We start from the raw sequence: 70,297 nt of genomic DNA, 5'->3' as shown, positions 1-70,297 counted from the left end.
TTTTTTTTTTTTTAAAGATTTTATTTATTTATCTATGAGAGAGACACAGAGAGAGGCAAAGACATAGGCAGGGGGAGAAGCCCAGGATCACGACTTGAGCCAAAGGCAGACGCTCAATCACTGAGCCAGCCCAGTGCCCTAAATCACATCTTTTAAAAGCTAAAAAAAGGGATCCCTGGGTGGCGCAGCGGTTTGGCGCCTGCCTTTGGCCCAGGGCGCGATCCTGGAGACCTGGGATCGAATCCCACGTCAGGCTCCCGGTGCATGGAGCCTGCTTCTCCCTCTGCCTGTGTCTCTGCCTCTCTCTATCTCTCTGTGACTATCATAAATAAAAATTAAAAAAAAAAAAAAATTAAAAAAAAAGCTAAAAAATACCAGAACACACAAAAAATTTGTATTAACTGTCCAGCGCACCTCTATACTACTTTTTTTTTTTTTCTCTATACTACTTTTTAACAGAATAGCTACTGGTATTTCACACTTCAAATTCTTAACTGTGATTAAAATATCTCATTTATGTACATTTTATAAAAATATGTGCACACATGACTTGGCTCCCCCACAGCTGTGGGAGGAGCCCTGAGCTTAAATTTACTTCTAAATCTACTAAATCTACTAAAACTAAATCTACTTCTGTTCCACTCCTTCTGGACAAAAAGTTTTGAGCTTAGGAAGGGGGTGAGCAGGAATTCTCTCTTCCAAACTTGGTTGCTCTAGAAAGGCCCTAGAAACCTGCTGGTTCTCACTCCTCCCTTTCTAAAAAAAAAAAAAAAAAAAAGGCAATTATCAAGAAAATTGAGCCTTGGAAAGTTGAGGGCTCCAGCTGTGCTTGTTCCACAATACAAAGGGTTAAACCTCTGACCAAAGCTGAATGCAGCCACCAAGCAGGCCTCTTTCCTTCCCTCTGAAGGGGTCTTGATCTTTCCTGCCTCAGGGTCTTTGCACATTGTTCTCTCTGCCTGAAATGCACCCCCTACACACCCCATTTAAACCTCTTTTCCACATTGTCACCTGGTCAAGATTTAGGCTTCTAAGTCTCAGTTTAAAAGTCAGTTACACAGGGAGGCTTTCCTGATCCCCTTTCTCTCAAATTAAATCACTATAATTATTTATTCACTGTAGTTCACCACAAAGTCTGGGCCTTGTTTGTCTGTCTCTTCGTGCCTGCATTTTTGCAGTCTAGTGGCATAGTGTCTGGCCAGTACAGCGCCTGGCACACGGTGGAGCTCAGTATTTTTGAATGAATGAATGAATGAACAAAGGAACTTGGTGCTGGTGATGAATAAGGGGGAAATGTGGAGGTAGAGCACCCCCTGCTGGACACCAACGCACCAGGGACCCAGGACTCCTTGCCGGAAGAATGATGGGGTGATACATTTCTCATCAGAGGAGTACTTAAGGACCCCAACCTCATTTACGACTCTTACCAATTTATGCCTTCTAACGTCTGTGAGTTCCATCCCAACTTTGCTCCCAACGTCCAGGGAATAGTCTGAGCCCTGGGCTCAGCCTCCCCGCGTCTTGCCAACCACCTTATGTTCCTCCCAGCTCCATAGTGACCGCCCCTGAGCCTCCCCACAATTAATATCCCTCCCCCCTGGACCTTTAGCTTTGAATAAGAATAGTCCCAGATTCTACCATCGATTCTCTTTCCTCCTCCTCCTTAATCAATCAATCGAGAATGATTGGCTGGGGCACTGGGGTGGCTGTGGGGAGGGAATGGTGGTCAGGGATCATGGAAAGTTGGGGGGGATTGGGCTGGGGTGGGTGAGTGTGTTACTGGAACATGTCCTGTTAATGTTAGGGGCAGAAGAGTGGGTTTGCTCTTGGGGAGAAGAGGGGGATGAGAAGATAGATATCTGGGATGAGATATTTAAAAATAATCGATGAGGAATTCCTGTCTACTGCCTTGACTGAGAGAGTGTGAAGTATCTCTAGATTATACAGCACAGTCTATGTGTGGTGGGGGAGTCTAAGAAGATTAGACTAAGAGAAATACAGGGTTTCAGTGAGAGAGGGATCGGGCTCAGCAAACAGGATGGAGGCTCAGAGAAGAGGTTGGGATTCAGTGAGGGGAGTGGAAGCTCAGTGCTGAAGATGGAGGGGCAGCACAGAGAGAGCAGGAGTTAGTCTTGGGGAAAAGGGTAGGGCTCAAGAAGAAATAGAAGTCACTCCTCTGGTGGGGAGGAGAACCAACCATACCTATGTCTCGCCATAGTGGTTCCCATTCTTGGCCCCTCCCCCAGCTGGGGAAGAGTGACAGTTACTTAATGACCCTGAGTCCTGCTAGCTCTTCTGAGCAGCCTGTGGTCACTGGAGGGCTAAAGAGGGCTGAAGCCAAAGTCCCAGGTTATTGATCTCTGGCCCCAAAGGTCAGCATCAGGGGCAGAGGGAGTGGTGTTGCCACAGTGGGGGCCTCAAGGGACCCCACAACGTGGGGCTGTGCTGCACAGCCTGGTTTTCATGTCTGCATCCTTGGCTCCCTGTGACCTGCTCCTCCTCACAACACATACATCCCCACTCCATCCTGTCTTGCCTGAAACTTTATCTATGAGATGTTTCAGAATAAACTCTTGGTATCTGGACTTTTGAGCAGCTAGAGAACATAAAAGCAGGGACTTGGATGGAATTACTTGCAACTGCTCCCACCCCTAAGACAAAGACCTGTGAGTCCATGAACTCATTGGTGAGCTCTGGGAAAGTACCAGTCTGGTGGTCAGGAAGGACAGCCGCAATTTGCTACATGGACTTAGGCAAACCTCTTAACCTCTATGGTTTTCTTCCTTTCTTTCTTTCTTTCCTTCCATTTTCTTTCTTTTTCCTTCTTTCTTTCTTTCTGTCTTTCTTTCTTTCTTTCTTTCTTTCTTTCTTCTTTCTTTCTTCTTTTTTCTTTCTTTCTCTTTCTGTGTGTGTTTTTCTTACATGTAAAATGAAGGGGTTGAATCAGATGAGCTCTAACATTTCTTCCACATAAACAATATAAGATTCTTTTTTTAATTTATTTATTTTTTTATTTTTACAATATAAGATTCTAATGAATAAAGTAGGGACAGGGGCTGCCAGTAGGGGTTAAGGGTAGGAATTAGGTTAGGTTCAAAAGATGGTAAAAAGAATTCTTGGACTTAGAAATAAAACCTGGATCTTACTCTTGGGTCATTATTAGCCATGGAAGCCTGAGCCTTCATTTATTCATTCAACAAACATTTAATAACATTTAAAAGCAATTACTCTTTTCCAAGCTTTATGCTGTGTGCTGGGCATACAATGAACAAGACAGATGTAGTTCCTGATGTCATGGTGTTACATTATGATAGCCAATGGGAGAGAAAGACAAATAGCCAAATATAATAAAATGGGGAAAATACTCTGTTATAGAAGTATAGGGTACTATAAGAACAAGTGAGAGGGATGGTAGGTTAGTGAGTGGATGGAGGCGAAGAGATTCCTGAATGAAGTGACATCTATGTTGGAGCCTAAAGAATGAATAAGTAGGGATCCCTGGGTGGCGCAGCAGTTTAGCGCCTGCCTTTGGCCCAGGGCGCGATCCTGGAGACCTGGGATCGAGTCCCACGTCGGGCTCCCGGCGCATGGAGCCTGCTTCTCCCTCTGCCTATGTCTCTGCCTCTCTCTCTCTCTTTCTCTCTCTGTGTGACTATCATAGAAAAGAAAAGAAAAGAAAAGAAAAGAAAAAAAAAAATGAATAGGTAGGGCAGCCCCTGTGGCCCAGTGGTTTAGCGCCACCTTCAGCCGGGGGTGTGATCCTGGAGACCTGGGATAGAATCCCACGTTGGGCTCCCTGCATGGAGCCTGCTTCTCCCTCTGCCTGTGTCTCTGCCTCTCCCTCTCCCTCTCTCTCTCTCTTTCTCTGTGTGTCTCTCATGAATAAATAAATATCTTTAAAAAAAATAAGCATATGTAACATACTGTGGAAACACTGAAAGCTAACTCATGTGATATGTTATGGAAGGCTTCACATGGAAATGGCACTGCACTTTACCTGGTGTAGGACTTTGAAAGCCAAGGAGGGCAGGGCATTCCAGAGGAAAATCACAGTAGAAATGAAAGCCAGGAGACTGAAAGTGAACAGCTTGATTGAGGAACCACTGCAAAGTTTGATTCCCACATTGGCAAGTCCCCTATGTCCCTGTGAAGACATACAGAGAGACTTGTCCTCTTTTCATTCAATCTTCAATCACACATTTATTCAACATTTTGTCAGTAAGAGAGATAAAATGGTATGGTAATAAAATTCTGGGCTCTAGTCCTAGCTCTATCACTAATTCACCGGGTGACCTTGAGCAAATCTCTGGGCCTCGGTTTCCTCAACTATCAAATAGGAAGAGAAGATTTATGATCCTTAAGATCTCTTCCTGCATTTGTGATAATTACAGAGTGAGAATATGACAAAGGGTGTCTGAGTATCCTTGACTGCCCCCCTTAGAGTAAAGAGGAAAATCATATTTGTTACCTTCTGCTAAGTGCTAGGTATAGCCCCCTCCAACCACCCTGTGAGAGAGGTGTTATTTCCCCATTTCACAGAAGAGAAGACTGGGGTTCAGACTGTTTGAATAACTTCCTCAAATTCTCCCAGCAAGTAAAACAAAAAGTAAGCGCTAACACGTATGAGTGTTTACCATGTGCCAGACACTCTGTCAAGACCAACATTAACTCATATAATCCCCCAACAACCAAAATCAAGGCAAGTTCCAGGCGTCCCATCAGCTTCATCTTTATTTTTTTTAATTTTTAAAATATTTTATTTACTTATTCACACACACACACACACACACACACACACACACAGAAGCAGGCTCCATGCAGGGAGCCCGATCTGGGATTCAATCCCAGGACTCCAGGATCGTGCCCTGGGCTGAAGGCAGGCGCTAAACCACTGAGCCACCCAAGGGATCCCCGGCTTCATCTTTAAATGGGAACATGCCTATCTTAATAGATTTGGTGTGAGGATTAAATGAGATAATTTATGTAAAGCACTCATCACAGTGTCTGGTACATGGTGAACTATCAAAAAGCATTAACTGTCATAATTTTTGTTCCACTGATAACTCTGGATTCACTTCAGAATCTAGAAAAGTCATCTCCAACTTCAATGTCCTCAAAGCAAGCCAAGTGTCTTTTTTCATTTTGCTAGGGGGTCAGTGTAGCAGAATGGTAAAGAGTATGGCTTTGTAACCATCAAAAAAGTAAAGGTAACAAAACAACACACTTAGACTTGTAAGGTCCCGAAAATTTCCCTCCCATGCACCCTTTCTTAGGCAGTTACTTGTGGATGTGCTCCTTAATTGTGATTAAGAAAGAGATTGATTGGGATCCCTGGATGGCGCAGCGGTTTGGCGCCTGCCTTTGGCCCGGGGCGTGATCCTGGAGATCCAGGATCAAATCCCACATCGGGCTCCCGGTGCATGGAGCCTGCTTCTCCCTCCGCCTGTGTCTCTGCCTCTCTCTCTCTCTCTCTCTCTGTGACTATCATCAATAAAAAAAAATTAAAAAAAAAAAAAAAAGAAAGAGATTGATTGGGGTCCAGGAATCAGTGGCTCTAACCACTGTAGTGAAGGTGACAGGGTGACAGCTATGAAGCATGCCCAGAAAGCAACCAGGAAGGAAAGTCTCAGGAAAGAGGCTCTGGGAAAAATGAGGGCTAAGTGAAAAACATAATGTGATGAATCCCTTGAAAATAATTGAGGATATTTCAATTACAAATATTGCAGGAAAGAAAGAAATATGGTAAGAGAGCCCAGGAAAAATAAAATGTGGCAAAGAAAATAAATTTTGTTCTACTTAGTGTACAACTTGGCAATATGGTGAACATTTCCATAATCCTACAGTATAAACATTGGTTATCAGTTTGGTTGAAAGTGGTGATTTAGGACAGCTCGGGTGGCTCAGCGGTTTAGCGCCAACTTTGGCCCAGGGAGTGATCCTGAGGACCCGGGATCGAGTCCCGTGTCAGGCTCCCTGCATGGAGTCTGCTTCTCCCTCTGCCTGCGTCTCTGCCTCTCTCTCTGTCTCTCATAAATAAATAAAACCTTTATTAAAAAAAAAGAAAGTGGTGATTTAACTCAACTAGGAAGAAGGGAAAAAGGGAGTCAGGTCCTGTAAGAAAGACAAGTCCTTGTCCACTATAATAGGAAATCAATGGATAATATCTAAAATTGATAAATAAAAAAAAATAAAATAATAAAATTGATAAATCAAGGAATAGAGACGCACACATATTATTTAGAGATATGGAAGTATCCTCCAGAAAAAAAGGGCTCAAAGAGTGGTTGCTACATAGGAGCAGAGGGGGTAGGGTATTCAGGGGACTATTGTTTTTCATTATAATTCTTTCAATACTAATTGATTTTTTAAATCACATCCATTAATTATTTTAACTGTTAAAAAAAAGTATAGAAGAAGAATATTGGAGTGAGATAGATTTGGGATGTACCCTTTGTGATTTGTGAGTCAAGGCAAATCACCTAACTCCACTCACTAAGTCTCAGTTTCCTCTTCAGGAAAATGGGGGTCAGATTAGGATGGTTGAAGACAAAAAGAGACAATACACACAAAGCACTTAGTGCACGCCTGGAGTATAATCAACTCTCAATAAACAGTACCTACAGAGTCAGGAAAGGGTAGGTAAAAGGCCGAGGCTGAAGTAGTACTGGGGAAATGACAGCATTTGGTTAGATATCCTGCCTCCAGCCTCCACGATACATGACAATCATTGGACACATACAAATGGATACCAGGTGAATGACAGTTGCATGAGCTGTGACCTGTGGGCCAGACTAGAGTCACAGTGAAGATCACTGAAAGGATCAGCAGCCACGAAGTAAATTATGGTTGGGCATGGCAAGTTCCATGCAACAGGACATCTGGTGAGTTACAGTCATTGGACAGTGGGCTATAGCAGGCTCATCATTTCCTCCTCTTGCTTGTACCTTGTGGGGGATGTGTCAGAAGGAAAAGATTTAGAGGCTGTCAGGGTGAGGGTCAGAGGTCAGCTGGGGTCAGGAAGTCTATTTCACTGAGGTCACTCTCGTCTCCTTTCAATGTAATGAAGCCATTATTGGTGAAAGCAAGTGCCTGGCGTCCTGCTCTGTGAAGCAAGGCCCGCATGGGGAGCAGGACTGAAAGAAGGAAGGGGACTCCCTTGGCTCATCCTCCTTCTGCCAATTCAACAGGCCTAAGAGGTGAGAGGTACACAATTCCACTTGATGTAGGAAGCCCTAGTCCCTAGAGTGGGATGAAGATGACAGCATGGGTGAAAACAGATTGCTTCTTCCTGTAATTAGGAATGGGGTCTCTCTCTCAATCTCTCTGTCTCTTGGTCTCTCTGTCTCTGTCTCTGTCTCTGTCTCTGTCTCTCCCTCTCTCTTTCACACACACACATACAAATATCACTTTAGAATGTCAGAGTTGGAAGAAACATTTGTCTAACAGCTAATCTAATGCCCTCATTTTGCTCTTAAAGGGTAAAACAAGTGTCTTTTTTGAGATAATAGAGCAAATCAACAGGCTTGAACTATATATACTATACATTTTAGTTAATTACTTGTTTATGGTCTGTCCCTCTCCTCTAGAATGTAAGCTCAATGAGGACAGGAATTTCATCTATTTTATTCACTGATGTATCATCAGTGCTTTAAACAGTGCCATTTGACACACAATAGATACTCAAATATTTGTTAGGGGATTGGGTGAATGAATGGAAACACTGTGCATTGTATTCCCTTCCTGATGAATCACAGAGTGTACTAAGGCTTTGAAAAGCCCTGCGTAGGAAATCTAGTTAACATTTTCCAAATATTTCACTATAGAAACTTATTAAAAATAGTAAAATGTATTAATCATTTCATGGAACTAGTTTCCTGAAGGACACATTGTGGGAAATATTTTTTCAAATGCACACCACCATTCATGTTAGCAGATGGTCAGGGCTTAACTCCAAACCACCACCCTGGAACTTACCACAGAGTTCTCAAAACACTTCAAGAACAGGAGTTGGGGATGCCTGGGTGGCTCAGCTGTTGAGCGTCTGCCTTTGGCCTGGGGCCTAATCCTGGAGTCCCGGGATCGAGTCCCACATCGGGCTCCCTGCATGGACCTTGCTTCTCTCTCTGCCTCTCCCTCTCTGTGTGTCTCATGAATAAATAAATAAAATATTTTTTTTAAAGAAAAGAAAAGAAACAGGAGTTGGATGTAGATGATTGCCCAAAAAAAGACCTGCTTTGGCTCTGGCCAGCTCTTTGATTTACAAAGCCAAGGACTTTTGGGGAGGGTGATAAATAAAAATGACAGATGAGCTGTGGCACAAGAAAGAGGAATCACAAGCTTGGGTCGTATTTATTAATCGTATTGAACATACAGGCTTGCTCCACAGTCTTTTTGCTTGTATATATCTGTTCCTCATTGATAAAACAGGGACAACACCAGTCACAATTTACTAGGACTGTGGAAAGAATATGAGCTTTGGAGTCAAACGTGAGTTTAAATTTGTTTCTGCCATGTATTAGCTGAGTTACATTAGGCAGGTTATATTGATTCTTTGAGCTTCAATTTCCTCTCCTACAAAGTGAGAATATTAATACCTATTACTCAGAGTTATTGACAGGCTTGAATGAGATAAGAAATGTGTCTTTCTTTTAAAAAATTTTTTTGGCTATTTAAGTTTTTATTTTAATTCCAGTTAGTTAATGTACAGTGTTATGTGAATTTCAAATGTACAATGTAGTAAAGCAGTGTGCCTGTATTCTTGATAAATAATAGTTGTTGTTATTACTGCCTGTCAGAATATAAGCTCCACAGAGACTACACCTTTTTATATTGTATATTGATGTATTCCCAACAATTAGAACAATGCCTGCCACATGGAAGTGCTCAATAAATATTTTTTAAATGTTGAGTGAGTCATTACTAAGACCTCTTTCAGCTCTTCCTTTTATAAATATATGAGCCTACACAAGAAAAACTTGGCAAAATTCTTTAAAGAGTAGATGTTCTTTGTATTAATACTAGATACCTTTGTCTAAAGAGCCCTTTTTCTTCCTACAGAGATATTATCATTTCCAGAAATACACAAGAAACTTGCAATACTTAGCTATATAAGGTCTTGTCTCCCTAACCAGACTATAAGTTCTTGGAAGACAAGGAATCTTTCTTTCTTCCTTTTTCTCTTTCTTTCTTTCTTTCTTTCTTTCTTTCTTTCTTTCTTTCTGAAAACCCTACTCCCAATGTGGGGCTTGAACTCATGACCCCAAGATCAAGAGTCACATGCTCTACCGACTGAGCCAGCCAGATGCTATGGACATGTTTCTTCTTTACTTTTTGGTCATCATACTACTTAGTACATATTACTTATCTGATTCTTCTACCAAACTTGTGAGCTAACACATTGACTGATCACAGTGGGTACCTACCAAGTTTTCACTAAAACAAGAACCCAAAAGAAGAAGGTTTGGTCATGAGTCCCCATCTCCCACATAGAATCAATCCACTGGGGATGAGGAGTCAATTATGTTGGGAACCTTCCTAAAGCATCCGCTGCCTCTACATATACAACTTTATGAGGCCCTGAATGCCTCCCAGGTTGTATTGTGTAGACTTGAGAGAGATAGCCTAGAGAATAAATATGATGATTCTAATGACATTTATTATTTCAATTAAAGCCTATTCAGGAGATTCTTGAGTGTCTTCTATGTGCCAGGTACTGTGCTAGGTACTAGTAAGAATGTGGGAGAAGATGCAGAAAGAAATAACACATGAATGGCCTAGTTCTAAGAAGCAAATGATCCAGCAGTTTCTGGTTCATAGAAACAATCATATGCACAATAGCTCTAATAATAACTATAGTTTACATTATTAAAACTATCACAGGCACTATTTTATTATTTTTTTACAGGCAGTATTTTAAAGGCTTTACACGCATGATCTAACTTTATCCTCATAACTGAGAGTTAAATATTCTCATTATCCCCATCAAACAGAGGAGGAAACTGAGGCATAGAGAGGTTAATGAATTTGCTCCAGATCACAGAGCTGTGAAAGTAGACTGGACATTCAAACATGGGCAGGCTGACTCCAACATCTGTGCTCCTATTTTCCTATTAATTAGGAAAATAATTTGAAAACAAAGATTAGTTTCTCTCCTACTTTGGTTTCCCTTGTTTTTGTTTGTTTTGTTTTGTTTCTCCTGCTCTGGTTTCCTTTTTTTTTTTCTTTTTAAAGATTTTATTTATTTATGAGAGACACACAGAGGCAGAGAGATAGACAGAGGGAGAAGCAGGCTTCCCACATGGAGCCTGATGTGGGACTTGATCCTGGAACCCCGAGATCACGCCCTGAGCTGAAGGCAGATGCTCAACCACTGAGCCACGTAAGTGTCCCTCTGGTTTCCTTTTTTAAAAAAAATATTTTATTTTTTAAAAGATTCTTTATTTTTGAATAATCTCCACACCCAGTGTGAGGCTGGAACCCACAACTCTGAGGTCAGGACTCGTATGCTCTATCGACTGAGCGAGCCAGGTGCCTCTACTCTGGTTTCCTTTGAATCGGGAAACATTATCTCCTCTTTTCTCACCCTTTGTGGCTAAATTAACAGTTATATCCATTTTTCTGAAAGGGAGCTTGAGATATTTATTCTGCTCTCTCACAGCATTGTACTGCTGGAAGTTCCCTTTTTTGGCGTTTAAGAGAATCCTTTCAGTTGTCTCAAATGTGTCAGGGTCGCTGAAAGGATGAGAAGAATTAGGTTTTCTGGGATGGATTTGGAGGTGGAAAGTCAAGAAGGCATTCTCAGAGCTGGGAGCCAGGAGAGCGTGGCTTTATTCAGCACCGTGGACAGGGCTCCCGCCTCTCTCAGGACCCTGGACAGAGAGGCTGGTCACGCCTGCGGAGGGAGCAACTCTCATTTGTGAGCGGACCAAGCGAAACCAAACCGCTAAACTTTTTCCCTCCTTTCACCCAGACCTCAGTCACCTGTTCTTTAATCTTAAGAACAGAGATACAGGAAGTGCATTATATTTTAAAGGCGCTAGTAACGAGGGGAGATAAGACTCTGAGACGGGTAGGATTATATAAATAAAAATGGCTTTGGCTGATGTACTTGGAAGAACTAAATTAAGGTTCTCAGTCGGGAGTGGGGCATTGCTAATGATTTTTGTTAATGATATGTATTTTTTAGGCCGAGTAGCAGCACGGTTGTCCTCTTTATCACCCAATATCCTATCCGCCATCGCTTACACTCAAGTTTTAGTCTCTTGAACATTCCAGGTAGGAAAGAGAGAAAAAAGTAATCTCTCCACAGCCCCTTGCTCTTCTCTCTTTCTCTTCCCTACCCCCACTCATTCCTTTTCTCTCTTTTTCAAATACACATGTGGGCTCGCGCGCGCAAATACACACACACACACACACACACACACACACACAGGGGCTCAGGATGAGAAACGCGAGAGGTTCTGCACACTTGGTGGAGGAGACTGAATTCAGAGCAAGCGGATGCCCCCGAAAGCAGGCTCTGTCTCTTTAAATGGGTTGTAGCAGTGGGGGAGGGGAACTGGCCGGAGCTGGCATTGTCCAGTTTGAACTGAGCACCGGAAGTGAAGGGGCAGGGCCAGGGCCGTGCACTGAGCCCCCGGCCATTGTCCATCTCCGACCAGGGCACTAGCCACCCCCTTGACCAACCCTCTTTATCTCTTAGAAGGGGAGGTTACCTCTTCAAGTAAGAAGATCCTCTACTCCAGTTCCCCCACCAACCTCACTCCTTGGGGAGGGAAGCTCACTAAGGATGGGACTCTGGAGGGAGGCGGGTCTGGGAACCCAAGTGTCCCGAGTGTTGGAAGAAATGCCTCCACCCACCTATCCAACTTCGTCCCTCTCCCTGCCACGGATAGGGACGCGACTGGGCTAGGGACAGGATGCGGACAGCTGGAGGAGAGAGGAACACACTTCAAACCTCTTTGGGTTCCTCCTGCTCTCCCGGGAAGCACCACGTGGAGTCAATTTTAGACACAGATTTGGAAGGAAAGATGGGAGGATTTTTTTTTTTTTTTTTAAACTCAGATTGAGTTGGGAGCACTTTGAGAGATCTAGAAAAACTGTGGGAAACTCAGGGAGGCAGAGACACTCAGTCAGAGACATCCCCTTGAGAAGCAGCGCCCTGGGTCAGGACTGGAGATCAGCCCTGCTGGGTCTCCAGCCTCCCCCCTGCTTCCCCATCCCAGGCTTCCTAATGTCCTGAACTCCAGGTCTATCTAAGCACACGGGGGTGGGGGGTGAGAGCGGGTCAGCGCCAAGCAGCCGGGTCAGCTCGGAGGCCTGAAGGGGAAGGGAGGGGGAGGGGCGCTCAAGAGCTGGGGGAGGGGGAGGGCTCATCCATTTCTCCCTTGACAGGTGGTTTGAGTCTCTGATTGGCCAGCGCTGCCAGGCTCACACCTCCCTCCCCCAACTCTCTGGAATGTATAATTATCTGCGCGGGGGGTGGGGGTGGTGTGTGAGTGTGTGTGGGAGCAGTCACATGGTTTTAAAACTACCCCCCCCACGAGCCCCCCACCTGTATGCTGCTTTGGGGGCCCCCACTAAGTCGTTAAAGTACAGGATCCCAAATTCCGGGGTACTCAAGACTTCTAGGGCTGACGACCCCCATCTCCAGATGTGTGTGTGGAGAGGGGGTGTCAAACCTCAAGGTTCTGAGAAGGGACACCCCAGAGGTGTCAGAGACCACAGCGATGGGGGAGGGCCGGAGCTGGAGCCAGAGGGAAAGGGAGGGGAAAGAAGAGGGAGGGGAGGGGAGGGGGCTGCCCGCGGGGGGTTGGGTCATTGTCTTTTAGAATTTGGGAGCCTTTGAAAAGCCGTGGGCCCTCCCACCGCTATTGTGCTGGGGAAGATGTAGCAGCCTCTTCTCTGAGCCACCCCTTTGCCTCCGGACTTCTCTGGGGCCAGCAGCCACCCGACCAGGGGCCCGGGGCCGCGGGCTCAGCCGACTACCATGGGCTCTGTGTCAAACCAGCAGTTTGCAGGTTCGAGCTCGGGACTTACTGGGGACACCTTAGGCTTCAGGGGCGCCCAGGAGCCACATAAAAGGGAGGTGGGGAAATGTCCTCCAGACTGACCGAAGGACCTTAAGTCTGTGCGGCCTCCTGCTTCAGGGGCCATTTCTGGACCAAGGAACCCTGGTGTCCCAGTGGCGTGCACGCCGAGGCTACGGGGGCGGGGGGAGAGAAGAGGAGGGGCCTGTCCCGCCATCTATCCCTGGGCAACGTGTTGTGGGAAGAGGAGCAAAACTTTTGGGGCAACGCTGGCTTCGGTGTAAGCTTGGGGTGCGCGGGAGGCGGCCAGGACAGGTCTCTCCTCGCCAGCTGCTTGGTAGCTGCAGCCACCTGGGTGCCCACCCGCGGGGTGGACTCTCGGGTCTGCCTGCTGGGTCTCGAGAGGGCCCTCCAATTCCGTGGCCCCCCAGTTGAGCGCCCTCCCAACCTCCAGGTGGCTGCGCCAAGGCGCCGGAGGAGGCGCCGGAGGACGCCGCCCGGGCGGCAGAGGAGCCGCAGCTGCTGCACGGTGCCGGCATCTGTAAGTGGTTCAACGTGCGCATGGGGTTCGGCTTCCTGTCCATGACCGCCCGCGCCGGGGTCGCGCTTGACCCCCCGGTGGATGTCTTTGTGCACCAGGTGAGACCGATTCTGGGAACTTTGCCGAGGGAAGGGGATGTTGGCGCGCATATTCAAGGTTGGGCGGACCGACTCGGCTGTTGGATTGAGGGAGATCGCGGGCCCTCATTGTGCGTTCCCATCTGGGCCGTGGCACCCCGTTTCTGAGTCCCCATTGACTCCGACCGGACGGGGTGGGGTGCAGTCTATCATCAGCACCCCCAACCCTTCCCGGAACCCCTCTGGCTTACCACGTGTCTGTTACCTCTTTCCCCTGGGAAGAGGGCAGGGGGCAGGGAGGTGACCCCATGTGGCAGAAACTAAGGTTGTATTGTGCTTGCCGGTGGGGGGAGGGCGAGCAGGCTGGCCAGGGAAGCACATGCCCGTTCAGAGCAGGGCCCTGAGCGCCCAGCGTCTTTCACTAACGTGTGAATGCATCTCCCTGGCGGGAGAGAGGCAGGCAAACCCCTCTGGGATCAGACAGGGGTAAAACCGAGAAGTCAGCCGGATCTCCACCCAGGTGGTCACCCAAAACTCAAGCCCTGGGGCCTGAGTGGGTTTGGCAGATCCTTGAAGAACCCGGGACTTGAAACTCTTCCAGAATACTCATCTTAGGCACATAGTTAACCTACTGGGCTGTTGCCCTGGAATTCTCCCCAGAAGGAAAACCTAGGGAGCCCAGGCCTTGAAGATCCCTAGTCCAGCCTGGGAGGGAGTTAGGTCACAACCCCAAGTTCTCAGTTAAAGCAAGGCAGCCTGGTGGGGGTGAAATTCAGTGTCGCAGGGCAGGGGGTGGAGGGAGGCTAGCCTCTGGACCTATTCTCTGCTTGGCATTTATGGCCCTAGACAGCCATTGATTGCTGTCCTAACATTCCAGCCTCGAACAAGAAGCGGGAGACTTCAGGTTTCCCTCCTCCCTGGCTTCCTCTTCCTCTCACCCCCTCCTGAATATCTTTAGAAGTGTTCCGGTGGTCTTGGGACACCAGCCACCCATAACAAGCATGTAAAGGAAGTTGCTGCTTATGTCCCTTCCACCTTTGGAGGTTTGGTTTTAGACCCGGGAAGGAGAAATTGATAATCTCAGGTCCAGTAGGTTGACACCCAGGCCGGGCAGGGAGGGGTTACTTTGGAGAGGTTGGCTTTAGGAGCCATGGGGGAGGGGAAAGGAGGATGTGGGGATTAAGGGTTGGAGCCTGAGGGATGGTATTCTGGAGGGGGAGGGGTGGAGAAGGGAGATCCTGGGTGGACTGGTGGGAGGCTGCAGGAGAGTCTCCATAGCTTGGCCTCCAGTGAGGACACGGTGGGGCAAAACCAGAGAGATAGGAGATCAGGAAGTCAGTTCCTGTTGGGTATTGGGGGTCGCTGGGCTACTCGTACATCCCCTGGGAGGGTGTGCATCAGGATGCTTAGCTACCTCCTGGCTGTGTCCTGCATGTCCTCCCACCCTTAACCACCCCCCCTACCCCATGATCAGGCAACTAGTTTTGGCTCTGTCCCCCCCCCACTGTCTCATTTACATATGTGAATGATAACCCACAGGAAGTAATTGTGGGAGAATGAAGGGAATTGGCCTCTTTAGATCTATTAAATCACTTTATTACAGGAACCAGCTTTGAATGGCCCTCCTCAGCGGGGTATCCAGCTCTCCCACTCTCCCATTTATCTGATCACAAAGAGATTAAAATCTCTTGGTCTGGAGACAGACTGGACAGCTTCCCCAACTTTGGGAGGCTTGGAATAAAAGAGACCCAACATTTCCTTGCCTCCTTTCCAAAGGCTGCTCAGTAGGGCTGGGAGGAACGTAGCCTCTCATTCATCTGAACAAATGGACTGTCCCTCAGTCCACTTAACATTAGGGTCAAAAGCTATTGGAAAATAATTGGATGGTATGGAGGAAAGTAGGGACTTTAAGGTTTGGGGAGTGGAGCCTGTACCATGCTCCTTCATATAGGTTATTTGGGAGATAATCTGGACTTCAGGGTCTTGGAATGTCCAGGGACATTCCACAGTTGAATAAGTTATCAAGAGGAGTTGAGCTGGGGGAAGGAATCAAGAATTTGTCTCCCAAACACCCTATACCAATAGTCATAGAGGACAATGATTGGAAATTCCCTGAGCCTTACCTGGTATGATAGCATGCTGCTGGGACTTGGGTTGATTCTCAAACCCTACGGTAGCAGTACACTGGTGATTACTCTCTCAAGTCCCTGCACTTGAGAAATTTGAAATATCTTCTTGGGGATCTAATGTAGAGGAATGAAGGAGATGCAGGATGATCCTAAAAGTTGTTCTAGGGAAGGAACGTGTTCCCAAAGTCTATGTAGGAGTAAGGCAGCTCTCTTTAAGAAGAAAACTTCCCCTTCTTTGGCTGCTGGTGGTGGGTACCCTAGAGCCTGAGGTGGTGAGAAGGATGATTGTCCTGATGAAACTCTGCCAGGGGAGAGGTTCAGGAAGCCCCTTTCAGAAGGATGATTGTCCTGATGAAACTCTGCCAGGGGAGAGGTTCAGGAAGCCCCTTTCTAAGAAAAGAGGAAAAGGAGGGGAAACAACGTTTTCTCTTCCTTTCCAAGGTTGGGCTTATTTGGTTCACAACATTCTATTCACTAAACTGTTTTTGTGCTCCCTCTCAAAACCCTGTCCTCCAGGAGTTGAATAGGAAAGAAAACCTACACTTAACCCTTAAAAAAAAAAAAAATCAGGGCAAAGATATTTCTCTAAACAACTCTTTAAATAAGACACCCATCTTCAGATCTAGAACTCTCTGCTTGTCCCTGGGGTTAGGAGAGTTTAAGAATCCCAATGGCAGATGCCCAGCCCTTAAGTCAAAGTTTCTCAACCTCAACATTTGTGATATTTTGAGAAGGATAACTCTTTGTTCAGGGCATCCCTGGGTTGTGCCAAAACCCCCCTGGGAGGTAGAACCCCCCATAACTAAGAACGTTATACAGGGAAATCAGGAGCAAGAAAGCCCTAAACTGTTTTCCCAAGATTCAGCAAGAATTTTGAAATCTTCACAGCCATTTTAAGAGTTTTGCTTAACTCCTGTTTCTTGTGGCTCCCAAAACCCTAAGATTTGTACAAATTTGAGAACAAGAAAAGGCTCCCTGCTTCATCTACAGCGGCTCAGAACCCAAATATGTTTAAGGTGGCTTTCTAGGTAAAGGGCTGTATTGGAAGGCCTGGAGGCCCAAGTCTCAGGGACCAAGTTTGGCTTAGGAGAAAAAAACTTCAATACCGAGAAACTGTTAACAGCTGAAGCCACGTGGCTTGCTTTTTCTGCAAAGGGTGAGTTGGGAGAGCAACCTCAGGCAGGGTCTGGATTAGGATTTCGGGTGGGGTGGGGAAGAGAGGGAGAATGTAATGAGATCTTTCCCACATGGTTTATAACCTTACTGGTGCCTCTGATTACTTGTCTCATGTCTAGTTAGTGATGTGCTTGTCTTATCGCCTCTAACTTAGAAGCTCTTCTGAAGAGCAGGATTGGCTGTCTGGTTAGTTTCTTCCCTTGTCTGTATTTGGGCTGAAGGAATGAGGATGAAGTAAGGAGCTCCTGAGTCATTAACAGTTTTGGGGCCTTGTCAGTAGAGGTCCTCCCCCAGAGAAAAAGACTGGAGATAAGGGAGAGAGCATTAGCTGATCACTGTTCTTTCCGGACTGCTGTCTAAAATAGGGCTGGGCTCTTAGATGCCCCGTGAAAGTTTGTGGTGTAAATGTCACAGTGTTGAGACCCAGATAGGATCCTCTAGTTTTTGCTTATGGGCTGGAAGCAAGCCACAGGTTTGGTGGTCATTCATTAGTTTTTCATTTTAACAGGACAAATCAGATTTTAAAAAAGTAAGTGAACCACCCTGATTTTCAGAAAGTTGGTAGAAGTTAGTTTGAGCATTATGGGATCTTCTTGGGTCTTTTCTGAAGAGACATGCTTTCTAGACAGCACCCCAGGTGTAATGGTTGTACGCTATCCTGAGTGAGCTTTCAATATGAGAAACTTGTCACCTCTCAGCTGGTGACACTACTGCCTGGCTGGTAAGTGGTTTTTGGTGACTTTCCCGAGGGCAAGGTTGTGTCTTGAACATTCCTGATCAAACAATTCTATTAGAAGTGCCTGTTGGGTGTGGGGGGACTGCTCTAGGCAAAGCCTCCACCCGTCCCTTCTTCCTGCAGGCATGAGTAACAATTACTATCTATATTAAGTTTGGGGTCAGGCAGTTTGGGGAAGGAGGAGGAGGAGAAAGTTTTCAGGAATAGTACATAATTTGTACAGAGTAATTTCTTTTTTTTTGTACAGAGTAATTTCATTTTATTTTATTTTTTAATTTATGATAGTCACACACACACACACAAGAGAGAGAGAGAGAGAGGCAGAGACATAGGCAGAGGGAGAAGCAGGCTCCATGCACCGGGAGCCCGACATGGGATTCGATCCCGGGTCTCCAGGATCACGCCCTGGGTCAAAGGCAGGCGCTAAACCGCTGCGCCACCCAGGGATCCCTGTACAGAGTAATTTCAAATTAATCTCAGCTTGGAGTTATTTAATTCAGATAGGAACTCAAAGTCTAGGAAGAGTAAATGGTTTTTGTAAAGGGTAAAGAGCACAAGAACAACTAACTGGGAAAAAAAAAAAAAAAAAAAAAACTAACTGGGTTTCTGGCTTAAAACTGCAGGACCCTTTCTTCTATGCCCTTTGGGTGAGGACCTTTTCTTCTATGTCCTTTGGGTGGGTAGGGGCCTAGTGAGAAGTCAGCTCCCTAACCTTGAAAGTTTGGTCCCCTTAAAACTCTTTCCTGAAGACAGAAGATCCTTGCCCTGGGGAGGTGGGGAGATTAAAGCTCTGATTCTCAGTTAAGAATCAGGCAGCTCCTTTGGTCTCTCCAGCCACCTTTAAGCAGACAGACTGATGAGCAGCACCATCTGGTGGAGAACTCCAGGCAGGAGCTGGTGGTCCTGGCTGTGTCTGAGCAGAAGTGGTATGTGAGGTGCTGGCAGCCTCTGGTTCTGGACTGATCTCTTTCCTCAACCCTCCCTGACACATCCTCAAATAAACTGTTTCTGGTAGAACCGGTTGGTTTCCTTAGCCCCTACCAAACCCTACCTTCAGGAATGAAGCTCAGGTAGGCCCATGATGACACCTCAGGACTGAGTCATTTCTTTTATCTGCTTCCTTTACTTATATATAGCTATTAGAAAGTTTTAAAATGTGTATATGTGATTTGCGTTACATTGCATAGCACAGGGCTGTAGGGTCAGGCTAGTTGCAGGTAGAGTGGCTCTACCTCTCACTGAATTTGGACGAGGTGCTTCACTCGTCTGCTTCTGTGACCTTGGCTGTAACACAGGGTCATATAATAAGGCCTACCTGGCAGGCTTGGTATAAGGGTTAAGTGCTTAGAGCTCTGCTTAGCCTATAGTAAGCATGGATAGATGTCAGCAACTTTGGATAGTGGAGAACTTGGTTTATTCCACAAATATTCATGTACTGTTCGGTGTCTAGAACCGAAGGGATGGACCCACACTAGACAGTCATGAGCTGGAGTGGCGCTAAGGTTGCCAAAAACACAGGAACCCAAACTTTGAACCCTGAGACCAAAGCAAGTTTGCTGAAATTCTCCCTGCCACTTCAGTGGAAAGGAGTGATGGGATTAAAAATGGGCATTGTTGGGCAGCCCGGGTGGCTCAGCGGTTTAGCGCCGCCTTCAGCCCAGGGCCTGATCCAGTCCCATGTCGGGCTCCCTGTGTGGAGCCTGTGTGGAGCCTGCATCTCCCTCTGCCTGTGTCTCTGCCTCTCTGCCTCTCTCTCTCTCATGAATAAATAAATAAAATCTTAAAAAGGGGGAGGGGCATTGTTGGAGCCAGTTATCATGGAATCAGACCGGCAGCTTTTACAAATGATTAAAGAATCAGTGTGACTGATCTTCGTAGAGCAAGTTTCAAGGAAATTTCCTCTGCTTTTTTACTGCACATTCCCTGAGTGGTCCCTAATCTCCTTTATATCAACTGCTTGAAGCCATAGCTTGATGCTGGGATGGAGTATTTGATGAGGGGGAGGTTAGTGTAGACAGTGCTGGGGTATGAAGGAAGCAGAAGGTCTAAAATTGAACTGGCCCCAGTCCTTCTGTGCCATCCAAAAGAAGAAATGCCTCCTGCAACTTTTCTGTCTGGTTAAATGCCACCCTCCCCATCCATCCCCACCCTCTGTGTGTTGCCCACCTCCTGCCTGAACAAACTGGGTAAGGAAGATGGAAAGGAAGCCTGCCTCCTCCACTAACCTTTAAAATAATTTATCTGAAGAAATGACCCTCATTCATTTTCCTGCATAAAGGATTTGACCAAAGGTAACGAGTTGGGGCGGGGGGTGCGGGGGTGTCCTTCCTGTGTAGTTCTATCCGTGGAAGGCTGGGGTGGCAGGTCAGGGAGAAGGAAGGAATGGCTGCTGGTGGTGACGTTGGCAAACCCAGCAGGCTTGACTGGGGAAGAAAGGTGTCTCTGTCCGTTTCTCTCCGTGACCATAACTCCAACGTGGAGAGGAAGGAACTGATGAATGTGGTGAATGTGGGGTAGGGGGTAGTGGGGGGAAGCTGCAGCCTCTGGAACTCCAGGAATCTGACCACCAGAACCAACCAGTGTCAACTCTTTGTTTCCTGGGGCTGGGCTCTATTGGGGGAGCTCAAGTCTTGCCCCTCCCCCCCCAGGCCTTTTCTTTTTCGGAGGGGATGGGGAGAGGGGCGGGCCCTGCTTTGTGTGTGGTTGGGGGGTGGGGTGGGGGTGGTAGCAAGAATTTCAGGCTCCTTTCTGATGCAGGCCCTGTGAGGCCAGCTCAGTGGGGCTGCACAGTGATTACCTATCTGATAAGAGAGGAATTCAAACTATGTGCTGTAGAAAGGGGCGGGGTGGGGGGGCAGGGAGCCACCCCTGGAGACCACCAGTCTAAATCTTGACTGGCTACGGTAAGGTGTCTGCAGGGTTATTTTTTTAACTATGAGAGTCTTAAATAGACCTCAGATACTCCAGTGATGGAGTGCGTGACCCGAGAGGACAATTCAATTTCACGTTGCCCCCACTGGTGTTGTCTTGTTCCCCCAGTAAGCCTGGGAGGTAGATGGATATTTTTCTGAGTTTCCACAGTTATAAATACCAGAGTTAAAATTTTGAGTCTTTTGACACTTGGATGTCACCGTTACTCTGCCCTGATCCAGTCTGAAGGGGTTGATAATTGCTACTCATGGAGGATTTATGTGGCTGGGCTATGCGTTCACTACTCTTCCTGCATAACCTCATAGCTCCTCCATACAATTAATATTTGCTTCATTTTATAGGTCAGTGCAGAAAGGAGAGAATAGGCCCTCAGACCCCAAACCCTTGTTCTTAATCACTAACGGCTGAATCATAACTGAAACTGGGAGTTCCCAGCCTCAGAGCCCATTAGCCAAATGGGAGGACCTGGGATTATACCTCCTGACCCAACTGGCTTGTCCCAGCTAAATAAGAATCTATAAGTCAAATCTTCTCTTTTTTTTTTTTTTTTTTTTTTTAAATTTTATATAGTTTATCCATGAGAGACAGAGAGAGGGAGAAAGAGAGAGAGGCAGAGACACAGGCAGAGGGAGAAGCCGGCTCCATGCAGGGAGCCTGATGCCGGACTCTATCCCGGGACTCCAGGATCACGTCCTGGGCTGGAGGCAGGTCCTAAACCACTGAGCCACCCAGGGATCTCCTCTACAAGTCAAATCTAACTTCAAATCAGGATGGTTTCTGTGCAACAGGAAAGGGGAAAGAGCCCTTCAGTTTTCTGCAGTGTTTTTATTTCCTGCCATAACTCTGCCCCTTCCTTCGTATCAACATTGGGGGAGGGTAGCAGTCCTCTTGTCCAGGCTGTTCCTGTGGGAAGGAAAAGAAGGGAGAGGCTATTCCTATGATGGAACTGGTGGACAAAAGCTACAGATAATAATACTTGAAATATTTGCTGAGCACATTCTTGATGTTACCATGCCCACATAATCTTCATTAGAAGCTTAGGTGGATAACTTATTGTTATCCATTCTCTGAAGGAGCAAGGGCCAGAGGTGAATGATTGACTATGGTCATGCAGCCAAAAACTGGTAGAACCAGCATTTCATTAACTATGATGCCTGGCACTCAAGCTTATGCTCCTAACCAATTACCTCGATGGCATCTTTGTCTTCAGCAATGCCATCTAAATTAAAACAGCAATGTAAATTAGAAATTTGGGATCCCATCTGGCTAAAGAGCATGTTGTGCCTAAGACGTAAGTCCAGTTTGAAATATTCCTAACAACCACCACCTCCATGATATAATAATGTTACTTACTCCTGTTCCTTCAAGCTAAGACTGGGTGCACAGTGATCCCTTTTGCTTCTCTGAACCGTATCTTGTACGACAATACCTTGTTGACATTTGACACACTCTTGGATGTTTGACTATAAGGGAGTAAAGCTATAACGAAGTCTACTCTGGGGAGGATACAAGAGAGGCTGTGTCCTCCACCAATGTGTACCTGTTGATGTATTAAGTGGCGAGGTGGAATGGACTATGAACTTTAAGTCAGGAATCTTTGATTCTTCTGACCCTGTTTCTGCCACTCAGCTAGCTATGTGATAAACTCCTATATTTTTTGGAAGACTACCGGGCAGGTGTTGATATTTTTATTTATTTTATTTTATTTATTTATTTTTTAAATTTTTATTTATTTATGGTAGTCACACAGAGAGAGAGAGGCAGAGACATAAGCAGAGGGAGAAGCAGGCTCCATGCACCAGGAGCCCGACGTGGGATTCGATCCCGGGTCTCCAAGATCACGCCCTGGGCCAAAGGCAGGCGCTAAGCCGCTGCGCCACCCAGGGATCCCGATATTTTAAAATTTTGGTATAAATAGTGTTTTAGTGGGATTGTTCCAAGCATTCTAGATCTTTTTTTCCTTCATCAGTATTACCTAGTCATCTTTCCAAGTCCAATAATTCAGATTCACCTCTTGGCTCATTGGTTCATTCAAAAATGTATTAGGTGTTAAATATTGTGATTTTTTTTTTCTTACTGTTTTATGGTCACTTTCTTGTAGCTTTATCAGTCTATGTGACTTGACTTTTACAGGTTTCTTAACATTTTAATATTTATATCCTCTGGAATGTATTTTGTGTACATGTGTTATAAAGTGTAGAAGTCTGGCTCAAAATGGATAGCTAATTTTCTCTACAGTTTTGAACTGTTTTTCCTTACTTGTTGATATCTCTATATATACTTGGAGATCCAAGTATATATAAACTTACTAATCCATCTGTTCAGATCATATTGTCTTTTCCTTTACCTTGTAGTAACATTACATTGATAGAATTTTAAACTTGAAAGAAGGTTGCAAGAATAATACCCAAAAACTCCCATATGATCTTAACCAGATTGAGCAGTTCTTAATATTCTGTCCCATTGTCTTGTCATTCTTCATTGTATAGATACACTTACTTGTCTCTCTCTCTCTTTTTTTTAAATTTTATTTATTTATTCATGAGAGACACAGAGAGAGAGAGAGGGGGGGGGGGCAGAGAGAGGCAGAGACACAGGCAGAGGGAGAGGGAGAAGCAGGCTCCATGCAGGGAGCCTGAAATGGGACTTGATCCCTGGTCTCCAGGATCCCCTGGACTGGAGGCGGTGCTAAACCGCTGAGCCACCCGGGCTGCCCTAGTTGTCTCTTTCTTAATCATAAGTTACAGACATCAAGTACCTTTATCATTAAATATTTCAGCGTCTATTTTCAAAACTAGGGTCATTCTCTTTCATAATCTCAGTAGTACAAAGATCAAAATTTGGGCATTTCACATTGAAACATTTATCTATATCCTGTATGCAAATTTTAAGTTGTCCTAATGTTTTTTTCCCTGTTTCAGGACCCAATCAAGGCGCATGCCTTGCACTTAATTGTTTAGTTTCTGTACTTATTCAGACTTTTTCATGACCTCAAATTTTTAAAGTATACAAGGCTGTTTATATTTTTAAAGTATACAAGGCTGTTATTTTATATTTTGCAATTTTATATTTGTTGATTTCTCTTCCTTTCTTTTTCTTTCTTTAAGTAATCTCTACACCAAACATGGGACTTAAATTCATGACCGCAACATCAAGATTTGCACACTCCACCCAACAAGCCAGTCAGGCACCCCTATTTGTTGATTTATTATGAATGCTAAGTTTAAGAATTTTCCATCTGTTCTATTTTAGTTTAAGTGAGAATAACTTACCAAAAATGTTACAGCATTTATTTATTCATGAGAGACACAGAAAGAGGCAGAAACATAGGCAGAGGCAGGAGAAGCAGGCTCCATGCAGGGAGCCCGATGTGGAACTCGATCCCCAGACTCTGGGATCACACACTGAGCCAAAGGCAGGTGCTCAACCTCTGAGCCATCCAGGCATCCCTACAGCATCTGTTTATGTAATGATTGTTCTTTGTTAACATAACTTGGATCCCTTGTGCTTCGTTGTGGTTACTCTTTGAATTGACAGTTTTGCTGATAACATGGAACTGTTCTCACACTTGTGCTTCATACCTTACAAGAATGTGTGTATGTAGGTTTTGGTGTAGGAATGGAGGCTAACATTCAAATCTACCATGTTTCCCTTCCCTAGAGCAAGCTGCACATGGAGGGCTTCCGGAGCCTGAAGGAGGGTGAGGCGGTGGAGTTCACCTTTAAGAAGTCTGCTAAAGGCTTAGAATCTATCCGGGTCACCGGACCTGGTGGAGTATTTTGTATTGGGAGTGAGAGGCGACCCAAAGGGAAGAACATGCAGAAGCGCAGATCAAAGGGAGACAGGTATGAAGGCCACTTGAATGGAGAGAGGTCTCCCGATCTAGCCCCTTTCTTGGACCAGGATGCCAAAGACCAAATGAAGCCTGTGGTTCCTAGCAACACCTGGGTGTTCGTGGTTTCTGCCTTTGGATGTGGGAGGTGGGGAAAGAGCCCTAGGTAAGGAAGGCATTTGCCCTAACTCTTCTACTTGACAGGCAGTTTTTGTTCTGTGAGCTCTAGCCTCAATTGCTAGTTAGGGATAGTGATGCTAGCGTCACATGATTATTTTATTTTTTATTACATTTTTAAAGATTGAGTTAATTATTTGAGATAGAGAGCAGGAGCTTGGGAGCAGTGGGAGAGGAAGAAGAAGGCTGGATCCCAGGACCCCAGGATCATGACTTGAGCCGAAGGCAAACGCTTAACTGACTGAGCCACCCAGGCACCCCTTCACAGGATTATTTTAGAAGCAAAGGAGACCGTGGATGTGAAAATCTTGAGTGATGGGGTGGAGCTGGTGTACATACCTGTTGCTTCTTCACTAAGTCTCCAAATGGCTGGTTTCTTTTGTCTTCACTCTGTGCTGGAACAGATCATATAGTCTGACTCCTTTAATTTTCTCTATTTTTAGTGAATGACAGGTACCCCCTTTTTTTTTTTTTTAAAGATTTTATTTATTCATGAGAAACACAGAGAGAGAGGCAAACACTCAGGCAGAGGAAGAAGCAGGTTCCATGCAGGGAGCCCGATGTGGGACTCCCGGGTCTCCAGGATCACGCCCTGGGCTGAAAGTGGCACTAAACCGCTGAGCCACCCATGCTGCCTGACAGGTACCCTTTCTTAAGGGTACAGTAGCATCTCACTTTTCTCCTGAATTACAGTTCCCAGTTGGGGTCCATAATTTCCATTTTTGTTACTTCAGTATTTTCAGGTTGACCTGAATCTGAAGATCCATGTAAATAATTACAGATTTTGAAGAACTTAAGAGTTATCAGTCATGGTCCTGTCCTTCCTTTTGTAAGTGGGGAAATTGGTTTCCAGGAAGGGGAGTGAGCATAGTAATTGACCAGAGCCCAGGTGTCCTCACTCAGAGGAAGGCTTCTGCTCTTACTCCTTTCTCAACTTTACCATCCTGCTTTGTACTAGGTGCTACAACTGTGGAGGTCTAGACCACCATGCCAAGGAATGCAAGCTGCCACCCCAGCCCAAGAAGTGCCATTTCTGCCAGAGCATCAGCCATATGGTAGCCTCGTGTCCACTGAAGGCCCAGCAGGCCCCCAGCTCACAGGGAAAGCCAGCCTACTTTCGGGAGGAAGAAGAAGAAGAGATCCATAGCCCTGCCCTACTCCCAGAGGCCCAGAATTGAGCTACACTGGGTGGGGGTAATTCTTTTTGTGATCAGGAAGTTTGGAGGAGCAGGCATCAATCGGCAGAGTGGAGAAAGTGGGGACAAGGTGGGTAGGGGGCAGCTGGCTCTGCCATATATCTCAGGCCAGGGTCCCACAGCATCACCCCCTCTTCCCTCTTGGCAGGGTAGGGGGGAAGGGGTGAGGCAAATGAATTACAACTGTGCTCTATCCAAATGCTCGTGGAGAGTTCTGAAGAAAATCCCTCCCCGTGTGCTTTACCTGAGTCTCCACCCTCAGATCTCCAGCTTTTGAAAGTAGCGTGGATAGGGAAGTTGTTTTCCTTTCAAAGAAGGACATGTAATAATAATTTTTCCCATGCCAGAGTGTAGAGATGAAGCATGAGACCAGATTGATGGGCCCAACCCACGACCACTATATTCTATGGGGAGGGAATCTCTAAGGGGTAAGGCAGGGTTTTTCTACATCTTGTCCCATAACCCACTCTTGGGATAGGGTGCTGAGGACTGTCCCAAGCAATGGGTTGTGACAGTAGCCACAGGGATTGTTGTGTTGGAGCTACAGACCTCCTGCTCCTAAACTTAATCCCACCCCATTCTGGGCTGATAGGATTTTATTTATTTGCTCCCTTGGACAACCGCACCTTGGGCCCCACTTTCTCCAGGATGCCAACTGCACTAGCTGTGTGCGAATGACGTATCTTGTGCATTTTAACTTTTTTTTTCGTAATATAAATATTCTGGTTTTTGTATTTTTGTGTATTTTAATCTTAAGGCCCTCGTTCCTGCACTGTGTTCTCAGGTACATGAGCAATCTCAGGGATAAGTCAGCAGCAGCTCCAGGTCTGCACAGCAGGAATACTTTTTTGTTTTATCACCAGGGAGAACAACTATTTGGAGTGCATAGCCTATTGAACTACCTCATTTTTGCCAATTAGAGCTGGCTTTTCTGCCATAGTGTTCTCTTGAAACCCCTCTACCTTCAGTGTTCCATGGGAGACGAGATTTTAACTCAGTTGCTCCATGACTTGATCTCCTTCTAGTGGAAGATTGGAAATTGGTCTAAACAGGAAAAGCTGGTATAGGAAGTAACGTTAGGAGAGGCCGCACCAACTAAAAGGTGCGGAGGGGAAGCCAGGATTAGTTGAGGGTTGTCTATACGTGTAATAAAGGATTCCTGTTCCAGACTTCTAATCCTAGGGCACGGGACTCACTTTACATACCGGATCCATCCTTTGCTGGATTGGGCTAGGCCTACCATGCACAACAGGGTGTGTGTGTGTGTGCGTGCGCGCGCGTGTTTTAAAGATGAGTTGGTAAGGATAGGTTTAAGAATAGTAACTCTGGAACCCATCTTGAGCTGCCCAGGGATGCGGTGTATGAAGCAAAGGCTAACTTTCTAAACCTTTATAAATTCTGGGCTTTTCTTGTTGACTTCCAGAGAGACCATAAGCCATGGCTTCTTTGCAGTGTCCAGAGCCAGTGTCCTGCCCTGCTGCAGCAGTGATTAGTGTCGTGGTAGCTAAAGGATAAAAGAAGGTTTTACTTAATATGCTGTGAGATCACCACAAACCTACCTCACTGTGTTGAAATGGGGCAGATGCAATAGAACACATTGGGTGATGTGTGTCTGATCCTGGGTTCTTGTCTCCCCTGCTTGCTGCCCCCTCTAGTGATTGTATTTGTCTGGGTTTTGTAGGTTTTCATGAATAGCTGATTGGGTGATTGCTTGGTGGCCTGGTTTGTGTAAATATAATGTGTTGGTCTTCTCCATGTTCTTTTGGGGTTTTATTGTTTACAAACTTCTTTTTTGTATTGAGAAAAATAGCCAAAGCATCTTTGACAAAAGGTTCTGCACCAGGAAAAGAAACTGGAACATAGCTTGGTGACCCCTCTTGAAGTGTGGCGGCCTTGGACTATCCTTTTATGTTCCCTTCCCGTATTTCCTTTTTTGGGCCAGATCTTCTGTCCTAAAACTTAACTCCTACCCTACCCTTCTCCTATCCCTCCTTCCAAGAAAAAGCCCCACACCTACACATTTCACGTTCTAAAGAAGCGAAGAACACTTCCTCCCTTGTTCCCAATCTCCTGTGTCAAGACCATTCCTTGATGTGATTCATACTAATACACTTGTATTTGGGTGGAACAAACCTACTTTAATCTCTCCAGGCTGAGGGTAGAGGGAAGCTGAAGCAACGAGGGGGGCCTTGAATGTAGAAAGTAGGGTCAGGAGACCAAGAAAGGAAGATGAATGTATATCCAAGTCACTCAGGAACTTTTATGCAGGTGCAAGAAACTTCTGTCAAAGTGGCCACAAGATTGTTTAATAGGAGACGGACGAATGTAACTCCATGTTTACTGCTAGAAACCAAAGCTTTGTGAAATCTTGAATTTATTGGGGCGGGGAGGGGGGTGGTGGTAGGAAAGCTGTACCTATCTGTTCTTAACCTGATCCCTTCCCCTCATTTCTGAACTGCAGGAGACTGAGCCCTCTTGGGCTTTAGTGACTCCATCTCTGGGGAGTGTTTATTTGATGGTTGATGTTGCTGTGCCGGGTACTTCCTTTCCCACTTGCTATTGTCTTGTAACACACATGCTGACCCTTTTCCCTTCTCTCTTTACCTTGGGAAAATACAATGAATAAAAACTTATTGGTACTGAAACTGTCCTCTTGTTGGATCTTTAGGGTGTTTTCCATAATTCCTACCTTCTTGGATTGGGACACAGAAACCCCAGAAGAACCATTAAGTTTCCTGTTCAGCCATTTTGTTAAAAATGAATCTTGAAAATTCAGTCTTCTTAGCACCTCATTACAGTGGATTTTTGTTTCTAGTTAAGGCCTCTTGTCCTTTTCCTTGGAAGCTGCCACATTCAAGAGGGGATTAGGAGCTTGGCATGCATAAGAATGGGGTTGCCTGTGCCACTGGCTGGGATGAAAGGATGGGGCCATGGTTTGGGGCATGAGACCCTAATACTTTCTCCCCTGCTCCTCAAAGCCCTTTACAAATCTTAATTAATTAACCCCCTGCAGCACCCCAGGGAGGGAAATATGTGGGACTAGGGAAATTGAGGCCAGAGGAAGTAACACTGATTAGCTATACAAAAACGCTAACATGTTCTTTGAGCAAAAGTGTGCTAGCCTTCTAATGAACATTGTATTTTAAAACATCTAGTGCCCCCCCCCCCCAAAAAAGGATGATGGTTTAAAAAAAAACAAAACTTGATTGGAGGTATGCCATATATTCTGCAAAATGCACAGAAATGGCAGAAAAGGGGTAAGCAGTTTCATATATCCACTGCAGAAACATACCAAAAAGTCAAAGCTGACCATGGAAGAAGCTTCTAAAAGCAAACTACTAAAGGGCCAAGGCGAAAGTGGTCTTCCTGCAAAATTGGAAATAATCAACTGGGCTGAAACTTAATTCCCAGGGTGCAAAGCAGGAAGGATGCAAAAGCTTAAGACTATTCATGGGTGGGTTACTCATCTTTAGGGCTTTCTTGATCATGTTTGTTAAAAGTAACCCTTGTCATGAGACACATGATGAGCTGGGAGTTACCAGTGTAATAACTCTTCCTTGTTTCCTTGATGAAAATACAGTTCCAAAGAGAAAACTACAAGAAGGTTCTTTAGAAATTGTAAGGTTGATTTTTTTTTTTCCTTTTTTAATTTTGAGAAAATTGAACTCTTAAGTTTCTTTTTGAGTGCCTCCATTTTCCTTAAAGGTTTGGCACAGAGCTTAATGCCTTTGATTTTTCTATGAGGGTTAACAATGGCCTTCCAGTTATTTTCTCATTCTCAAGAGCAGAGCCCTTTCCAGGCTCAATCCCATTCTGAGTTGCTCTGGGTAGGTCGTGAGAATCTGAAAATCCTAAAATAGGAGTGCCTTAAATCAGCACAAAATGGATTGATAGGAAGCGCGTCCGTGAGACTGACTAGGGCTAAGAATTTACCAAAGGATCAAATTCACTAAAGAAAACTGCAAACAGTAAATACAGAATTTCAAAATCTTGAGCCAGGACTCCATCGCCCAGTTCTCAGGCGTTCCAGCTAGTAGGGCATCGCCCAACTCCATTTCGCAACAGTCCTAACCTGCCACTAGCTGCTGAAAAGTTGTGCTTCGGTCCTGGGGATCCCGGAATTCGCGCTCTATTACGGGGGAGCCCGCGCGGGGCCTCCCAACCCTGGTCTGCAGATCTCCCAGCTCCCCCAGGTGATCGGGTCCCCCAGGCCGGGTCCCCAGCACGTGTCCCGGAGCCCGCACGCCCGCCCACGCCCCCCGTCACGTGAGCGCGGCTCTCCCGCAGGGGCCTCCCTCCGCCCCAACACCCCTCCCCGGCTCTCGGGAGTGCGAATTTCGCCCGGAAAGTTGGCACCGCCCCTCCTCCCAGCACGCAGGCGCAGGGTGGAGTCCCGCCCATTAGGTGACGGGGGCGTGTCCCAGCGCCCAACGATGACGTGTTCTTCCAGCGCCACGTCGTGAGGAAGTGGAGCGGTTGAAGGGCGCCGGGCGGTGCGGGGCTCGTGCCGTGTCCAAGCGGTGAGCTAAAGGTGAGTGGTGACTGGGCGGGAAGGCGGCTGTGAGAGAAGCAGAGGGGACAGTGGAAGAGATCAGTGAGGGAGTAAATAATTGGGAGACCACCGAGGTTGCAGGTGATGGGGGCGACACCTGAAGGGATTAGTGTGTCGGAGCGCAGAAGGGGAAACGGAGTCTCGGCGAAGATGAAGAAAGAAGAAGCCGGCAGGGATCAGGATGTGGGCGCTGTGATGTGGCAGGAAGCACGTTGGATGTTCAGGAAAAGTCAGTGCAGATACCGAGGAAGAGGGGATAGAAGCGAAGTCCACCAAGCCAAAATCAAGGAAGGACCTCTGCTCCGAAGTCTCATGGCTTATCAGCTCTGGATGGGAAAGAATTCGAGGCTTAGGCCGGTGTCTTTGGATCCTACTTACTACTAGCTACTTTCCACAGTCCTCCGGATAAATCTCTACAAAGTCATCCGAAGCTTTTTGCAAGCTCTGGTGATTTAGTCTCTTTCTTGTTCATCCGAGGTTACCTGGCTGGTGTCTTATTGTTCCGGGATCATCTTCTGCCAGGGCAGGAGCTATGTCATGGATCAAGGAAGGAGAGCTGTCACTTTGGGAGCGGTTCTGTGCCAACATTATAAAGGTGAGCCTCCTGGTTAGTTGGGCAATCTTGTGTCAAAACCTATTATTAAAATTGAGTGACCCATGGTGTTAGGTGGACTTTAACAATGGAACCAGCAAGTCAATGAATTGCAAGGTAGCTTCCAGGTCTACATTTCTGGCAGATTATTGTCCTAACTTTCACATTTTCAGGAACCCCAGGACCTCTCAATATCACTGGGCAACATCGACTGTTAGGTCTTTCTTATAGGGAGCTGAAATTTGTTACTTGGAACTTTAATCTGTTTTTCCTTTTTTCTTTTGGATTTAGATGGGCTAATCTTTCCCTGATGTGGCAGTATAGCATAATAGTTAAGAGTTTGGGCTTTAGAGAGAGACAAACAGAATGAAAGTCTCTTTATCTTTTATAAACCATGTGACTTTATATGATACATCAAAAAGAGCAGGGTCTAGCAGTTCTTAATTACTGCTATTATTGGGGCTGTTTTCAGCTGTCAGAAGATTCCAGTCATTCGATTTCCTACTTTTTACATCCGCAGATCTTGCCTCCACTCTTATCTAGGAATCACAACAATGTTATATTTTCTGTACATAACAGGTTTCAGATTGAAGAGAGTCAGCCTGATTGTGTCTTTCAACTACAGTCTGTCAAGCAGTGGGTAGAAGTGAATCTATGAGTCAGCAAGCCTTATACCCCACCCCCCACACACATTCACACACAAATGCCAAGTGATCTCAGGCAGGCCAGGAAATAGAAGGCGTCTTCTCAGGGAACCACTGCAGTCATGTGTTGGGAAGAACAAGCTGCGTGACTTTACTGGATTTTTTTTTTTTTTAAGAGTACACATGCAGGACAAAAGCTGAAAATGTTGGAGAGGTGAGGGGGATGCAGTCAGTGAAGAGGCCCTCCAGTGAGGGAAATTAGGCTCAGGAGTGAATTTTTGCTGTGATAGACAACAAAAGGCTGCTCTAAGGAAGATAAGTTTTGTTGGTCCCCAAAATGTCTTTTTTGTTTGCTTTGGAATGGTTCATGACATTTACATTTTGATGAAACTCTCAATGCTTGGCTTCTCTTGAGTAATTAGAAGAGCAACAACATTGGGCCCCTGTTCCTGTGTGGCAGCAGTTGGATAGAATGGATTCCTCTTTTCTGTGGAGGATATCCTTGCCACGGGGCCACAGCCATCAGTATCATTCCTGTGCCTTCCAGTTGGAGATTCACGAAATCAAAGTGGGGGGCCAGCACATATGGTTGAAAGATGAACTCTGAAAGCATAGTCTTCAGTTTGAATGACCACTTTGTCTTTTCTTAGCTGTGTGACTTATGCAAGTCACTTGACCTCTCTGAGCCTGTGTTTTCACCTATGAAATGAAGATAATACTATTTACTTGAGGTTTGTATGAATAAAGAAAACTGAATTGAAGTATAAAAAACCTAGCATAGTATTAGGCATGTAGTAAGTACTCAATGTAAATAAGCATATATAAATAAGTAAAAACACTTAATACCCATTTATTGAGCCAAAAGCTAAAAATACCCAGTTCCATTCCTCAGGGGGCTTTTATCATCTAACTCGAGCCTATTAGCTTTGGGTTTTGTGTCTCCCTGTGTGTATCGTTTGTCTTCTTACTTCACAGGCGGGCCCAATGCCCAAACACATCGCTTTTATAATGGATGGAAACCGTCGCTATGCCAAGAAGTGCCAAGTGGAGCGACAGGAAGGCCACTCGCAGGGCTTCAACAAGCTGGCTGAGGTGAGTGTGGGTGGCAGAAGCCAATGGGAACAGTCTATGGAGAATTGGGCTATAGCTACAAAATTAGGCCCTGACTTCACTATGGTTTGAGAGTATTTTTTTAATAGCTTTTTGCTTTGTCACTTATTTGCTTGCTATAGTTCTCATATCAACATTAACAGAGATTAAGTTAAATAGTGAATCATCACAGAATATTAGAAATAAGAACAAAATTGACTTCTCTTACAATCTTAGTAAATCAGCAGTTTATAGTTTTCTTTGCCTCACCCCAGTCCCTGAGTATGTTCTGCATGACTTAACATTTATCAAATTACACCTATATCTTCAGTAACCTTATTTTACGTGATATTTTGGCAAGTCTTTTTCTAGGTTGATATGTAGCTTTTCTAACTGTATGTTTTAATCCCTGTAGAATATTTTATTATAAGGATCTGACATCATTTGTTTAGCTATTTCATTATTATTAGATCTTACAAATAGTTCCATATTAGAATAAATTCTTTTAAGTGACATTTCTGGAGCAAAGGTAGGGTGACTATCTATCTGGTTTGCCTGCAGCCTTTCAAACTGGGAAAAGTGCCAGACAACTTGGGTCATCACTCTAAGCAAAGATCAAGGGCTTTTTATGCTTTTAATGCATGCTGCAAGTTGGAGAATGTTAAATTTAACAACAAGAATGGAATATTGTCTGTTGCTGTGAAGCTAACTCTAAGAGGAATGGCAGTATGGTCTGGGTGGATCTCAGCTTCCCAACACAAGAACATGGCCTGATGCCAGGGCAATGATATATATATATTTTTGCCTTGAATGAGAAGATGTGGGGCTCTCTCGAATACTCTGAGGAGGTCTTTAGGTTTGTTGATCCCAGCTTCTTTTTTGTGACTAAGTAAGAGGCAGTTTTTCCCTCTCAGACTCTGCGATGGTGTTTGAACCTGGGCATCCTAGAGGTGACAGTCTACGCATTCAGCATTGAGAACTTCAAACGCTCCAAGAGTGAGGTAGACGGGCTGATGGATCTGGCCCGGCAGAAGTTCAGCCGCTTGATGGAAGAACAGTAAGATTCTATCAGAGGGGGTAGTATTTCTTAACTCCACCTCCAGCCCCACACTAACCCTCAACTCTCTTATCTGAAGCTTAAGGAACTCTAAACCCTTTTAATGTTAGCTCTCTTTGATGGAAACTATGGCAAGCTAGTTTTTCTCCTCCCCCTTTTTAAGGGGGCATTAATCTGAGCACGTAAAGGTATTTCACAGAATTCAAGGACAAGTATAACGAGCCTCAAGCAAAACTGAATCTAGGAATTGAAATCTGTTAGATAGGGCCTTTTCCTACCTCTATATTCCACCTTTCTCTGTTTCAAGAGAGCATCCCTGAATGAACTAAAGCCCTTAATTAATAGCCCACCTTAGGTCAGGTATCTTACCCCATGACCAATATACTGTGATAGGGGTGTAGCATGAGAGAAACATTGAAGAAGTCCTTTTCTGCCGTGCAGTTATCCCTTAAAAAGTTGCTGTATTGCTCTGCATATTCTCTTGGAAGGGACAGGATGATGTGTAAGAGGCCTTTACGGGGGAAGAGTCAGTATTATTCTTAACTATCACTAAGTTTAAGCTTAACTTAGGGAGCAATGCCAGAAAGGGACAAAGAGGAAGTTTGATGGAGATTATTTGCTTCAAAGCATAGAAACCTCTCCAGCTGGGACTGCCCCGAACTCTTCATTACAACCATTTTTCTGCCCAGCTCCTCCCCATACCAGGACCCAGGGTATGGGACCAGAGAGAACAGAGGACCTAGAGTACTAGTGGAGCTGGGCCTAGAACAGTTTTGTCATTTCTGTCCCCTTGTGGATTTGGTGGTTGGGGAGGGAGGGTAGCTAGGTTTCTCTTGGTTTATGTAGGATAAATAAGACTTGGCCACAGACCTTGCTTCCTGGTCCCCAGCAGGGTTCCCCCCCAAGGGCTGGGGTTGGACGTGTTGGAGGCACTTTCCAGATGTTCAAGTTCTTCTGTACTTCACACGGATCTCACCTTTTTAAAGTGCTTATACTATGTGTCAGGCCCTGAGCCTAACATGTATTTTCATTTAATACATTTCATTTCATTTAATATATTTAATTTCATTCACATTATCTTGTGAGAAAGAGATTATTATCCCAGTTGTAGAGAGGAGGAAAGTGAAAACCAGAGAAGTTTAGGTCGTCTCTTGGGTACAAGATCTTTCCAACTCCAGAGCTGAGCTGTTGTCTACTACTTTGTAGTCTGAAAGACAGGAGGTAGTCTTACAGTTCCTGAAAGATCAAAATGCATAGCAGTAGAGGTGCTACTGAGATTGCTCGAACCAGTTAGCAGTAGAGAAAAGAGTCTTTAGTTCTAAAGTCCTGGACAGAATAAGAAGAAATCTTTTTATTTTTTTAAGATTTTATTTATTTATCAGAGACCTAGAGGCAGAGACACGACAGAGGGAGGAGAAGCAGGCTGAGCCACCCAGGTGTCCCCAAGAAGAAATCTTAACATTGGTTTTCCAACAATGTGCCGCAGAACCTCAGAGTTCTATGGAGTGGGTGTGCAAAGAAGCCAGAGGGAATGGGGTATCAGGTGCTCGTTGGCATTTGCCTATTTTATATATTGGGCTTCTGTTTAATATGTGGTTTAAAGAAAGAGTTCTTGGCTAAAGGAAGGCTGGAAAACTGCTGTCCTGGTTCAGTTTCATCAGTTGGGAAACAGCCGTAGTGATGAGAAGTGAAAGGTGTGCCCGTGGTTACACAGCAAGCTCATAGCAAACCCAGGTTGGTAACCCAGATCTCCTCACTCCTCACCAGGGCTTTTGCCTCTCCTTCCCTATAGACACCACTCAAGTAACCTGCCTGTTGTCTGAGAATAAGCACTTTCATGTACTTTAGTTCACTCAACACAGGGATGGTTATCACCCCCAGTTCACAGGGTGAGGGAAACTGAGGCTCAGAGAGGCTAAGTGTTATACAAAGTCGGCTAGTAGGTGCTGGCTCTAGGACTTGAATCTAGCTATTTTCATTCTGGTTTTACCTTAATCCCTATACATATGTCTACTATAACAGCTTCATTGGATTCTCAAAATCAGGTGGTTAGATCTTGGTTCCTCTGGAAGAAAAGTGATATGGGTTACAGAGTGGATCAGCTGTGGATGTGGCCTTGCACTCTAGATCAGGGATCTCCAGGACTTGCCTAATACCCCAGCCTACAAGGATATTTCTTGTTATTAAATTCCCATCTTCCAAACACTAGTCATTGAGTTTCTCTATAGCTTCCCCAGGTGAGAGAAGCTAGTTGGACAACTGAACTCGTGCCTGCTGTGCAGAGTTTGGGATTACTGTATGAAAGCAGATAAATGCCATGATGAAGAGGGCAGGCTCTGGAACCAGACTCCCTAGGTTCAAATTCAGCTTTCCACTCACCAGCCACCTGATGTTGAGCAAATTACCTAATCTCCCTGTGCCTCAGTTTCCTCATCTGTAAAAGTGGAATGATAATGGTATCTGCCTCAAAGGCTGGTGTAAGGATGGAACATGTTGATGCATGTAAAGCACTTAGACCAGTGTCTGGCACTTAGTAAACAAAATTAATGTGAGATGATGCTGTTACTGACATATTTTACCAGAAGGTACAGAAGTAACGAATAATATAGCTCCTGCCCTTGAGTTTTTCACTTGTCAAAATGGGACAGGATATATCAAGTGTGACTTGCCGACAAGGACGCATGAAGTGGTGTAATGGAAGTGGTAAAGAGTTTGGGTTCAGGTTCTCAAAATCAGGCAGACCTGGGTTTCAGTTCTGATACCGCCCTTGATGGCTGTATGACCTTGGGCAGTCTGTCTGGCTGTCCTGTCCGAGCTTCAGTTTCTTGCTAGAGAATGGGGAATGTGGCAGGCTCTGGCCAGAGTCATTGAGGGGACATGGTGAAACACCGCACATGGGACAGTGCCTGACACACAGGGAAGCACTCAGGACCTGGGAGTGGAGTGGTAGTAGTTCTCCAGCTCCACAGGCTCTCTGTCCCAACCCTGCCTCCTTTTCCTGATCAGGGAGAAACTGCAGAAGCACGGAGTGTGTATCCGGGTCCTAGGTGATCTACATTTGTTGCCCTTGGATCTCCAGGAGCTGATTGCACAAGCAGTGCGGGCCACCAAGCACTATAACAAGTAAGTGTTCACATTTCCCCTTAGTGATCTGTAGCAGTCTGACTCCTTGCTAGCTCGAGGGAGACATGTGGGGCCTCTCTGCATATGGGGTCTTGGTCTGTATTTGGTACAAAAGACAAGGAGAGGTTTGGGATGTTTAGAGACTTCCTCTATCATCAGGGCAGACAAGGGATGGTTCTTAATAACTTGTTAAATGTGTGTGTACTTATACATACAGTTTTTCATCCTCCTCCTCTATGTGCCTACCCCCCATGATAGATGCATATGCATATATATATATATATGTATATATATATATATAATCATTATTATTATTATTTTACTTGACAGAGGATAGGGTGGAAATGAGCATTTAGGGTGGGTAAGCTATGGATGTGGCCTTGAGCTCTGGATCAGAGTTCTCCAGGACTTACCTGATACTCTACATTATAATATATATTCTGTCCTTGAAGACAGATCCTTTGAGAAGTTCTTTTTCTGTCCCACTCCTTTAACCTGTGGAGAGGCTGACATTGGGATATCATGCAGATGCAGAGGCAAACAGCATTCAATAGTCCAAACTTCATTATATGTGCCTTTGAAATATAATACGTATTTGGCAGTGGATTGGATTTCATCAAGTTTCCTTCCTGTTCTACTTTGTGCTAATATCACAGTGGATTCATATCCTCTAAAAGCTGTTTGGCCACAGAAGGACAGAGGGTTAGGGGGTAAAAGGGTCAATTAGGGTTCATCCTATTACAAAACAAATAATGTGTCTATTCTAAGAAAAGTTGGAAAATGCAAAGAATTCATTATCTTACCTTTCAGAGATGTCTATGATTCACATTTGGGTGTGTGTGTGTGTGTGTGTGTGTGTTCTTCCATGGAAGCTGTACTCTGTAAGCTGTGACTCCACAATCTTTAGTCCTTGTCTGCTAAATGACTCTCTTCTTACCTTCTTAGGTGTTTCCTAAATGTCTGCTTTGCTTACACATCCCGTCATGAGATCAGTAATGCTGTGAGAGAGATGGCCTGGGGAGTGGAGCAGGGCCTGCTGGATCCCAGGTATCACTAGTTGTTTATCATGGTAACCGATAGGGACCAGATGTATACCTCCTAAGCCTTGTACTTGGGCCAGAAGTCCCATCACAGATGCATGTAGACAGATTTAGGGGCATGATTCTTCCCAGAGAGAGCTTAGGATAGGCTTATTATAGCCTGCTTCAGAATTTCTGTGTTTACCACACCCCAAGAAGCCCCAGAAAAATGGTGTAGCAGGTAGCAAGGCTGTGGCACTCACTAAAAAATAATGTCCTTAACACCTGAAACTAATACAATACTGTATGTTAACTATATTGGAATTAATTTTTTAAAAATATTTTATTTTTAAGTAATCTCTACACCAAACATGAGGCCAGAACTTATGACCCTAAGAATAAGAGTCTCATGCTCCATTGACGGAGCGAGCCAAGTGCTAAAAATTTTTTAAGATGTCTTATTTGTTTGAGAGAGAGAATGAGCAGTGTAGAGGGGCAGATGGAAAAGGAGAAGGAGACTCCCCTCCAAGCAGGGAGCCCAACTCGGGGCCAGATCCCAGGACTCCAAGATCATGACTTGAGCCAAAGGCAGATGCTCAACTGACTGAGCCACCCAGGTGCCCATAATTTTTTTTTTTTTTTTAAAGGATGCCCTCCAGGTGCCTGGGTGGCTCAGTCAGGTAAGCATCTGACTTTTGCTCAGGTTATGTTCTCAGAGTCCTGGGATCGAGCCCCATGTTGAGTTCTATGCTCAGTGGGGAGTCTGGTTCTCCTTCTCTCTCTCCCTCTGCCTCCCCCTTTGCTTGTGCATGCTCTCTCTTAAATAAGTAAATAAAACCTTAAAAAAAAAAAAAAAAAAGATGTCCTCAATGGGGCACCTGGCTGGCTCAGTCAGTGGAGCATGTGACTCTTGATCACAGGTATATGAGTTTGAGCCCCATGTTAGGTGTAGAGATTACTTAAAAAGTAAAATCTTTAAAAAAAAAAAATAAAGATGACCTCCTGCCCTTTAGCAGTGTTTTTCCTAGAATGATTTTTTAGGAATGTGGTTTGTTGAGGGTAGTCCTTTAGGTCTTTTGTATCACAGTTTCATGCAAGATTTCAGGTATTTTTTTAAAGAAGTATTCATTATAAGCAGCATGTGGAATCCTATTAGAGGGGGAGAGACTTTGGAAGCCATCTAGCCACTCGGTCCCTTCATGTTACATGTTAGTGTAACATTTGGTAATAATATTAATAAACTAATAATAGCAAGAGTAAAGTACCAGCAAAAATAAGTACCAGGCAATATGTCATGTTCTGTATTTTATTCAGTTATTGATCTCATTTGTGAGAGGTTCATGTGTTTTCTCCGTTTTATAGATGAGAAAACTGAGCTGAGTGTTAGGGTGGCTTTCCCTAGGCCATTCTGTTAATGAGCACTAGAGATAACTCATCTCTAGAGCTGATTTCAGAGTGCTCGTCCTTTTCCTGTCGTCTAGGACCTTGGGACTCAGGAATTTGTCTGATTTCCTTCTTGGGCATAATTTTATTTACCTGGGAAACTAAATTAAAAATCAGAAAGTTGCTCTGAAAATGGGATTAAATAAGCAGAAAAGGTGTTAGGAAGTAGATAAAATCAAGAGGCCTTGATGGGCTAAGTCTGGGAAAGGACTGTGTTATGATTATGAGTGACTCCTGGGTTTTTGACTTCCAAAACAGTGCATAGTGGTGCCTTTCCCTGTGCCCGGGAACCCTGAGGGAGGATTCAGTTTGAGGAGGAAGTTCAGCAGTTTAATTTGGAATATACTGTAGAGGTTTAAAATAGATATCAGGTCAGCAGTTGTGAGGAGAGGTGGGACTGGACATATCAGCATGGGGGTCATTTGAGTAGTTGGTAACCAAAGCAAAGAGGGTGTGAGGACATTGAAGAGAGTCTGGGTTGAGAAGGGGCGAGGGCTGAGGATCGAGTTTTAAGAAACTCTTAAATTCTGCTGGCTGGGTAGAGGAGAAAGAACCTTAAGGAAAAAGGTGGGAAGGCAGGAAGAAAACCAGGCAGTCAGTATTACAGAAGCCAATAGAAAAGGGGAATTTGCTGGTGCAGGTTGGGAGGATGCAGGCATTGATGGGGAGCAGAGTGTCAAATACTATAGCGAAGTCAGTTAAGCTGTAGATTGATAATGAACTGTTGGGCAAGAAATTAAGATGCTGGTTAAGTCAGTGGGGGGCAAACAGGAAGATGAGAGATAGAAGACAAAGGGGGTTATATGAGTACTATAGGTTATTGTGATTTTCTAATTCTTGACCTTTGGAGTGATTTCATAGTTCACAGTATTATTGTGCTTTCCAGTTAATGTTTCATTTAAAGAGACAAATGTTTACGCTGAAAAGAAAGCCAGCTTTTAGCAAGTAGATTTCTGTGCCTTCATGCCTAGGACTAGGACTCTGATCTTGCCTCTTAGTTCAGTGTACTTGATTCTCATACCACCACAACAACCATTGACCTTTACCTTCACCTTCTTGCTCAGCAAGTTTTCCCGAATTCATTTTCTTTGCCCTGCATGGCTTAGGAATTTACGCAAATGTGAGATTAGTCAAGCGGACATGGTGTGGGTGGGGCAGGGTCCCTCAGGTAAGGAGGCTGCAAGCTTAGGAAGGTTGATGTTCTACTCAGACTGGGCTAATCAGAGCCCCACTATGCACATACTTTTAAAAAGGTCACACATGTTCATCAGAGAGGATTTGCAAGCTACTGGATGCATAAAGATGAAAATTTAGATCTTCCAGGATCAACAACACTCTTGGTAACACTTTGATTTTAAGTGTGTCTTTCTAGCCCTTTCTGTTTGCTTAAATACATGTGTGTGAGTTTAATCAACTGAATTGGTTTTTCCCATCAAGTTGTGACCATGTTTGTTACCTGTATTTGGGTTCCAGATTGTTTGGAAGCACGTTGTCAAAAACTGTATTAGCTTATAAGTTCCTCACATTCAGAAAACCAACATGTATTTATTTCTGAGATCTCTTTTCAATGATTCATTCCTTGGTTCATTTATTCAAACCTGTATCAAGTCTTTCTCTGTCCCAAGAAGGTCCTATGCGAGAATACAGAGATGAATGTGTCATGGGGCTTGTCTTCATGCGGCTCACAGTCTGTTTCATGTACACACATAAGTAATCCATGGTGCTGGTTGCTACAGTAATGGATGTGCAGGGCACAAGCCGGTGCTGACAAAAGTAGTGATCGGTTGTGGTTCGACGTTCAGCCAGAGTCATCTTTTTTTTTTTTTTTTTTTTTTTTATGATAGTCACAGAGAGAGAGAGGCAGAGACATAGGCAGAGGGAGAAGCAGGCTCCATGCACCGGGAGCCCGACGTGGGACTCGATCCCGGGTCTCCAGGATCGCGCCCTGGGCCAAAGGCAGGCGCCAAACCACTGCGCCACCCAGGGATCCCCACAGTCCTCTTTTTAAAACACAAAGCCGGGCAGCCCCAGTGGTGCAGCAGTTTGGGGCCACCTGCAGCCTGGGGTGTGATCCTGGAGACCCGGGATCGAGTCCTACATCGGGCTCCCTGCATGGAGCCTGCTTCTCCCTCTGCCTGTGTCTCTGCCTCTCTCTCTCTGCATCTATGAATAAATAAATAAAATCTTAAAAAAAAAAAAACAACACAAAGCCAATAATGATATAAATACTTAAAACAAATCACACTCTGAACACTTTACAACCTGGATCATACATTTTTCACTTGATGCTATAATATGAGCACTTTGCCATGCCTTATTTTTTTTGTAATTTGTCATATCATTATTTTTAATGGCTGCAGAATATATCTTGCTTTAATTGACTTAACTATTCAAGTTGTTGGTTATGTAGGCTGTTTCCAGTTTCTCTATTACAAATAATGCTACAATTGAAATATATAAACTTAATTCTGGTCAAAATTCTGGATTGTTATCTTAGGATGTGGGTCTGGATGTGTCCATTTCACCTTATTTTTGCCAAATAAAATAGTAACCTACTCTAATTTTATAGGTGAAAGTTGGTATTTTACTTTTATTTAGAAATAATAGAAATTATTTCTTGGGCCATATGTTGGCTCAGTTGGTAGAGCATGAGACTCTTGATCTCGGGGTTGTAGGTTCAAGCCCAATTTTGGGTGTAGAGATTACTTAAAAAAAAAATTATTTCTTAAAGGTCTTCATGTAGACGGCTAATGCCATGATGGGTTTTTGTTGGCCATAGCACAGGTGTTCTATTTTCATTTTGTCAGTTTTATCTCCTTCCCCCCCCCCCTTCCCCAGAGTTTACCTCATTTTGAATAAGAATTATGCCCATTGCCTAAAGTAGGTGGAACAAACCTTTGGCAGACACATTTGAAACTCAGAAAGCTTAAGTGGGGATCCAAAGTTACACAGCAGAGTTGTGGAAATGGAAATAACATTTTTTCTTCTTTATTTACATAGCACTTTTTTTTTTTTTTAAGAGATTTTACTTATTTATTTGACAGAGCACAAGCAGGGGGAGGCAGAGAGGAGAAGAAAGAAGTAGGCTCTCCATTGAGTGAGGAGCCCAATGGGGGGCTCAATCCCAGGACCCTGGGATCATGACCAGAGCTGAAGGTAGACTCTTAATCGACTGAGCCACCTAGGCAACCCTACATAGTACTTTATAATTAGTTCCTAAGATACACTCAAATCTGTTACTTCATTTGTTTTTGGTTTTTTTTAGGAGGTGGGGCAGAGGGAGAGAGAGATCTTAAGCAGGTTCCACACCTAGCATGGAGCCTGACACAGGATCAAACTCAAAATCCTGAGATCATGAACTGAGCCGAAATCAAGAGTCAGATGCTTTTTTTTTTTTTAATTTTTTATTTATTTATGATAGACACACACAGAGAGAGAGAGAGAGAGGGGCAGAGACATAGGCAGAGAGAGAAGCAGGCTCCATGCACCGGGAGCCCGATGTGGGATTCCATCCCGGGTCTCCAGGATCGTGCCCTGGGCCAAAGGCCGGCGTTAAACTGCTGCGCCACCCAGGGATCCCAAGAGTCAGATGCTTAACCAGCTGAGCCACCCAGGAGCCCCCATTACTTCATTTGATTTGACCCTCACAGTAACATATAGGTAGATAGGTCAAATGTGCCCATTTCAAAGATAAGAGAGCTGAGAAATTATATTGATTGTATAGGATCTCAGAATTCTTAGAGAATTAAGACCATGCTACCAAGACAAGAAATAGAGTCCTTCGTCTTACAATTCATAAGTGAATGTTGTTTCCCATGTGATGGTACAAAAAATAAAGCTCTCTCTGTGATTTGCAAAAAGAGGACTAAGAGATGGAGTAACTTACTCAAAGTTAGACTCTCATTTTAAATACTCAGCCCCAGGGCACCTGGGTGACTCAGTCAATTGAACCTCCAACTATTGATTTCGGCTCACGTCATGATCTTGGGGTCCTGATGAAGCCCCAAGTCGGACTACATGCTCAGCAGGGAGTCTGCTTGAGATTCTCTCTCTCCCTGTCCCTCTGCCACTCCCCCCAACTCATGGTCACTCTCTTTCTCTCTCAAATAAATAAATAAATCTTAAAAAAAAAAAAAAAAAAAAAAAAAAAAAAAAACGACCCTCAGCCCATCTCACTGCTTTTAAACTGTGCTCCTGGAAGAACCTTCCCACCAAGAAATTTTATCTTCTAGACCCTTCCCAAGATACAAGTCTTGCCACTTGGAGATTCCAAATTCTGCCTCTTGGTGCTTAGTAGGACAGGTAAACAATGTTCTTAGAACCAACAGACACTAGCCTTACTCATACCTTCTTTCCGTGGATAGGAGTGTTTTACTTCAGATAAATGGTGGGAGTTCCCATTCTCTGCCATTCCATCTCCTTTCTAAAGTCCATCTGCTTGGGAAAGTAGCTCTTAACAGACACAAGAGAGCTGATCATTTTTCTGTTTTTAAAAGTCCTGAGTAATGTGGATTTTTTACAGTGTTTCATGGTCCATATGACTTAAAATTTTTAAAAGTGTTATTTAGGAATGCCTGGGTTGCCCAGTCAGTTAAGCGGCGGCTGACTCTTGATTTTGGCTCAGGTCATGATCTCGAGGTTGTGGGATCGAGCCCTGGGTCAGGCTCTGCACTCAGAAGGGAGTCTGCTTGAGATTCTCTTTCTCCCTCTTTCTGTCTTTCTCAAATAATAAATAAATAAAGCTTTTAAAAAAATATTCATTATAATAAATTCAAACAGTAAAGCAGTACATAAACTAAAAAAGAGATAGTCTTTCCTTCTTTTTTTTTTTAAGATTTTATTTATTTATTCATAGAGACACACAGAGAGAGAGACAGAGGCAGAGGGAGAAGCAGGCTCCATGCAGAGAGCCTGACGTGGGACTCGATCCAGGGTCTCCAGGATCATGCCCTGGGCTATAGGCGGCACTATACCGCTGCACCACCGGGGCTGCCCTAGTCTTTCCTTCTTATCCAACCTTCCAGAAGTAATCACCATTAAGAGAATGGTGTATCTTTCTAAACTTTGTTCTTTTTTTATATATATGTATATTTATGTATGTGAGTAGTTGAGTATGTGTGTGTGTTTTCTGCACTGTATATTTTCTTTCTTTTTTTTTTTAACTAGGCTCTGGGCTCAACATGGGGCTTGAACTCAAAACCAATCAAGACCTGAGCTGAGACCAAGAGTCAGATGCTTAACTGTCTGAGTCACCCAGGCACCTCTGCATTGTATATTTCTTTTTGCTTTTCTTTCTTCTTTCTTTCTTCTTTTCTTTTCTAAAGGTTTTGGGGAGGGGCAGAGGAAGAAGGCGAGAGTGACTCTGAAGTAGGCTCCATGCACAGTGTGCAGCCCAAAACAGGGCTCAAACCTATAACTCTTGAGATCATGACCTGAGCCAATCAAGAGGCACTTAATTGACTGAGCCACCCAGGTGCCCCTGCACTGTGTGTTTTCTGATGCTTGTTTTTTTTTTTTTTTTTCCATTTACTATTAGATCTGAGACATCTTAATGTGTTTAGATTTATCTTTTTTTTTTTAAGATTGTATTTATTTTTTCATGAGAGACACACAGAGAGAGGCAGAGACATAGGCAGAGGGAGAAGCAGGCTCCGTGTAGGGACCCCTATGTGGGACTCGATCCTGGGACTCCAGGATCATGCCCTGGGCCAAAGGCAGACGCTCAACCACTGAGCCACGCAGGGGTCCCTAGATTTATCTTTATTAAAAATAGTTGCATTAGTATTGCATCAAATTGCAGAGTCAGATATATCCATTTTATTTTTGTTATTTTTAAGAATTTATTTATTTATTTGAAAGAAGGGGCACACAGGTGCAGGGTGGGGAGAGGCAGAGGGAAAGGGAGAAGCAGCTCCTGGCTGAGTGCAGAGCCGGACATGGGGTTGGATTCCAGGACACTGAGATCATGATTTGAGCCCAAGTTAGACACTTCACCAACTAAGCCACCCAGGTGCCCCAGATGTATGCATTTAAAAAAAAAAAGATGAGGGATGCCTGAGTGGCTCAGCGGTTGAGCATCTGCCTCCAGTTCAGGGCATGATCCTGGGATCCGAGATCGAGTCCCACATAGGGCTCCTTGCAGAGAGCCTGCTTCTCCCTCTGCCTGTGTCTCTGCCTCTCTCTGTGTCTCTCATGAATAAATAAATAAAATCTTAAAAAAAATAAAATAAAAAAACAAGATGCTTTAAGTGAAGGATGCATTCTACTGGGTGTATCTGGTTTTAGCCCTGTAGTGAAATGGCTTTGGACAAGTTAATTTATCTTCTCTTGAGTTTCAGTTTCCTTATGTATAAAATGAGTATAGAAATACTTTATGTAGTTGTAAGGATTAAAGTCATACATTCATTTAAATGTTAAGGGCCTCTGCCTATATTGGCTAAGTGTTCTATAAACTGGGAAGCCTTATTATGTATAAGTTCACCAGGAGAATAATCCAAAAAGAGATGTGTGCTTACTTTTGTCTCTTCCCTACTTGCCTTAGTGATGTCTCTGAGTCTCTGCTTGATAAGTGCCTCTATACCAACCACTCTCCTCATCCTGACATCTTGATACGGACTTCTGGAGAAGTGAGGCTCAGCGACTTCTTGCTCTGGCAGGTAAGTAATTTGCAACCACTGCTGTGTTTGTGTCAGCCTGAAAACTGTAACTGTACCCATAGGATGGATTTAGTGCGGCTCATCCCCACTCCTAGTCATGCTGATACCAGAGAACTATTGGAGAGGAAGGAGTTGAGGGGGGACGTGCATCCAGGCTGTGCCTGATAATATCTGCTGCCTCTTCCTCCTCGGTCCCTGACTCTGCCACCTCTGTGGTTCTTGCTCTCTAGAGTGCCTAGAGGAAAAACAATAAATAAAGTGCCTAGAGGAAAATCAAGGCTATCCAGCTGTGGTGGAAATTTTACTTGTGTCCCTGTTCAAAGCAGTAGACTTCTGCATTGGGTCCCAGAGCTTTGGCTGCTGCCCAGGTGATCAACAGGTACTCCAGCCCATCTGGGCTAGGATCTTGCCTTGCAGTCACAGGTCTCTCTCCTTCAGATTCAGCAGCTGTGTCTATGCAAGCACAGACCACAAGGGATATAAACTATATGCAGACTCTTTCTTAGGGGCCTGCTGCTGCCTCTCAGCTCAGCTCTTACCCCAGTGTAAGTAGTCCTCCAAAAGCTTGTAGCCAAGTTAGTTTGCCTTTGCTTGAAAATCTCCATCATCTGTTAATTTGGCCCCCAAGTAGCACATGGCTGTTCAAGGAGAGGTTGGAGGGACTCAGCTTTGAAGCAACTTCCAGAAATTTTAATGGACCATAGTCTTAATAGATTTAGCTACTGAAGCTACTTTTCAGTCTTTGGCTATATTGAAAGAAATAATGCATTGCTTATGGTTCAGTGGCCTATTGTGTAGGTCAGATCGTGTCTGGAAAGTTTACTTCTAGACACTGAGTTTTAAAAGACTGCATTGGTAAACTGGAGGATTTATCAAAAGTGGCCAACCTGCAATTCATGCCATGTAGGGAATGAGTGCAGGATAGCAATCTGAGAAAGGGAGGCATGGTGGCAGTTTATTCCCTAAGGAAAAACTGAGTTCCTCCTGTGTGCTGGGAATATGGCAATAATCAAGTCAGAAATAATCCCTGCTGTTCTATAATTTATAGTTTGTTGGTAAAGGCCAGAACAAGTCATTATAACCTTGGGGACAGATAACAGGCAGCTGTAATCTTGTCTTCAAATATTTGAAAGAATGTCACTTTGAAGAAGAAACAATCCTGTTCCACAGCGAAGACCTGAGACTTTGGCAGAGGTTCCCGGGAAGGTGACATTGGTTTAGCATAACAAGCTGTCTGACAACTAAAGTTAGCCCTCTTGAGGCAGTGAATTCTTCTCTACTGAAGGTATCAAGCAGTGGCTGTCAAGAAAGTTTCAAAAGGAATTCTCACATCAGTGATTAGTATTAGGGTTCACCCAGCTTTGTAGTCTCTGACTGCTTTATGTACATTATCTTGTTTAATTTTCATTATACCCTAAAAATCAGCTTTTCTTACTACCCACTTTTACAGTTGAGACCGAGACCCAAAGAGGTTAAGTAATTCGTTTCAGGTCAAATGGATGGTAAATGGTGGAGCCAGGATCCAAAGCCAGGTCGCCTGGACCCAGAGCTCATGGTCTTCACCACCCTGCTACCCTGCTACTTAAAAATAACAGCCTCAGCTACCATTTGCTCATTGCTGACTTTTATCAGACAACATGTCTCCCAGATGACCTCTGAGGGCCAAGAGCCAATAACATAATCCAGATGTTATTTCATAGTCCTAAAATTGGCTCTTAGAAAAATCCTGGTGGGAATGTTGTTCTAGTCTTGCTGTAGTTCTGCCTTGCTGCACGCAGGTGCCTCAGATGACCCCTCCCCATGAATGAGGGACATTGGGGCTGGTTGCAACAGTAGCTGCAGCTCCAGGTGCCTGGGCTGTCTCAACTCTGGGCTCCTGGGTCATGCTCCTCCTTTGGAATCCTGACCAGAAATATGTTTGAGCAACATGCTATTACACTATACTATCTTCCTTCCCACTGCTTTCCCAGACTTCCCACTGCTGCTTGGTGTTCCAGCCAGTTCTGTGGCCAGAATACACATTTTGGAACCTCTGTGAGGCCATCCTGCAGTACCAGATGAACCATAGCATGCTCCAGGTAAGAGTTCAGGGCTGACCTGACTGGATATCCTGGAAGAAAAGGTTAGCACTGATTGACCACCAACTACTTATAGGAGGCACTTGCTAGTAAGCATGTTAATGATGATAATAGCTACTACTTATTTGTTATGTGTCAGGCACTGTGAGCATTTGATAGGTACTATCTCATTTAATGCCCCCAAGATCACAATGGCATGGGTATTATCAGCCCCGCTAGTGCAAGTGAATACAAAGAAATTCTTTCGTTAAGGACATATAACCAGTAAGAGACAGAACTGGGATTCAAGTTCCATGTCTTTAATCTCTTTGCCACAGAAAGACAGGAAAGACTTCAGAGAGATTGGCCATTCCCTGGCCATTTTAAGCTAATAAAAGATTGTAGAAATTATAATATACAAATTTCGTGCCTCTTCCAGAAGGGATTAAGAACAAAGTAATGCTTTCTATTATATAAAACTATGTTCTACCAACATTTGCAGTTATATTTCAATTTTGATCACCACATCCTAAAACAGGCTTTAATAGGAGGCAGAGTCACCTGCATCTGAATAGAATTCTTAATAATAAATGGTAGTGTGTGTTGTGGTTAGTTCACTAGCTGTTTTTCATGTAAGTTTTCTTACTTAACCCTTCCACCAATCCCACAGGTTTGGTGTCTTCATTTTCCAAATTTGGAAACAGAGGAGCAGAGTAACTGTCTCAAGGCCACAGACTTTTAAAGCCAAAGCTGGTGCTGTTCCTTGAGTCTAGAAAGATAATGGCCAGAAGGAAATAATGATTTAAGTCAGGGCTTCTTAATCCCTTGGAGAATCTGGTAAAAAACATAGAGCATTTCCCTAGAAAAATTGCACAGATCATTCTAACATATGGCATTTCACATAGAATTATACTCGTCACTGAAACACTTATATTGCTACCAGGGGCTCAAAGAACTCCTGGAATTTGTCCATGAATCCCAAGTCCAGAACTCCTGGAATAAATCAATCAAATCATGTGCTTGGTTACTAAAATATAAGGAATTGAAAGAGGAAGTTCTGTTAAAGTGAAAGGAAAAATAGCAGTCTCAATTATCCACCATCAGTGAAAAATGAATATCAGATATTTCCACATGACCAAAGCTCTCTTAAGAACCAAAACTTTAAAAAAAAAAAAAAGAACCAAAACTTTTTTCTATCCTTTTTTGATGGAAAACTTTCTGAAATGTGTCTTGTTCATAATCATTGACACCTACTATATACCAGACACTTGCTGATAATGTTAATTAGAATAATCACATTCTAATGATGCTAATAATAATGTTAATTAGAATAATCACATTCTAATGATGCTAATAATGATGGCAGCACAGCTGCCATCTTGAAGCCCTTCATTGGGCAGTGATGCCCTTGAAGAGTGGGACTGTTTACCTTAAGCTAGATGGCCTCCAAATACTTGGCTTTGGGATTTCATGTAAATTTTTGTACATCCTCTATCTCATTTTCTACCATTGTTTATGGCTAATTTTGACAGCATCCCTCCTCCTCTTCATATTGACTGTTTTAATTCGGCTATAGGCAAGGAAACCAGCTAGTTTAACTTGTTAGAGTTAGGTCTACAAAGTGAGAGTAAATTGGCTCTGAGGATGTTGGTGCATGAGCTTCTACATATGGATACTCTTGCCTCTGATTTGGCTGCTCCGAAGCCTTTTATAGTAATTTCGGATCTCTCAGATGCTTTCCTACATGGCTGTCAGAGGAGTTACTTTCATTCATTGCATAAATATTTATTGAGTACCAAATATGAGTCAGGGGCTATATTAAGCATAAGATTCCTACCTTTGTGGAGCTTATAGTCTTACTTGAGTTAGATAATAAACAAGTAAACAGATATATAAGAAAATTTCAGACTCTAATAAGACAATGAAGAAAATAGAGTAATACGCTAGAACACAGTGAAGAAAGGAAGAGGTCCTCAATGAAGCAGGCAAGGAAGGCCTCTCTGAGGAGGTAGTTTTTAAGCCATGATATAAAAGAAGAGAAGCAGCCAGATGTGTGAAAATCTGGGGGTAGAGAATTATTGTCTACAAAAGGAGCACCAATGCAAGGGTACTGAGGTTATCAAGTCTGGGTCTTAGAAGAACAAAGAGGCCACCATGCATGAGGGAGAAGGGTTAGAGATGGGGCTGGGTGGGAGTCAGGCCTCTGGTTATATAGGGCCTTATGGGCCATGGTGACAGAGCTGAAGAATTGTGATCAGAGGAATGACAGGATCTGATTTACATTTTGCAAAATCACAAGATTTTCGGGATAGGGGGCAGGAATCAGGGACCAAACTTGTAGAGGATGTGCCTCAAGGTCAAATAGTGGCTGTAGGGAGGATGAGGGCTGAGTGGATCGAGATGGGAAAAAAACAAATGTTAAGATAGAAACAAATGAAAGTAACTCCAAGTTAATAATATAACCCCTAGAGGAAAGAATTAATTCAAGTTATCTGAACATAGTTCTCTGACTATACATCTTTGGTGGGATGTATTCTAAGGATAATACAAACTGAAAGGAAACTTAAACATTATTTAAGAGGTTTTTTTTTTTTTTTTTTTTTTAATTTTTATTTATTTATGATAGTCACAGAGAGAGAGAGAGGCAGAGACACAGGCAGAGGGAGAAGCAGGCTCCATGCACCGGGAGCCCGATGTGGGATTCGATCCCGGGTCTCCAGGATCGCGCCCTGGGCCAAAGGCAGGCGCCAAACCGCTGCGCCACCCAGGGATCCCTTAAGAGGTTTTTATTAGCAGTAATGTTGATGATGTAATTTTGAAACTTAGGTATCTTGGAAGACAAATCAAACTGAGTACAAATATTAATGTTACTAGGAACCCAGACATTGAGGTTTTGGCCTGGGCAGTTGGGAGGATGGTTCTGCTGTTTCCTGGGGTGAGGATAGGACATGTTTAAGGAGAATCATTAAGAGTTCCATTTTGTACCTGTGAGTCATAATTGCAAACATTTGAGTTCTTACCATATCAGGCAACCTTTACATAGATTCTGTGTAGTGTTAGGAGGTAAATACCATTGTTATTACCACCATTTTTAAAGTGAGAGAACCACAGGTATAACAGAGATACTATCCTGAACCCTTTTTCACCGGGCCTCTTGGGGATCCTGACCAGGCTTTATCTACCCAGAAGTCTTCAAGGCTCTGTTTCTAGAAATCTTAGCACCTCAGCAGAAGCAGTAAGGATAGATTCCAGACTAACAGCATCCTTGCCAGTGTGGCCTCCGACCAGGAAGTTGATCTTCCCAGCGTCTCCCTTTCATATCCCCTGAGTCATGACCAAACTGGACTCTTCATGGTACTTTGTTCAGTTCCCAACCTCCGTGTTTGTGTTCCCAGCCCATTTCCCAAATCCCCGTAGTTAAAATCTGAGCTGCTCTGTCTCTACGTCCAGCACAGAGTGTCTCTGTTTCTACAGGAAGTCAGGGCAGAGAGCAGGGAGGTGGCTTCTAGACCTAGAGTAGCTCACTGGGATGAGCATACCCTCAACTCAGGGAAGCTAAGGGAAACAAGGACTCAGCTACAAGTTGTTTGGGGCTAGAGCTTGGTATCTGAAGGGTCCTTGGCAGTCTTCAGGTGATCATGCATCAGCTGTAGGAAATGGCTGATAAAGGGAGGAAATGTTGACTCAGAGGCAGTAGGGCAGAAAGAACACATCAGCAGGGGAGGGGTAGGTGGCAGCGCAGAGCCACCGAGCCTCCGATACAAGCTGCATTAATGGAAGTTCCATGAGGGGTCCCTGACAGATGAGGGACCAAGTGTTTGGTCCATCTCATCTATAAGAATAGTATTATAGAAGATAATGCATTCCCACTAAACTTCCTTTGATGCATTTGTCAGAGATTAAACATGAGGCTGGATCATTTGACTGCTTTATTTCTATTTTATACTATTTCTTCAGGTAGTCACAGTCTTCTCCTTAAGAAGAGTTAAAAGCTTGAACTTTTGTCTCAGACATCCCTGACTTTGGCCAAAATCAGGAGATGCTGGACCCTGAACAGACTGGGCCACCCCAGCACTCCAGGCAGGCATTCTTATTGACATCACTTCTCTCATTTTACAGATGAGGAAAATGATATTCTGCAGGGTTAAGTCACTGCTGCCTGCTAATTCTGGGACTGCCTGGAGTTCTGGGAGTGCTTCAGTACATGTATTTCTGGCAGCGATAGCTGTCTCACACAGCCTTCAGGAGGGCATCCCCCATGCCACTGACCTGGACATGTTGACTGTGGCAAGTGGGAACTTAGGGGAACTTAGGGGAGAACCTGTCATTGGCTAATGAATGTTTTGTAACCAAATGCCTGCAGCCTCTTTCCAGATCCAGACAATCTTGCAGAGGACTTGAGGATTTATGTACTGGAGGGGCTTACTACATCCTGTTCCCTAATTCTGCTGAGGAGTGAACATTAGCAGAGAGGCTTAATGCTCAATAGAGGTTTAGATGAATAGGTCAGAGCCCCATTTCTCCAAGGAAGCTCCAGGAGCCCTTGTACCAAGATGACATAAAGTCTGTACCAAAAATCACTAAGGAAATTACTACTACCCCTACACCTGATTGGTCATTATATAGGGACAGTAGACAGTATGGTCAAGGAGAGAGAAATTGACTGTGAGGACTTCTTGAGCCTGGATTTTCTGAGGCTGAGTACCTGAGTAAACTTAGAACACCTATGAAATGTGGAAGTAGGTCCAGACCATACAGAGGCTGGACAGAGAGCCATTCATACACACCTGGCTCCCCATGCCACCCCTACAAAGTGTAGCTTACCCAGAGGCACAAGACACATTTCCCATAGATCTCTCAAGAAGCTACCTTAGTGGAGGAACCAATGGAACTTTAGCCCATTCTGTGACCTAGGCCATGTCCCTCCCCCTGCTCAGCATCAGTGTCCTGGTCTGTACAGTGGGAAGGCTGGGTGGGGTTGGTCTTTAGGAACTCCCCTGGCTCTGTCATTCTAACAGTGAATCACTGATTCCTGGCAATTAGGAGCCAGGCTATCCCTTGACTCCAGCCTCCCTGCCTGCACTCAGTCTGGGGATGCCATTCAGAAGAAGCCTGAGCCTTACAGAGTGTCTTTAAGCAGCTCCATGTTTCTTCCCTCTGTGGCTGGGTACTCCCCTCCTTTCTGTCCTGCCAGAACTTAGGTATTTAGCTCTAGTCACAAGCAGTGGTGATAGAACAGTTGACCATTAGTTAATAGCCAGCCACCAGGTTGGGCATTTGTTTTTTCATTTTTCCTCAAGCCACCCGTAGTACAGAGGTCTCACTTTGGCCTGGTCAAGCTCTTTAATCAATTCCTTGTGTCTTTGCCATTATTTCCACTGCCTGATACCCTCCTCCCCGCCGTACACCCCACCTTTATCTAAATCCTCCCCATCGGTTAAAGCCCAGTGCAAATTCTGCCTGTCCATAAGCTGTCACTGTTCCTTGACTTTCATCAGGGACAATGTCTCTTTTCTCTGAGCTCCATGACCTTTTTTCTCTTGCCTCACTGATGACCCTTACCACATTCTGCCTTGTATTATGGGACTTTGTATATAGATCTGTGGCCTAATCAGCCCATAAGCACATGAATTTCTGAGACCATATCTTGTACATCGTAACTCATAAGGTCCTGTATGCAAAAGCCAAGGTTCCTCCTGACCAAGGCCAGGAAGAAGTCCTTCTAGTATGATGGAAGGCCTTCACAGCAACTTCTCAAACACCTTCTAGTCTTCGTAGCTCCATGTGTGAGTTCATCACCCTAGCAGAAGAGTGCCCTTGAATGCCTGGGTTCATTCAGGAGCCTAAGGGACTTTCCAGAATTTCCATTTGTCGTCTTTATTCATGCAGTAAACTTTAATGCTCAGAGACCCTAGCAAATCACTTCCCTAGTCTGAACTTCCATGTCTGTCTCCAGCAGATAAAAAGTAGCTCCACTGCAAGGGTCAAGTGCTTTTGCAAGATATTCTTTAAAGGGGGAAGACCGAGCATTCCAGGTTTATAAGCTGAGAAGGACACAGACAGGCACACAAATACCGTAATACAAGGTAGAATGTAAAGGTCATGAGGGTATATAGAATGCCAAGTTAGCAGCAAAGTGTAGTTTCTTACATGTGGTATAGGTTTGGCAAGAGGAGCTCTGGTGCAAAGGCTCTGTGGCCAGTCAGGATGTCAGGAGCAGAGCACATCAGGGAGGCACAGCAAGGCTGTGGTTCTGCTCCAGAGGGATTTTCCCTCTGCAAGAGCATCCTCCCTGCCCTCCTAGGATCAACCGGTCATCAATTGATTATTTCACACGTACAGAGTGCCGAAGTGCCAGAGAGGAAAAGCCATACAATCTCTGCTTTCTGGGAGTTTATGGTTTGTCTGAAGATACACAAAGATATGACAAGTGCTGCCAGGGAGCATGATTACTAACCTGGTGTCAGTGCTCTATCGAGCCTTCAAAGTGCTTTATTTTCTAACAGAAAAAGTGGACTATGGACACTAAAACCTATTCTACTAGGCAGAAGGCAGTAAGTGCCTTAAGGGAGCCAAACCTGTTTCTCACAGTGTTCCTAGGAGGATCATTTGCTGTAAGAGTCAGGCTGGTCTCCACACAGGAGGCAAGTTTGGAGCCAAACTCTGAAAAACAGCTGCAGGAGTTGGGAGGATGGCACCCTTAAAGTGACCTGGGAAGCCAAAGGAAAGGACCCAGTGGACATGCCCCAGGCAGGACTAGGACCTTCCACACAGCAGAGAATAGACAATAACTTGTAAAATTGTGGTTTCTGTTTGAGAGCCTGCTTAATATGCTAGAGAGGGTTTTGCATATATTATCTCTAATCCTTAAAACCACTCTTCAAGGTAGACACAACCCCCACTTTACAGATGAAGAAATGAGGTTAGGAGAGGATTTGCCCAAAGCCACAAAGCTAGTTGGTGGGGGAACCAGAAGTCAGACCCATGTTCGCCTGGTTCCCTTCCAAGTGTGAGCCTGAGAAGAATTTTAAGAAATACAGAGGCTCGAACCCAAAACAAACCAAGATGGACCCAGAACTGCCACTGCCGTGCTTATACATCATGGGCACCACCCTTACACACCTACCCCCAAGCTTTTCCAAATCTGGTACAGACTCTCCATTGTTCCACTTGACTTGGCCTGCCTGTTGCCTCACCCTCTGCCTCCTCCATCCCAGTTCCACTCACACCTAAAAATGATCTCCCCACCCTGATCCCCACTTTTCTCTAGCAGAAGGCCCGAGACATGTATGCAGAGGAGCGGAAGAGGCAGCAGCTGGAGAGGGACCAGGCTGCAGTGACAGAGCAGCTGCTGCGAGAGGGGCTCCAGGCCAGTGGGGACGCCCAGCTCCGACGGACACGCTTGCACAAACTCTCAGCCAGACGGGAAGAGCGGGTCCAAGGCTTCCTGCAGGCCCTGGAACTCAAGCGGGCTGACTGGCTGGCACGTCTGGGCACTGCATCAGCCTGAGGGAGGCTGGCCTCCTGCCACTTTGCCCTGCCTCTGCCTCCAGGCCTCCACTCCCCTTTCTTTTCTTGGTGAAAGGCACCTCCCTCCTAGTGATGAATTGTGTTTCCTTTGCTTGGCCAGGGAGCCCCAGAGGCCAGGTCTGCTGGCCATACAGACACCTTTTGGACTGCCTGGGACAGTGGACCCTGGGGAGGGTTGAGGTGAGAGTCTCCCACAAGTACACTAAACCTGGCTCTGGCCACTGGTAGGTTCAGACAGCAGGGAGCTCCAGTTCTTGGCTGCCTGTTCCTCCGCCTCTGCCACCTCTTCATGTGCTCCTAGATGCACTTTATTTTTTCACCAGCACATCCTTCAACACACAGAGTTTCAGGGCAGAGTTCTCCCCCAAAACCTTAGCCCTTTACCCATCCATCTTAACCTTCTACGCGACTTTTACAAAAGATTCGGCTCCACCTTGGATCTGCTGGTAAATAGCTCATAGGCAGCCAGCATTATTTGGGCAAGGAAGGGGAGGGAGAGACAGAAAGAAAATGTGCCCATCTGCTGCTCCTCCCCCTGGGCTCTCCACCTGGGATTTGCTATTGAATCTCTACACCCCCCCCCCCTCACCACACAGTGCTGATTGCTCACTGAAAGGCTCAGCGCCCCCAATGGCGCGCGGAAGCCAGGCGGGTGATTACAATCCAATTACCTATTGTCGACTCAGCCCACACAAGCTTTTCTCCTCCTCTTGCAGGGCATGGGGCCAGGCTCCACGCCCCTGTGAGACCGGCCCCCTCCATGACTACAGGGTAACAGAAGGGCCTGTAGGCCCTAGTGACTCTAATCCACCACAGGCCTCCTTCCCTGGCACACATCACAGGACCCAGAGCACAGAAACAAGCCCTTCTCCCGACTGACTGCTGTCCTCACCATCCCAGACTCTGCTTCCTGCCGTCTCAGCCTTTGAGGCTTCTCTGTTCTTGAGCTGGCCCCCTAAGTAGCCCCTGAGACGATTTCTTCTCAGCGTGGCAGAGTCTCAGCTTGTTAGGGCCGACACTGCCCAGCAGGGAGAAGAGGGCCAAGTCAAGGGCTGTGTCCTTTCCCTTACCTCTCCCTGCCAGGCCTTGCTGCAGAGCTGCTGAGAGGATTAGTGCCTTTGAAGAGCTGTCTGCCTGAGCAGCTCTGCTTCAGGTGCCCGGAGCAGCAAGCACCAGCCTTTAACACCAGCCAAACACCACTCTGTTTAGTCTTCCCATTTTACTTTCTGCAAACTGTTTTCCCAGCACCTCCCTCTAGGGGAGAGGTGGGGTCTTGCAAGCAGTGGTCACAGCAGTCTTTAAACCCCTACCTTCCTTATATTCCAGTCTCCTCTTCCCCTTCCTGTGCCAGGTATCCTGGCACAAGAGACCCCTTGGCCATCATCCCTGCTCCCAGAATCAGGCCAAAATGCCAGACACTGCGATTGAAAAGCCAATCAATGCACCCTTTGGCAAGCCCCCCACACACACCTGGCATTCCCCGCAACCAATCCCTGGCACAGGGTTCCCAGAGAGCAGGTGCTGTACATTTTCCAGCTTTACAATGGGGCTGTTGACAGCCTTAATTAGGGAGGCATGAATTATGCGGCTATAATGCAGAGCCCTACAATTAAGGCGGGAATGAGGGGCTGGAGGCAACAAACGGAATCTGCCCAGTGAGCCTGGCTATTGAGTCCTGTCTCCGTTCTGTGTCTGACTTTCCCTAATATGACTGGGGTACAGCCGAGAAGTGACTAATGGAGCTAGTGTCTCTCTTTGGCGTTAGGACCTGTATTTGGAGGAAGGTACACACGGGGATGGGTAGGGGGCCAAGGGACCACTTCTGCCAAGGAGCAGGAGCTGCAAACAGTTGATACGGACTCCTCGTGATTGCTTTCTACCGGTAGGATTTGTACAAACCTACTCAACCCTTGCCTCAAGATTAAGTAGGTGGGACCTGTTTAAATGTCCTCTCACCTGTGAGCCAGTCCCTGACTTCAGGATAATTCTTGTGTTCTTGTGTCCTCCTGGATTTCAAGTAGAATGTTAAGATTCTTTCTTAGATGTAAAACTTGTTTACAGATAGTACAACGGAACACCTTGCTTTGCGGCTGCAGTGGTCTGCCCTCCCCCAGGTGCGCTTGGCTACCTCCCGGATCCCTAGCTTTGGGGGCTTGTGGGGTGGGGGAAGCCTGTGGAAGAGCCCTTTTGCCATCGCAACACCTGTTCCTCTACTTGTTTCCTAATCCTCGGTCGCTTGCCTCCACCCTCCTTGTCCTCGCGCAAGTGAGAGGAAGCCAGCCTGCCAGTGTGGAAGGAGGGATTTCGCCAGCTGCGTTTGCAGCGCCCAGGCTTGGTGGCCGCGTCGGGTGGGGGCAGCTGAGCTTGATGTCTCCAGAGCGGGTGGAGCGTAGGGGGAGGGGAGTGCTAGTAGGCCTAGGCGGCTGCTCTCCATCATTCTGTGGCGGGGTTCCGAGGTCCGGAAAGACAGGGACCTAAGAGAGCCAGTCGACAGGCTTTGGGGTGGGGGGGCTTCGTTGGCATTTGGGGAGGCGGCTGAGAAACGGGTGCTGAAAGGACAGCTCCTACCTGCCCTACTGCACCCGAAAGGGACTTCTGCGTGTAGAGTCTCCCCCCCAGAACCCCCACCCCACCTCGGGTGGACTGCCTTCCAGGTGAGGAGCACGAAAGGATTCCTCGGAGTGGCAGCTTGGAAGGATGCACGTCCGGCTGCGCCAAGCTGGCTTCCCCGCTCTTTCCCCACTTCAGCGTCAGCCTTGGCCCTGGGAATTGCAGCCTGTGCCTCCAAGCTGCGCGCTTCCTCCCGCCTCCGGCGGAGAAGGGCGGTGCGGCCAGGCCTCGCAAACCCTTCTTCTGGGGCCCCCAGCGGGAACAGGAAGGAAAGCGGCCGAGATGCGCCCTAAGTGTCGCATGGCTTGGAGAAGTGGGTAGCTGGGTTGCATAAGGTGGAAGGAACTTGGTAGTTTGCAAAAGCCAGCTCTTGGCGGGAGCCGAAACGCAGAGCCCGCCGACTCGCACAGCCCCCCCGCTTCGTTTATTGCCATCGACGCGCGCCTCCCCCACTGCGCCCCCACCCCCCTAGGCGCGCCGCCGTCTCGCGCGCCCTCCCCCCCGTACCCCCCTCCTCACTCCCTCCAGAGGAGGTGAGTTTAAACCCCGCCCACGTGACCCCAGCTGGGCCAATGAGCGGCGGCGGGAGGTGAAATCCGGTTCTAACCGGTCCGGGGCTCCCAGCGCTATAAAAACTTTATAAACCCCCCGGAGCCCGAGCAGTGTGAAGAAGAAGAGGCGAGAACGACCCCCGGACCGGCCAAAGCCCGCGTGCCGCCGCATCCCCGCGTCCAGCGCTTACGTCCCGCCGCCGTCGCCACCATGCCCAAGAGAAAGGTACGTGGCGCGAGGGCCCCAGGCGCTGGGCCGCCACCACCGCTGCCGCCGCCGCCGCCGCCGTTTCCCCAGCCTCGGGGCGCGAGAATCGGCGCCCGGCTGGAGCGGGCTCGGACGCCCTATACGGGGGCGCGAGACGGCGTCAGGCTGCCCCGGGCTAACCCTGCGCGGCTCGGCTGCCCGCGGGCGCCAGAGGCCATATTGGAGGAGCGGCGGCCGCGGCGGGAGGAGCCATGTTGGCGGCTGTTTATCCCGCTCCCCTCGGGTTCGACGTGCCCGCCCCGCGCCCCCTCCCCCACCGCCATGCCCCCTCCCCTCCCCGCGGGCGGGCAATTCAAACCCGAAAGGGCGGGAAGGCGGCGCTCGGGCTTGGCGGGCGGGGGAGCGCGCTGCCGCCAAAAAACCGCCGCCGTGAGGGGGCGGGGCCCGTGTCCCTCGGGGCGGGGCTTCGCCGTGTGGCCCCGCCTCCGCCCACGGCCCGGGCGCACGAGACTCGCGCCGGTGCGCGCCGCTGCCGCCCACGAGTTCCTCCGGCTGCGCGCGCCTCCAGTCTCCCGCCCTCGACGGCTGCCATGGTAACGGCGCCCGGGCCCCGCCTCCGGAGGGGTTTGTTTGCACCATCTGCAGCTGTTGCTTCTGCCTGGCGCGGCGGCGCGGGCTGCGCTCCTCCGCGCTCCCCGCTCGGTTTAGCGCGCGCTGCCCCGCGCGGTTCGGCGGGGGGCTCCTGGCGGACAGGGCCTCGGACCCCCTTCTTCCCTGCGCGCTTTGGGCCATTTCGGGCGTGATCCATGCACAGAGGAGCAGTCGTATTCCTGAGCACTTAGGGCATTTTCATAGGAGCTGGGGATGCTAAAACCGGAAGATTCGTATGCCTTAAAAAAGTTGTGTGCAAGACTTCCCCTTTAGTTTTTTCCTTAGGACTGTTATTCTTAGTGAGTCCTTAAGAATTGCCTTAGAAAACAACAACTTTCTTAGGTTTTATTTGCTTTTTATAGGCTGAAGGGGATGCTAAAGGAGATAAAGCCAAGGTGAAGGATGAGGTGAGTCTTAAGCTTTTGGGACTCCTTTACTGGTAATCACACTCCTAGCCCTGAATTTCCCTAAATTCTCTGCACTTTCTGTAATCTAGACCAAACTGATACCAAAACGTTTTATCTCTTAATTTTTCTTAAGTAGTTCAACTGTCATATTTCTGATCTTTTTTTTTTTTCCTTTTAATAGCCACAGAGAAGATCTGCAAGGTTATCTGCTGTAAGTACCTGCTATGAAACTGTTAATCCGAAAACCATTAAGAATCTGCTTTGTTTCCCATGGGTTATGGTTAGCGGCTGCTTTTAAATGATCTACTCTCTTGGGGGTTCTCACCCATTTGATATTTGCTGGTTCTGAAATTCTGGTGGCTGTAGCCAAAGTGGGACACCTTAATGTGTTAACTCAAATGGGTTCCTGAAGGGATCCCTGGGTGGTGCAGCAGTTTAGCGCCTGCCTTTGGCCCAGGGCGCGATCCTGAAGATCTGGGATCGAGTCCCACGTCCAGCTCCCGGTGCATGGAGCCTGCTTCTCCCTCTCCCTGTGTCTCTGCCTCTCTCTCTCTCTCTCACTCTCTGTGTGTGTGACTATCATAAAAAAAAAAAAAATTTAAAAATTTAAAAAAAGGGGGGGGGTTCCTGAAGATAGGAAATGCAAACGGAAAGCCAACCCTAGAAGATTTACGAAATAGGAACTTTTGTGCCAGTGGTACTATGGTTTGGTTATGGGTTGTTTTCTTGGTCTATTGTACTAATATTCTCTTTCTCTCTCCTTGAAATAAAAGAAACCTGCTCCTCCAAAGCCAGAGCCCAAGCCTAAAAAGGCCCCTGCAAAGGTGAGTGGAACTGAGAGACAAGGGTACTTCTAGGAGTTGCATAAGGCTGTGCGGTTTCCCAGGTTGCTGACAGGACTTCTGCTATATAGTGACCATCTATTGGCCCATTCGCCACAGAAGAAAGAAATTGGACTGGACCTTAAAATTTCGTTAGAATTGGTCACTTTCACTGGGTGAGGCCTGCCCTTCAGTGTCTTAATTTAGCACAATGGTGACCCCATTAATGGATATTCCTAAATTGTTTTTGATAGCTTGCCTTATTTATCTCTGACATTTGTAGTACTGATGTTCTAATCAAGAACTCTACCAAGATAAAAACAATTGAACAACAACATTCAAGGGAAAAGTCATCCATTTACAGGAGATTATACATTTAAAACCCAAGTATTTAAGGCACTATGTTCTTTTTTATCTTTTATTTTTTTTGTAGTCAAAAACTTCTAAAGACCACAACAAATGATAATTTGGTCTTGTTTTGATGAGTTTTTAATCTGTGGGGAAGGGTTTATAGTTTGCGTTATTTTTGATAAACTAATTCTATGTTGTACAGAACCTTGCAGACTGTAGTCTGCTAATATGAAATTAGAAGAAACTGCTTTTTTTTTTTTTTTCTTTCCTTCCCCTTTTTAGAAGGGAGAGAAGGTACCCAAAGGGAAAAAGGGGAAAGCTGATGCTGGCAAGGATGGAAATAACCCTGCAGAAAATGGAGATGCCAAAACAGACCAGGTATGAGTATTTTCATTTTTGTTAAGTCAGTTCTGAGTCACTGATCCCAAAAGCTTTTAAAGCCCCTGGTGTCTGGTTTTAAAGAGCACTGCAGTGGGGATCCTTGTCCTAAGTCTATGCTACACCATAGAGTTTTCAAGTTGGGAATAAACTTAATCTTCTAGCATTAATGTGCCCTCATCCCCATTTTTGCAGTGAGGTCCAGAGGGAAAGTTACCAGGTTATCCTCAAAAGAAGGACTGAGTCTTGAAGGAGCTAAAATCTGAACTTGGGTGTGGGAGCAAAATAATGCTAGGGATGGGATGTGAATGAGAATAGTTTGAAATCTATGAGTGGTAACGTCTTACTCTTTCTTCTAGGCACAGAAAGCTGAAGGTGCTGGAGATGCCAAGTGAAGTGTGTGCATTTTTGATAACTGTGTACTTCTGGTGACTGTACAGTTTGAAATACTATTTTTTATCAAGTTTTATAAAAATGCAGAATTTTGTTTTACTTTTTTTTTTAAGCTATGTTGTTAGCACACGGAACACTTCATTGTTGTTTTGGGGGAAGGGCATATGTCACTAATAGAATATCTCCGAAGCTACATTGATAACAAGAGGGAAAAACACCTTCCCCTTCTAGTTTTGAGAAACTTCCTCTTGGCTCCCAGGAGGAGGGATTCCTTGATGTTGACACACATGAGCCACCTTGGTGGTGTGGAAAAACTAAAATTCATTTTTTTATGTCCTCTTCTCCCTCTCTGCCTTCAACATAGACTTGACTCCCTTAAACCCAGAGACCTGTTGGAACCTGATCCCATGAAATGGTTCCCAGTCTGTCAGGCAATCTGGACTTTACGGTGTCACCACTGAGATGGCGTCCCTCAAAAGAGTTCCTTTTTTTAGCTTGTGGATCCTCAGATTGATAATTCTGCCATTTTCATTTCATTTCCTGAAAGTCAGGGTCGGCTTGTGAAAAGTTGTTAAACAACATGCTAAATGTGAACTGTCAACCCTCACTCTAAACTTTCCCTGTTCAGAGCATCACATGAAGACTTCATTGGGTTTTATAGTGGCTTTCTGATTTTGGTAGTCCATTGAAGAAGGGAGTTTGAAAGTTGTTGTATACTGTTAACGATCGTCCGCCCATGTCCTGCCTGAAATACCATGATTGTTTATGAAAAGTATCTTTAATAAAGCTGGATACAGTTTGGCTTGGAATGCTGCCTCTAATCTTTTCCCGGGAGTGGGGGAGCCTGGTTTCTCCAGGTCTCTCGGGACAGGATGCATTCTGGTGTGAGGTGTAGAGGTTTTAGGTACAGCTATTCTGGTCCAGAATCAGTCTGTAGAACACAGTGCTAGGTGGAGTTAGGAAAGATCCCTGGAGTGGACTGGTGGTGAGAGGCTGGGAGCAGAGGAGTGATTTCTGTACTTGTTCTGCAGCGTTACCTGAAGCATATCTTTAAAGGCAGTTTTGGTAGGTCTGAGGTATTGGCCTGGTAGCTGACAGAAGAGTCTTTTCACTTCATTCACGTTGAAAATCTATAAAATTAGTAGGTCCAACTATGATCCTTATATCAGGAAAAAGTGCTTCTGTGTTTGTATCCTACAATTGGCCACGAGATGTGTAAGACAGCTGGGCACGCTTGTTCTGCAGCAGACCTACAAGTCTTCTGTGAATTGATGAAATTCTTGTCCTTGCTGGTAAACTGCTCTGACTCCCAAACCAGAGATATTCCTGTTATTTATTTTTTTTTCCTGATGGCTTCAGTTTTCCCCTCTAGGGAAAGGAGCAAGAAATCAGCTTTTAAGAAATAGAACTTGTCATAAATTGGTACTTGCAGTTCGAATGTCCTTCCACGGGTCACTGGCCTCTCTTGTTTGGGGGAAATAAAGAGGAGACTATAAAATAAATACATTGCTTTGTTTATCCCCTGGAAAAGTAGAGCTATCCTATTAAGAACTTTCTTGATAATTTTTGTGTGTGTGTATTACCTCCAGTCTTTGGTCTTGGGACAATTGTGTAACACAAGTGTTAACACCCTTTTTAAGGGCAAGGAAGTGAGCTCAGATGAAGAAATTTGTTCAGGGTTATGTATCCACAGAGTGAGTAACAAAGTCAGGATACAAACTCCCAGCTTTATTCGAAAAGAACTTGTGACTTCTATTTGGGGGCACCTTTTGGATAAAATAAAATTTGTCCACTTGGGCAGTTTGCAGCCACTTGCTTTCTTTATTGCGGAGAGAGTTCTAGGTTGTATGTGGACTCTTAATTTTTATTCAGAGGGAAGTGCCCTCTTCCAGAATGGGATGTTACAGCTGGTAGGGGTACAGCAGCTTGGTATTTGAGCAGAAGTTGCAGAATTTGAGAAAGCCGCAGCTGGGGTTACTTTAACCAATATTTGTAGGTGTTCAGATTCTGTCAAATGTGTTGAGCTATGGGCCATGCCAGGAGCTCAGCCAAATGCTCTTAATTTTTGTGTCCATCTCGTGTAGGTGTTTATCCTCATTTTACAGTTAAAACAGAAGTGAAGTGACCAGCTGAAATCAAACTCAGTAGTAGTAATCCTCTATTTCTGTTATCTATGAATTAAGATGAGTAGGGTGAGCTTGAACTTTGTTTTTCCCTTACCGAAAATATCTGCTGATTTGACTAGCTATGGACCATAAGAATACCTGGGCTTACAAAGCAAGAAACTACTCTTGAAAACCTGGTAAGGATGTTTAAGATTGCCATAATAACCGTGCTCATAATACTGACAGCCGTGACCTGAACTAAGTCTGAACATGATTAAATGGATTTCCTTCCCTGGCCTGGTCTCCAAGCCCAGGTCTCCCCATCTCTGGGGAGCAGTCACCATAACCTGTGTTAGGTTGGATGTTTTGGGCTCTAAGTCAAGTAAAATAAAATGGCTTAAACAAGAGGAAGATCCAGTTCCCTAAGAGAAGGTAGGGAGGTTCTAAGTTATCCCACTGGTTCTTTTTATTTTTAAAGGTTTTATTCTTTTATTCATGAGAGACAGAGGCAAAGACATAGGCAGAGGGAGAAGCAGGCTCCATACAGGGAGCCTGATGTGGGACTCGATCCCAGGACTCCAGGATCACGTGCTGGGCTGAAGGCAATCACTTAACCACTGAGCCACCCAGGCATCCCTGCCCCACTGGTTCTTTCCAACTTTTCTGCCCTGGTGGCCTCAGCATGTTATCCAGCCACCCCTCCCCCAAGTCAGCTGCTCCAGGCCTCAATTTGACACTCTGGTGTCCAGAGGCAAAGACCTCTTTCTTTTTCTTTTTCTTTCTTTTCTTTTCTTTTTTTTTTAAAAGACTATTCATGGGAGATAAACAGGCAGAGACACAGGCAGAGGGAGAAGCGGGTTCCCTGCAAGGAGCCCAATGCGGGACTCGATCCCGGGACCCCAGGATCATGCCCTGGGCAAAAGGGAGGTGCTGAACTGCTGAGCCACCCAGGCATCCCCAAAGACCTGTTTCTGCTGAAAATGATTTCCCGGAAGCCCCTTGGCAACCTGAGTTTCTTTGGGCAGAAATGGGACCACCTGCCTACTCCTAAACAGATCATGGCAAGAGGGATGAAGCCAGATTCTGTTCAGGATTCACCAGAGTTCCTGGAATTTAGGGGAAGGATAGATGACAGAAGAGGACAGGTGCCATAAGTGGCTAGCTGCCACCCAGCTCGGGTCCTGCGGTCTCTCCAGGCCTCCTCTGGCCTGGCTTCTCTGCAGCATTTGCTGAGCTTGAGCCTGAAGTTGAGCTAGAATTCCCGTTAAAAATTCACCATTCTAAAGCATGCAATTGGTTTTTAGAATATTCACAAGGTTGTGCAACAATCAGCGCTATATAATTGCAGAATGCTCATCACTCAAAAAAGAAACCCCATACTTAGCAGTCACTCCCCGTTCCCTCTTCTGGCCTAGGCAACTGCAAATCTTTCTGTCTCTAGATTGGCCTATTCTGGACATAGGTGTTGGTCTTGTGACTGGCTTCATAGCGTGAGGTTGAGGTTCATCTGCGCTCTAGCATGTACTTGATTCCTTTTGTCAAATACTCATTTTACAGGTACATCTTCCACTTTTTGAAAGTTCACATTGTGCCACTTCACTTTTACAAAAGCCCTTTAAAAAAAAAAAAAAAAAGCCTTCCAAAATAGCATTTGGGTTCCCCAACCCCTTCGACCCCTTCTACAGGCAGCACTCCCCCCTGAGCAGCAAGCGTGGCACCTGCCAGGCTCCCTCCTCCATAACTACATTCCACACCAAACCACCATCATACCTTTGCTGTGTGAGCATCTGTGCTTTTTCTCCATTTATTTTGTGAATCCATTTGAGAGTGTCCTAAGGTCTCAGAAAAGCCTAAGAAATGTCATTTTTTGGAGTCTGGGAAAGCTCAAAAATGTCCTCATATAAGTGAGTGGTGATTGCTTCCCTCTGTGCCACCACGCTTAGGAAAGATTTCATGGGAAGGCTCTACTTCTGGACAGCAGGGGAAACCTGTACCAGATTTTTACTTAGTCAGTTGTAGGCATTTGGGTTGTTTCAACTTGAGGGGTATTACGAATCCTCTATTACACATTGTTGTGTGGACCTATGATTTCAGTTCTTTTAGGCCCATACCTTGGAGTAGGATTGCCGGGTCTTGAATCTCAACTTTTTGAGGAGCTGCCAGGCCATTTTTGCACAGCAGCTGCACCATTTCCCGCTCCCACCAGCCATGCATGAGGGTTCCGATTTCTCCACATCCTCATCACATATTTTCCCATTTCTTTTTTTATTGTAGGCATCCGGGTGGGTATGAAGTGATATTTCGGTGTGGTATTGATTTGTGTTTTCTGCACCGTAAGATGTTAAACATCTTTCCATGATTATTGAACATTTGTATATCTTTTTTTATATATATCCTTTTTTTTTTTTTTTTTAGTGTTCACTTCCTTTGCCCATTTTTTTAAGTAAACTCTATACCCAACATGGGGCTTGAATTCCCAACCCCAAGATCAAGAGGCACACGCTCTACTGCCTGAACCAGTCGGATGTCCCTTTTGCTCATTTTTAATTGGGTTATGTATCTTTTTATTGTTGAAGTGCAGGAGTTCTTTATATATTCTGGATACTAGATTTTTAACAGATTTATGATTTGCAGATGTTTTCTCACATTTTTTAGGGTTTTCACCTAATGGTGACATTTGATACACAATAGTATTTAGTTTTGGTGAAGTCCAATTTCCGTAATTTTTACTGCTTATGCCTGGTGTCCTATCTGCATCTGTTGCCCAGTCCAGGGCCATAAAGGTTTATACTTGTGTCTCCTAAGAGTTTTAGGAATATTCGCTCTTAAATTGAGGTGTTTAAAACATTTTGAGTTAATTTTTGTATACAGTGTGAAGTAAGCCTTCAAGCACTCCCTCCTTTTTTTTTTTTTTTTTTTTTAATTTTTATTTATGATAGTCACACAGAGAGAGAGAAGCAGAGACATAGGCAGAGGGAGAAGCAGGCTCCATGCACCGGGAGCCCGACGAGGGATTTGATCCCTGGTCTCCAGGAGAGCACCCTGGCCAAAGGCAGGCGCTAAACCGCTGCGCCACCCAGGGATCTCACATTCCCTCCTTTTAAAAACTGTCCTAGACCTCTCCGGGGCCCCCCAGTTCCTAAAGTACAATTTGTCTGGTTGACCACTTCTCAAAGCCCTTCTCTGTGGTTTCTCCCTGGGGACATCATCCAGTGACTCACATTTTCACTCCCTGCCCACATCTCTCGGGTTCAGTATTTCCACCAACCTCCTGTGCAGTCCCACCCAGACAGACGACAGCCACCTCAAATCACCATGACCAGAGTGGAACTCCTCTTTGCAAACTTAAATCCCCTACTTTTCTTACACCTGCTAAAACACCACTACCCGTTGCATTCCTCAAGCAAGAAACCTGGAAGATTCGCAGATACCTCTGTCCTTCCCCGTATCACACATGGCCAGTGAAAGCCTTAAATCATGGTGACTTGAATTCAGAAAATTGTATTTTTGTCATGGAAAATTTCAAATAGGGGCACCTGAGTGGCTCAGTCTGTAAGCATCTGACTCTTGGTTTCAGGTCAGGATCCCAGGGTTATGAGATCAAGCCCTGTGTCAGGCTCTGTGGGGAGTTGGCTTATCACCTTCTCCCTCTAACCCCCCCCCCCACACGTATCCATTCTCTAAAATAAATTTTTTAAAAGAAAAAAGTATGTGCAAAGGTAGAATAAGACAGCAAAACCCCATGTACCTATCGCCTAGTTTCAGCAATTGTAAACTCAGCTAATTTTGCTTAATTTATACCACTGGCTCCTCCCCTTTACCATAACCTGACACACCGTTTCATCCATAAATACTTAACTGTTTTAGAGGATAGAGGTTTCTTAGAAAACATAATATCGTTAGCATACCAAAATAACATTAGTTCCTTAATATGAAATACTCCAAATTCTCAAATTTCTAATTCCCCAAGTGTCTTTTTTTCTTCAGTAATGTATTTGAGAATCCAAACAGGATCTGTGTATTAAAAATGATGGCATAAAAAAAAAAAAAACATAAAAAAAAAAGATGGCATATTTCTTATCTCTTGGTTCCTATGGATTCCCTCCATCTCTGTTTGCCAGTCTGGTTTTGCTCTTTCTCTATGGTGTTGTTTCAAGGTTTCTTTGTCCTTTGTATTTACTACTAAATAGGAGTAGACTTAGAAGTGTGATTGGATTCAGATTTAGTGGTAAAAGCACATGGTGTCATTTGCTTTCATCAGGAGACACACCACGTCTGGTTGTCTACATATTATGGCCTTTGAAGTTCAGTGCCTAGATTCATTCATCAAGAGTTGCAAAATGAGGGTAAGTCCCATTCTTCACATAATGCCTGAAATACCACCAAGAAGAGAAACTGACTCACCTGCTATTTGGTTAGCTGGAATTGCAGTTTGTATCAGAAAAAGAATAGATGCCCAAGTCTTTGGTCCATTTTTTTTCTTCTTTTTATTTAAAGATTTTATTTATTTATGAAAGACCCACAGAAAGAGAGGCAGAGACATAGGCGGAAGGAGAAGCAGCCTCCCTTGCAGAAAGCCCAATGTGGGACTCAATCCTGGGATCCCAGGATCACGCCCTGAGCCAAAGGCAGGCACTCAACTGCTGAGCCACACAGGTGTCCCGGACCAGTTTCCAAAGTGAGTTGGACTTAACTAGTATTCTCCAAACAAAAGTGACCAGTGGGTTGCTTTTTAGTGTTGTTACTATCATGATCACTGAACTAAACATTTTATGCGTTTCAGTTCATTGCTGTTATTAAACTTATGCTCAAATTGTTCTTTTTGTCCAGTGGGGGGGCCTCTTCAAGTGGCTGCTGAGTCCTTTTGATAACAACCCTTTTGATAGTAAGTAACATTTGGTAACTTCCTTTGCTATCTAGTAGGATAGGATATTCCAGACTTGTACATTTCCTGCTCCAGTCCTGGGTCACTTATTTCTAGGAAAAAACCCAAATTCTGGTTCCTTTTAGTGGTGAATGGCATTGCAAGACCAAAATCTAAGTTCTAGAGTGTCCACTGTTGTTGTGCTGGTCATGTTTGTGGTCTTTGTTATACAAAACTAGGACACATTTCCTTTTTAAGATAAAACATACTCATACTTTCTGTTCACATTCCAGACTTGAGATTTTTCTTAACTCTTGTATCTTCCATGTGTATATTTTTTCCCGACATCGAGAATGCCAGTTCTCATCTGCACTCTGAATTATGAACTTAGCTGAACACCATTACTCCGTTGTTTTATCCCATATCCCACAACAGTATCAGAATAACAAGAGGGAGTTTAAGGTTTTGTTTGTACTTTAACTTTGTTTTGGGGATAGTTCCTCCTTGGCAGATAAGAGTCAGCTCACTGTGTTTTAAATTTACTATAGTTTCTCTCTGTGTGGCTTGCTACTGACTGGATGCGCATTTACATTAATCTTTTATTTATTTTTCCATTTTTTAAGAATTTCTTGGGCTCGCTTTGGTAGCATGTATTCTTTTTTTTTTTTTTTTTAATTTATGATAGTCGCATAGAGAGAGAAAGAGAGGCAGAGACACAGGCAAAGGGAGAAGCAGGCTTCATGCACCGGGAGCCCGACGTGGGATTCGATCCCGGGTCTCCAGGGCCGCGCCCTGGGCCAAAGGAAGGCGCGAAACCGCTGCGCCACCCAGGGATCCCGGCAGCATGTATTCTAAAATTGAAACGATACAGCGAAGATTAGCATGCCCCCTGCACAAGGAGAACACGCAAATTTGTGAAGCGCTCCATATTTTGTGCAGTTCCCCAGTGTCCTGCAACCCTTCGTGGGTTAACTCAGAGGAAATGATGAGTCAAAGCACAATATATGGTATTGAATAATGAAATTATGGTATTTTACTATAAAAATACTCCTGTAAAGCAGTCTGTGACATGTTAACAAAGCTGAGTTACACCTGGAAATTTAGATGCAAATATGTCCTTTCTACATAGCTCGGAAATGAGAAAATGTCAACTTGCATTTCCTTATAGAATTAAAGAATAATAATTTCTCTTAGTTTAATACATAAAAATTTATGTAGTTCCAAGTCTAATCTACAAAACGAGATCTATTCAAAATCTAATTTCTGTTTCTACGTCCTCCACCTTATTCCCTCCCTTTCCATTCAGTGACCTGTTTTATTTAATTTAATCATTCTAATCTTTTTTTTTTTTTTTTAATTTAAACAGATGACTA

The 70,297-nt window shown here is 45.2% G+C and overlaps 2 protein-coding genes and 1 non-coding gene across 4 annotated transcripts; all 3 read left to right on the top strand.

Moving 5' to 3' along the window:
* Positions 1-12,988: 12,988 nt before the first annotated feature.
* LIN28A (lin-28 homolog A) lies at positions 12,989-26,154 on the top strand. Its single transcript, XM_041767220.1, has 4 exons — positions 12,989-13,019; positions 13,483-13,667; positions 24,279-24,463; positions 25,586-26,154. Exons 1-4 carry the CDS (start codon positions 12,989-12,991, stop codon positions 25,803-25,805), a joined length of 621 nt encoding a protein of 206 aa, XP_041623154.1. The 3' UTR covers positions 25,806-26,154.
* Positions 26,155-30,222: 4,068 nt separating this feature from the next.
* On the top strand, positions 30,223-62,764 carry DHDDS (dehydrodolichyl diphosphate synthase subunit). 2 transcript variants are annotated; one of them, XM_041766710.1, is made up of 14 exons: positions 30,223-30,354; positions 30,853-30,970; positions 32,587-32,703; positions 33,615-33,757; positions 36,764-36,880; positions 37,826-37,927; positions 45,884-45,998; positions 47,969-48,076; positions 55,329-58,972; positions 59,968-60,012; positions 60,194-60,223; positions 60,786-60,836; positions 61,467-61,562; positions 61,922-62,764. In XM_041766710.1, exons 2-9 carry the CDS (start codon positions 30,908-30,910, stop codon positions 55,563-55,565), a joined length of 1,002 nt encoding a protein of 333 aa, XP_041622644.1. In that variant the 5' UTR covers positions 30,223-30,354; positions 30,853-30,907; the 3' UTR covers positions 55,566-58,972; positions 59,968-60,012; positions 60,194-60,223; positions 60,786-60,836; positions 61,467-61,562; positions 61,922-62,764. The 2 variants fall into 2 exon arrangements, with proteins under 2 accessions (XP_041622644.1, XP_041622643.1); XM_041766709.1 differs by having other exon boundaries at positions 55,326-58,972.
* Positions 62,765-69,754: 6,990 nt separating this feature from the next.
* Positions 69,755-69,858, top strand: LOC121498298. Its single transcript, XR_005989694.1, has one exon. It is a non-coding gene; the product is annotated as a U6 spliceosomal RNA (small nuclear RNA).
* Positions 69,859-70,297: the final 439 nt, after the last annotated feature.

This window comes from Vulpes lagopus, chromosome 8 (genome assembly GCF_018345385.1).
Source record: "Vulpes lagopus strain Blue_001 chromosome 8, ASM1834538v1, whole genome shotgun sequence".
Lineage (NCBI taxonomy): Eukaryota > Metazoa > Chordata > Mammalia > Carnivora > Canidae > Vulpes > Vulpes lagopus.
This window is presented reverse-complemented; position numbering and strand designations above follow the sequence as displayed.

Excerpts from the sequence above, each read along its gene's own strand:
- LIN28A (XM_041767220.1), top strand. The coding sequence starts at position 12,989 with ATGGGCTCTGTGTCAAACCAGCAGTTTGCAG. Across the intron at positions 13,668-24,278 it reads TGGATGTCTTTGTGCACCAG|AGCAAGCTGCACATGGAGGG; the intron begins GTGAGACCGATT and ends TCCCTTCCCTAG. Across the intron at positions 24,464-25,585 it reads CGCAGATCAAAGGGAGACAG|GTGCTACAACTGTGGAGGTC; the intron begins GTATGAAGGCCA and ends GCTTTGTACTAG.
- DHDDS (XM_041766709.1), top strand. The coding sequence starts at position 30,908 with ATGTCATGGATCAAGGAAGGAGAGCTGTCACTTTGGGAGCGGTTCTGT. Across the intron at positions 32,704-33,614 it reads GCTTCAACAAGCTGGCTGAG|ACTCTGCGATGGTGTTTGAA; the intron begins GTGAGTGTGGGT and ends TTTCCCTCTCAG. Across the intron at positions 45,999-47,968 it reads GCGACTTCTTGCTCTGGCAG|ACTTCCCACTGCTGCTTGGT; the intron begins GTAAGTAATTTG and ends CTGCTTTCCCAG.